At 38.2% G+C, this 72089-nt stretch overlaps 4 protein-coding genes, 2 long non-coding RNA genes and 1 other non-coding gene across 8 annotated transcripts; 4 read left to right on the top strand and 3 right to left on the bottom strand.

The window, feature by feature from the left end:
• Positions 1-5855: 5855 nt before the first annotated feature.
• Positions 5856-5958, bottom strand: LOC130468278 (small nucleolar RNA R71). Its single transcript, XR_008928685.1, has one exon. It is a non-coding gene; the product is annotated as a small nucleolar RNA R71 (small nucleolar RNA).
• Positions 5959-7413: 1455 nt separating this feature from the next.
• Positions 7414-7857, top strand: LOC130467308 (uncharacterized). Its single transcript, XM_056835783.1, has one exon. The coding sequence runs from the start codon at positions 7414-7416 to the stop codon at positions 7855-7857; it is 444 nt and encodes a 147-aa protein (XP_056691761.1).
• Positions 7858-32571: 24714 nt separating this feature from the next.
• LOC130466859 (uncharacterized) lies at positions 32572-34272 on the bottom strand. The gene is made up of 6 exons (XM_056835424.1): positions 33912-34272; positions 33613-33801; positions 33390-33506; positions 33163-33244; positions 32968-33069; positions 32572-32878 (listed from the first exon to the last, which is right to left on the bottom strand). The coding sequence occupies exons 1-6, from the start codon at positions 34067-34069 to the stop codon at positions 32771-32773; spliced, it is 756 nt and encodes a 251-aa protein (XP_056691402.1). The 5' UTR covers positions 34070-34272; the 3' UTR covers positions 32572-32770.
• A 1627-nt stretch (positions 34273-35899) lies between these two features.
• LOC130466858 (uncharacterized) lies at positions 35900-36865 on the bottom strand. Its single transcript, XM_056835423.1, has 2 exons — positions 36742-36865; positions 35900-36665 (listed from the first exon to the last, which is right to left on the bottom strand). Exons 1-2 carry the CDS (start codon positions 36832-36834, stop codon positions 36357-36359), a joined length of 402 nt encoding a protein of 133 aa, XP_056691401.1. The 5' UTR covers positions 36835-36865; the 3' UTR covers positions 35900-36356.
• Positions 36866-39493: 2628 nt separating this feature from the next.
• Positions 39494-44399, top strand: LOC130466857 (uncharacterized). 2 transcript variants are annotated; one of them, XR_008927002.1, is made up of 4 exons: positions 39494-39666; positions 39775-41003; positions 41707-41994; positions 44140-44399. It is a non-coding gene; the product is annotated as an uncharacterized lncRNA (long non-coding RNA). The 2 variants fall into 2 exon arrangements; XR_008927003.1 differs by having other exon boundaries at positions 41376-41994.
• An 11775-nt stretch (positions 44400-56174) lies between these two features.
• On the top strand, positions 56175-60831 carry LOC130466856 (uncharacterized). Its single transcript, XR_008927001.1, has 3 exons — positions 56175-56467; positions 56741-56814; positions 60757-60831. It is a non-coding gene; the product is annotated as an uncharacterized lncRNA (long non-coding RNA).
• Positions 60832-62456: 1625 nt separating this feature from the next.
• Positions 62457-66189, top strand: LOC130467307 (uncharacterized). Its single transcript, XM_056835782.1, has 2 exons — positions 62457-64106; positions 66172-66189. The coding sequence occupies exons 1-2, from the start codon at positions 62457-62459 to the stop codon at positions 66187-66189; spliced, it is 1668 nt and encodes a 555-aa protein (XP_056691760.1).
• The last annotated feature ends 5900 nt before the right edge of the window (positions 66190-72089 follow it).

The following is a 72089-nucleotide window of genomic DNA, read 5'->3' as shown; positions in this document are numbered from 1 at the left end:
TCTAAGAACCAGATTTGTGTCATAAATTGGAGCCTCATATCCCTCTTCCTCCTCTTCATGATCACTCTCATCAAATACAAACACGTCCCCCAACCTCTTCTCCTCTTCAAACAACTCCTCATGGCACTCAACAGCTTCTCTCAAGGTCACCACCCGTTTATTTGGACACACATTTTGATAATGCCCAAACCCTTGACACTTAAAACAACGCACCTTGGACAGACTTGTTTCTTTGGTTGGGTTAGTTAATGATGGGGCAGCCGTAGAATTACTTGAACCTACGGTACTAGGTGATGTGTTTGGTTTCAAGACAGTTTCGGATTTAGCCCAAGACTTGGCCTTACCATCCATACTTGACCCTCCCCCATATTTTGCCTTCCCTTGGTTTTCCAATTTTAAACAAAGTCCACAAAGAGTATCAAAATCAGAATATGGATAAAGGTCTACGGTATTGGAAATATTGTAGTTTAAACCCCTTAAAAATCTGGACAGTTTTTGTTCCTCAATCTCCTCAATTTCCCCCACTAAGGACAACTTTTCAAACTCATCTATATATTCAGCCACACTCATTTTTCCTTGCCTCAATTCATCAATTTTACGATAAGTCGTTATTCTATGAGTTGTTGGCACATACCTTTTACGTAGCTTTCGTTTCAAAGACTCCCAAGAGGTGATTTTCTCCTTCCCATCACGAATTCTCTTGGATTTCAGTCCCTCAAACCACAATGAAGCTCCTCGACCTAGCTTCAATATGGCATATTTGCAACGCTACTCATCATCAATGTCCTTGAAATCGAACATTCGCTCTATCTTGCGCTCCCACTCCAAATAAGCTTCCGGATCTGTTCCACCACCAAATTCAAGAAGTTCCGTGACTTTGAATTCATCCACAACCCGTAGTGGATCACGTCTAGAAGGTGTTATTGCTTGTTTGTGTATAGAATGTTCTTCAAGGCTTCTTGGAGATGTTGTAGAAAGTCTGGATCGTCAAAATCCATTTTTTTTAATTCTCGTAAGAATCACGAACCTTACTCTGATACCACTAATGATACGAGTTTAAAAACTTGTTGTATAATTAAGGATAGTTGATTAACAAGCTAGAACTTTAGCTTGTTGATCGTGATTGCAAGACAAGACCTATTGACTCACAATCGGCTCTTTGAGTAGGAAACACGTCCAAAAACAAAGAAAAGGTTGAATTATAATCAATAATTCAAAGTAAACTGAAAACAAGTGTTTATTCTTCAAAATTGGTAGTTTATTCTATTCAGCAAGCTGGCTATAAATAGCCTAAAACATCAGCCAAAGAACGGCAGTTACAAAGCTTTAACCAGCCATTTAAAAGCCATTTAAGGGCCTTTAAATTCGGTGGTTACAAAGCAATGAGAGCCTCCCTAATGCAGTCACTAATTTGCAGTTACAAAGGGCTTAAAACCCTCCTTACAATCAGCAACCTTTAAAGCTATTGAAATGACTGAATTTAAATGGGATTAAAACAATTGTCCCCTTATTAAACTGAATTAAACAAAAGAAAATAACAATCAGATTTTAACCAACGAACCACCTTGATTAAAAGGACCATCTTAATTAAGTGCAACGTACCACCTTGATTAAACGGACCATCAGACGAACTCATTCAATCCAAGTCACCATGCACACAAATGAGCCATTGAACCTAAATCAGCTTTGGTTCCAATTGTTAGCATAAGACCGTCACCTTGACCATCAACTTCATCCATGATCGTATTAGAAGGAACTTGCTGACCCGATGATGGTTGGGGTGGAGTGTTGGCCTTGTTCCACAACTTAACTGCCATGTCAAGTTCCTCTTTGTCAATACGAACAACTTCTTCTCTTTCTTCCTCAATACCATCCCCTTGTTCCTCACCAACAAGAGTATCTTCTTCAACATCTTCCTCTGTGATGTCCATATACAATGGACTTTTCTTCTTGTTTTCCTTAATAGCCACACGCATACTCTTCCTCTTTCCCTGAGAGACCACAACCCCCTTTTCTCATGTGATTTCTTTAGAACTCGAGAGAGTTCAACTTGATAGGGGTAAGTTCCTCATCCTCCTCTTAATGTTTCTTCTCTTCCTTACCAACTCTAACGACATTTCCCTGCACGACCTTGAGTTTCAAAATGGTGAGCATTTCTAATTGGACGATTTGAGTAGACTTTAGGCGCATGACATCATATTTACTCAAGCCAACCGATTTTTTTTCAAAAAGAGAGGTGAGTAGAGAAGAATAGGGAATTTTGTATTGGGGGAAGCATGTGGATAAGTGTTTAATCATTATGGCCGGAAAATTGATCGTGATCTTTCTTTCAAGACAGTACATGGGACAAGAATCGAAGAGACTAGAAATACTCCTCTTTTAGGTGCGAGGAACAACACCTCTCCACACAATATTCAACAATAATTTCTGAAGTGGGGAAAAGGAGTTTTGGTTTGTGGAGGTGGAAATTGAGCTACCCCCCCCCCCCCCACAATTGAACCTACAATGTCATCCTCATTCACATTTCCTATAGTGACCTTAATCTGACCCTTTAACCAAATATCAAACCCCTTATTGGGAGTACCAAACAATTGTTCCAAATACACATCATCAAATTCAATTTGAGTTGCATTCACCATACCCAAGCAAATATTGCCAACACATTTGAAATTTTTGAAAAATTATTTCATAGCATCGGGTATTAGGGGTGATTTCACATAATTAATTAACAAGCTTACCCATTTTTTATGCTCGAGAATTTTCATTAGTTCGTTGAATTTTGAGGCCTCACACCAAGTCGAGTTGATGGCGAATCCTTCTACCAAATTATTTTCCTTTGTCGTGAGTTTCTTTGCACTTTTTCCTTCCCCCTGAGATCGAGGACTCACCATTGTTTCCTCTGTTTCCTCAAGCTGGTCGCCGGAACCCTTGACACGGCGTTTCTTGGTTTTTCGTTATGAGGATCGGGGTTTGGGGGTAGGAGTTTTCATCTTCACACCGGGATCGATTGGTTCCCCTTGAGTGAGAGCGAGCACATGATTGTGCATTTGAAGTGGAATTGGGGATTGCATGGGTGAGGTATTCATAGGAACGAGTGACGATGGGTTTATTTTTCGTTTGTGGTTGGAGAGATCGATGTTTTGGCTTGTGAGGACCATGGTGGGTGGCGATTTTATAGGTGGACGAATGTGGGTGAATGTGGTGAAGTCAGTGGAGGATGCGTGTAAGGATGGTGGAGAGAATGGCAAAGGGGAGTGAATAAGGGAGATGAAGAGTTTCTCTATTTAATGTTAAAAGGAACGTAAAATATAAACATTAAATAGGGAGATGTTTTTTAGTTTTGAAATTTTGTTTTAGTTTATTAATTAAATTTTGAAAAAAAAGATAAAAATACTTGCTTAATTGTTGTATCTCGTATTACTAATTTATAAGGAAGCTGCTTACCGGGCATATTTGTTGAGTAAGTTGATCCTTTACAATGGTAAACTTCAACTACGTTTTCACACTTAAAATTGTGTTTGAAATAAGCAGTACTATGCACCATAATTATTGTATTTGCCTTGGAGGAACTTTAATTGTATTTATCTTAGCTTGATCATTCCAAGTTCCAGTATCATTTTCTCATGTTTCTCCCTGCTTAGAGCCTTAGTCAAGATGTCTGCAATTTGATTATCAGTTTGATAAAATCTAATTTGATTAATGCTTTATCAACATTATCTTTAAGGAAGTGATGCCTATTATGGATATGCTTGACCCGAGAATGATGAACTGGGTCTTTTGAAATGTAAATGACACTTGTGTTATCACAGTAAATTAGAACATAATTATATATAATACCAAAGTCCCTTAACTGTTGTTTTATCCATAGTATGTGAGAGCAACAAGATGCAACAGCTACGTACTCAGCTTCAACTGTGGATAGAGCAACAATGTCCTGTTTCATGGAACCCCAAGAAACCATAAATGGACCTAAGAATTGAACCATACCTGATATGCTCTTTCGATTTACTAAATCACCAACATAATCTGCATCTGCATACCCTCATAATTGATGAGCGAAATTTATGTCGCTCTTAGCTTAAGTTTTCATGTTAGTTTATTATGATTTTTCGTAGTTTTTATAGTTTTTCGTATGATTTTTATAGTTTCACTCCATCTTGTGCTTTATAGGTGATTATTGTGAAATATTATGGAAAACCAAGTAGATTGGAACAAAACAGGGTATGTGCGACCGAACAGGGGTTTGTGCGCCCGAACAGTGAATAAGTGGAGGACTCAAGAAAATGCAAATATGTGCGACCGAACAGCTCTTTATGTTCGATCGCACAAGATCCCCTTTGTGCGATCGAGCTTTGTTCAACGATCGCACAAAAGTGATTTCAGAGACAAAATGTCCCCAATTTTGACGTTCGACCACATAGGTTTTCGTTCGACCGCACAAGATATTTGTGTGCCCACACAGCTTGTTTGTGCGACCACACTGGAAATCTTAGAAGAATTGGCCAAGAAAAGCTTATTCGACCGCACAAGAATTCTTGTTCGGTCGCACATGACGAAGGAGGCCATCTTCGCTTCGTTTGCTCGCATAGGATCAAGTGTGTGCTCGAATTAGATTTCTCCGTTCGATCGCACAGAGGGTATGTGCGACCGAACGTCGACGCGGGCTACAGATTTTTGAATTAAAGCTTCTATTTGGGGAAACTTATAAATAGATTTTTCATTTTAATTTTAAAACACAATCACATTATTAGAATTTCCAATTACTCCATAGTTTAAACCTTTAAGTTGTAATTTCTTCAACTCTTTTAATTCCTTGCAATTTTAATTCAATTTCTTTGTTCTTTGTTCTTTGCTATTTTTCTTGAATTCTTGAATTCCTCTATTACTTTGATTCTAGTTTGATTGATTCCTAATTCTCTTTTGATTTTGCAATTGAATGCTTGATTTCTTGATTCCTTGCTTTTACTTTCTCAATTACATGATTCCTAGCCTTGAATTCTTAGATTTCCTAGTTACAAGCATGTTTAGTGAGTAGATTTTAGTTAGGGATAGGGGAGAATCTAGGGGGCTTAATTAGGGGAAACTGAAGATTGAATGTTGATTGTTGATGTAATTAAATGTGAGTTGGTGATAGGATGTCCATGACTAATTGAGTAGTAGTTGCAAATACTAGTTGATTAGAATTGATTGGAATGCATAGTTTAGGTTTGGCAAGATATTGTGAACCTCTTTTATGCAAGTGGATAGTTGTTCTTATATGCAAGTGGTCTAGTTGAGGACTATGCGAAAGCTTTTCCATAGATTAGATGCTTTGCATGCTCCATCCGAGAGGTGGCGAGCACGTCATTTGATTCTATTCCCCTATACACTAAGTCTTTGCATCATCATGATTGTTTGATTGTTTGATCGTTTCCCCCGATTTCCCTAGCCTATCCCCAATTCCCTAGCTATTTCCCTATTTGGTTTAATTCGTTTGATAGCTTAGTGTCCTAGGAACTAGTTCAAATCAACTTACGTCTAAACTAGCTTAACGCCTAAAACTCAATGCGCTCTGTTCTCTTGGGACGATCCATATCTTGCCGCAAGCCGGTAGAATAGGTGTTTTCTATATGTTTTGTTTGGTTAGGTGGTGTTCGGATAACGAGACGAAAACCCCCTTATCAAAATGGCTGATACAATCAAACACAATGGTGTGACTTCGGACTATGTGCGGTTGACGCTATTTCGTTTCTTTCTCCTAGGACGAGCTAGCGATTGGCTTGACAAGGAGGTAAAGCCAAATTCACTTTGAACTTGGAATGAAGTGACAAGCGCATTTTTTAGCAAGTTCTACTCTCATGGCAAGACGACGGAATATCACCACAAAATTCAATCATTTGAGCAAAAGCGGGATGAATCGCTTGTTGAAGCTTGGGACCGATTCAAAGAATACCAAAGGGAGTGCCCTCACCATGGGATTACTAAGTGGTTGCTACTCTAAACCTTCTATTTGGGGTTGAGCCCGACCTCCAAGACGAGTCTAGATGCGGGGGCTTGTTGTCCCATAATGAACAAGACCAAAGATCAAATAGAAGAGATAATTGAGGATGTAGTTCAAAATTACCAAGCTTGGCATGTTGGTACAAGGAACTATAATAGCAAGGGTAGGATTGATAATGGTAAATGGTCGGTATATGCTATGGAGCAAGCACGGATCATTGAGAAGCTTAGCTCGAGATTGGAAAAGCTAGAGAGCACACCAAGTCAACCACCATCGCCATCAACAATTCCACCGCCTTCGGCTTCTCTTCTCACTAAAGGGAAGAGCAAGGTGAGTTCCTATGACACAATGCCTCCGGGCACATATTTTTGTGATAATTGTCAAGACTATGGTCATTTCCCAAATGCTTGTCCTTTGGTGCATAATGTGTCTTATGTGGATTATGGCCCTTCTTGTGAAGGTGATTTTGATATGGAATATGCCCATGCTTTGAATGAGAGGTCTAGATATGATAACCCAATAATCAAAACATTTTTAGGCAAGCACCTAGAGGGCCTCCTATGCATGGATCCTACCAAGTCTTTGGCCAAGGAGGTGGGTATGATAGTCATGGCCGAGGTGGCTATAGGGCGCAAGGCTATCAAGGCCAAGCACCCTATGGTCAATCTCATGGTCTTGGCAATCAAACCCAATACAATCAAGGTAGTTATAATCCCAAACATCAAGGTGGAGGGGGTTACAACTATTCTTATGGGCAATTTAGGGGTGCCTCTAGTGGGGGTTATCCGTTGAACTCGGAAGGTCCATATGGTGTCTCTCAATTTCCACCTCCCGGATTCAATGGGCCAAGGACCTATGGCAACCAATTCCAACAAAACCCTAGTGGTTGTGGCAATGCACCTCCACCGCTCCCGCCTCTCAAGTCTAACCTTGAGGCTCTCATGGAGTCGTTCGTGGGGGCGCAAGTCAAGAAAAATGTTGAGTTTGAGGATGGATTTAAGCAATCCAACACTCACTTGAAAATGATCGAAACCCAATTAGCTCAACTTGCTAATACCATTAAGGAACATCATGTGCATACTAGTCTCCCACCCCAAAGTCAAGCTCCAAAGCAAATGAATGACATAGTGACAAGGAGTGGGAGGATTTTAGATGATGTTCCTAGAGCTAATAAGGTTTCTAATTCCAATGGGAAGGAACAAGAGGGAGTCGTTGAGTCTAGAGACAATGATGTGGTAGATGAGGAGCCTCCTATCGATGATGTGGGTGATACTCCTAGACCAAAAGAGGCAACACTTCTACCTCTCCCCACTCCTAAACTTCCCTATCCCTAAAGATTCATAAGGCATAAGCTAGACGTGCAATTCTCAAAATTCCTAGATGTTCTTCGCAAATTGCATATCATTATCCCCTTTACGGATGCGTTGAACCAAATGCCAACCTACTCAAGATTTTCGAAGCGGGATTGCGACGTAAAGGAGACGGTGAACCTCACCGAAAATTGTAGTGCTATTATTCTTAACCAAATGCCACGCAAACTCAAAGACCCGGGTAGTTTCTCTATCCCTTGTGCTATTAAGAAGCTTGAAATAAGCAACGCCTTGTGTGATTTGGGCACTAGTGTTAGTTTACTGCCTTATTCGGTGTTCGCCAAGCTTGAGGTTGGTGATCTTGTCCCAACCAACATTACATTGCCACTTGCCGACCGTTCGGTCAAATACCCTATTGGCAAGATTGAGGATGTACCCTTGAGAGTTGGTGGATTTGTGATCCCCGTCGACTTTGTAGTTCTAGACATAGATGAGGACGTGCATGTCCCTATTATTCTTGGTCGACCATTTTTGGCCACGGCGGGGGCCACTATTGATGTCAAGTAAGGGAAAATCACTTTGAAGGTTGGGAAGGATAGTTTGTTCTTTGACTTGAATAAAGCCATGAGTTACCCTAGTTCTACTAATGAGAAATGTTTCTTGGTTGAGTCTTTTGATCCCCTAGTGCATGACATGCATGAGCACTTGCTCACTACTAACGATCCACTTGAGTTTTCTCTTTTGAATAGAGAAGGCTTAGTTGATATAGGGGTTGAAGCGGCCAACTACAAGGAGTTATTGGATTCCACCTCACCTTGTGCTCAATCGGAGCAATGCTTGATTGTGCTTGATCGGGAAGAAGTTTCGAATGATCATGGATTCCGAATTGGTAAGGAAGCTCCCAAGGTAGAGCTCAAACCTCTACCTTCGAGCTTGAGGTACGTTTTTCCCGGTCCAAATTCTTCTTACCCCATTATTATTAACTCTATTTTGGATGATGAGCAAGTGCTCAAGTTCACTAATGTTTTGAAACGTCATCAAAGAGCTTTGGGCTACACCATTGGTGATTTGAAAGGTGTTATCCCAACACTTTGTATGCACCATATTGAGCTTGGGGACAATGTCGTCCCCCATCGTGAAAGGCAACGAAAGCTTAATCCACCTATGGGTGAGGTGGTTAAGAAGGAAATAATGAAACTTTTGGCGGCCGGGATCTTCTATCCTATTTCCAATAGTAGATGGGTGTCCCCGGTCCATGTTGTTCCCAAGAAAGGTGGGATGACGGTAGTAAAGAATGCACAAGGAGAGCTCATTTCCACCCGGACGGTAACCGGGTGGCATATGTGCATTGACTACCGCCAACTCAATCTTTCCACTAAGAAAGACCACTTCCCTTTACCATTTATTTATCAAATGCTCGAACGACTAACCAAACATAAGTATTTTAGCTTTCTTGATGGCTATTCCGGGTTCTTTCAAAACCCCATAAACCCGGAAGACCAAGAGAAAACTACAATTACTTGTCCTTATGGGACATTTTCCTATAGGAGGATGCCATTCGGACTTTGCAATACCCCCGGGACGTTCCAAAGGTGCATGATGAGTATTTTTGGTGACATGCTCGAAGAGGAAATGGAGGTTTTCATGGACGACTTTTCGGTGGGAGGTGCCATCTATGATGAGTGCCTCATCGATCTCGGAAAGTGTTTTGAGAGGTGTGAGAAAGTTCACTTGGTGCTCAATTGGGAAAAATTCCACTTCATGGTGCAAGAAGGAATTGTTCTCGGGCACAAGGTCTTTCACCTTGGTATTGAGGTAGATAGAGCGAAAATCGAGGTCGAAGAGAAGCTACCTCCCCCGGTCAGTGTTAAGGGGATCCGGTCCTTTCTTGGGCACGCCGGATTCTATAGGCGGCTCATTAAAGATTTCTCATTGATTGCTCGGCCTCTCACCAACCTCCTCCAAAAGGAGTGCGACTTTCACTTTGATGCTGCGTGTCTCAAGGCCTTCAACACAATCAAGAGTGCCCTTATTTCTACTCCTATAGTTCAAGCTCCGGATTGGTCACTTCCTTTCGAGTTGATGTGTGACGCTAGTGATTTCTCGGTTGGGGGAGTCCTTGGTCAACGAAAGGTCAAAAAGCTTCATGTGATATACTATATGTCTAAGACTCTTAATCAAGCACAATCCAATTACACCACGATCGAGAAGGAGTTTCTCGCCATTGTGCATGCCTTTGAGAAATTTAGGACATACTTGGTGGGGTCAAAGACTATCGTGTACACGGATCATGCGGAAATCTGATATCTTATGGCCAAGAAAGAGGCCAAACCTAGACTCATTCGCTGGGTGCTCCTTCTCCAAGAATTTGACATCGAAATTCGCGATAAAAAAGGAGCTGAGAATGTGGTGGACGATCACCTCTCTAGGCTAGAACTTGGGGTGAGGCTATGGATGATGTGCCGATTGAAGATGCTTTGAGAGATGATACCTTTTACATGGTTGGGAGTTCTCATCTTCCTTGGTTTTTTGACATAGTGAATTACTTGGCTTGTGGGGCGATCCCCGAAGATCTCACAACTCAAGAGCGCCGCAAGTTGAAGTATGATTCTAGGCGCTATATTTGGGATGAGCCCACATTGTTGAGACGGTGCCCGAATGGCCTTTTAAGGAGGTGTGTTCCGGAAAAGGAGTTCACTAGTGTTCTTCGTATGTGCCACTCCTCCCCTTGTGGTGGGCATATGGGAGGTGATAGAACCGCTTCCAAGATCCTTCAAAGTATGTTGTGGTGGCCCAACCTTTTTCGGGATGCTTGGGCATTTGTCAACTCTTGTGATCGTTGTCAAAGGACGGTAAATATTTCCAAGAGATATGAGATGCCACAAAATCCTATCTTGGAGTTGGAGGTGTTCGATGTGTGTGGTATCGACTTCATGGGTCATTTCCCTTCTTCTTATGGCAATCTCTATATTCTTGTGGCGGTTGATTATGTTTCAAAGTGGGCGGAAGCTATTGCCTCACCCACCAATGATCACAAAGTGGTTATCAATCTCTTCAAGAGGATCATATTTCCGCGTTTTGGGGTTCCTAGGGCCTTGATTAGTGATGGAGGATCTCACTTTTCCCATGGGAAGTTCAAGACCCTATTGCGGAAGTATGGTGTTCATCACAAAGTTGGCGTGGGTTATCATCCTCAAAATAGCGGTCAAGTGGAAGTTACCAATCGGGAAATCAAGTCTATTCTCGAGAAGTCGGTTGCCAAGAACCGGAAGGATTGGTCCATCAAACTTGATGACGCCTTATGGGCGTATAGAACGGCTTTCAAAACGCCGATCGGAATGACTCCTTACAAGCTTGTTTATGGAAGGAATTTCCACTTGCCGGTTGAGCTTGAGCACAAGGCCATGTGGGCAATCAAAACTTTGAATTTTGAGTTATCTAGTGCGGGTGAGCGGCGCTTGCTTGATCTCCATGAGCTCGAGGAGCTCCGTGTAAACGCCTGTGACTCGGCGAGCATCTACAAAGCCCGTTCTAAACAATACGATGACGCTAGGATTGAAAAGAGGGAATTCAAGGAGGGGGAGATAGTTCTCCTTTATAACTCCCGTTTGAAGTTATTCCCGGAAAAACTCAAGTCCCGATGGAGCGGTCCATTCGACGTTGTTCGGGTCTTCCCGCATGGTGCAATTAAGATTCGGAAAGAAGATTCTGGGCCCTTCAAGGTGAATGGTCATCGGCTCAAACACTATTACTTGGGAGACTCTATTGGTTCTTTTGCTATCATGGACCTCAAGGACCCCCCATGAATTTGGGGGGATTCGTCAAGCTAATGACGTTAAACAAGCGCTTCCAGGAGGCACCCCGCGGATCTTTTGCATATTCTTGGTATGGTTTCTTTGAGGTGGGTTCACACTTTCCACCATTGCCTTGCTCATCGATATTTTGGTGAGTTTATTCGGTTTTTACCGGTTCTTTGCGAGACTTTCTCCCACGGCATATCCGGTAATATCCTTCTATCTCCCTTGCATTCTTTGGGATGGGCATATTTCATATAGGGCATTTGGTTGGATGGGTAGTTGTGCCCCTCCTTGTTTTGTTTTAGGCCTTGAGGACATGGCCTAACTCAAGCTTGGGGTGAGTTTTGTTGTGTAGTTGCCAATTGTGTTGCTCATATCTTTGAAATCATGCTTTATGTGCATATGTATATATTAGTTTCTTTGTTTTTAGTTTGATTTTAGTTTCTTTTAATTTCTTTTGTTTTCTTTTGTTTCCTTTTGTTTTCCTTTTGTTTTGATTTATTCTTTTCTTCCTTTTTCTTTCCTTTTTCTTTGTTTTCCTTTCCTTTTGTCAAGGCAAGTTTTTTCTAGGTTTCTTAGGCATTATTCTTGATTTTGGAAAATAAAATTGGAAATTATAGGCTAGAATGCTTTTATTCCTAATTGGTAGATGTTTGCACGGTTTTCAATGTCTTGGGTCGCATCTAGGATTTAGGTGTTAAGAAAGTTGGTTAGGACTATGGGTAGCATGAGTCTTGAACCCTTGGTTTGTGGTAAGACGGTGTCGATCTCTCTAGTGACTTGAAACCGGAGAGAGTAGTATTTGTTCCCATTGGTGAGGATCATGTTCACATTAGCCCAAACACATTGTATTCATATATTGAGTGGCATGGATCCTTAGCATTGACTTCCTTATCTCCCGAATTTGACTTTTTCCTTCCCGAGACCGCGACCGAACGAGGCATTTCTTTCGGTGACTATTTTTCTTTTTAGTTTAGGACTTTATTTTCTATTTTCCTCATATATTTTTGTTTGCATTTGCCCCCTTGCTAGCCATTTGAGCCTTGCCCCTTCATTTCTTATAAGCACATTACAAGCCTAATAGCCTTTGTTTTATTTTCACCCTTAGAAGTGATAGTGAAGCTATGAGTTATGATGCATGGTGGTTTTGAATGATTATGCAAAGTTGGGGAATGATTGAAATTGATTAGAATGGCAAAGTTTGGGAATTATGATGTATATAGTGAATAAATGATGCATATGCAAAAAGAGAAAGGAAAGTTTTGAAAAAGCCAAAAATAGAGGAAAAACAAGGAAAGGAGAAAAGTTTCAATTGAAACACAAAAAAAGAGAAAATCAAATCAAGAAAAGTTTAAAAAGAGTTTTAGTTTAGTTTTGTTGTTGAATAAGCTTGGGGGTACCCCAAATAAGTGGTATGAGTTTGTTTTGGTTCGATTTGCTTATGTTGAGTTCATTCATTGCGCTTCACTTTAGGTTTGAGCACCAATTACCAAATTTGTTCCACACCTTACCCCTAGCCTAACGATACACCCTAAAAAGTCCTCTTTACCCTTTTGAGTTGAGTCTTTGTCGGTGGAGGGAGGATTTGGTCAAATTTATGGAATGAGATTGTCATGCTAAGATGTCGGGTAACCTTCTCTTCTCCCTTGCAATTCTTGTTTTCCGGCGCCTTCGCGGCGTCATGAGAAACTATTCTTAAGGGTGGATGGGATCTAGAGATTTGACGTGGTATGCTCGGTTGAAGGGGAATTGATAAGTGTGAACCTATAGTTCTCTTTTCTTGGCATTTGAATCCTTCACTCGACTTAGGACATTGGTTAGCGTGCATTCGTTTATTTGGTTAGTAATATTAGCATTCTTTTGTGCTCGTTCCATAATAAAGGCCCTTTTCTTGACTTTTGTAGTTTCATTTTTCATTTTTTCTTTCTTTTCTATTTTCTTTTTCTTTCTTTATTTCTTTTTCTTTTCTTTCTTTTCCTTTTCTTTCTTTTTCTTGGTTTTTTTTAAATTTTAGGTCTTGCCTTGATTGTGTTGTTGGAAGAGTTATGGGTGATTCTCTTTGGAAACCCTTGCGAGATCCCACTCGCCCTCATGAGCGATTGTGGGGTTTAAAGAGCTTGTTGCATGCGCTTAAATGCAACCGTGATTCCTACGAAAGTGAGTTAGGTTGTATATTCTTGTAGTTCTTGTTTTCGTAGTTTTTAGAATTCGAATAATTGCTCATTCTTCCCTATTTCGTGCTTAGTTTGCTAGAGACTAGCAAACGCCTAGCTTGAGGGAGTTTGATGAGCGACATTTATGTCGCTCTTATCTTAGGTTTTCATGTTAGTTTATTATGATTTTTCGTAGTTTTTATAGTTTTTCGTATGATTTTTATAGTTTCTCTCCATCTTGTGATTTATAGGTGATTATTGTGAAATATGATGGAAAGAATGGAGCAAAACAGGGTATGTGCGACCGAACACGAGTTTGTGCGCCCGAACAGTGAAGAAGTGGAGGACTCAAGGAAGATGAGAGTATGTGCGACCGAACAGCTCTTTATGGCACACAAGAGCCCCTTTATGCGATCGAGCTCTGTTCAACGATCGCACAAAAGTGATTTCAGAGACAGAATGTCCCCAATTTTGACGTTTGACAGCACAGGTTTTCGTTCGACCGCACAAGATATTTGTGTGCCCACACAGCTTGTTTGTGCGACCACACTGGAAATCTTAGAAGAATTGGCCAAGAAAAGCTTATTCGATCGCACAAGAATTCTTGTTCTTTCGCACATGACGAAGGAGGCCATCTTCGCTTCGTTTGCTCGCATAGGATCAAGTGTGTGCTCGAATTGGATTTCTCCGTTCGATCGCACAGAGGGTATGTGCGACCGAACGTCGACGCGGGCTGCAGATTTTTGAATTAAAGCTTCTATTTGGGGAAACTTATAAATAGATTTTTCATTTTAATTTTAAAACACATTCACATTATTAGAATTTCCAATTACATTTTTCAGCATTTCTAGAGAGAGAAACTCCATAGTATGAAGCTTCAAGTTGTAATTTCTTCAACTCTTTTAATTCCTTGCAATTTTAATTCAATTGCTTTGTTCTTTGTTCTTTGCTATTTTGCTGTTGTTCTTGAATTCTTGAATTCCTCTATTGCTTTGATTCTAGTTTGGTTGATTCCTAATTCTCTTTTGATTTTGCAATTGAATGCTTGATTTCTTGATTCCTTGTTCTTACTCTCTCAATTACATGATTACTAGCCTTGAATTCTTAGATTTCCTAGTTACAAGCATGTGTAGTGAGTAGATTTTAGTTATGGATAGGGGAGAATCTAGGGGGCTTAATTAGGGGAAATTGAAGATTGAATGTTGATTGTTGATGTAATTAAATGTGAGTTGGTGATAGGATGTCCATGACTAATTGAGTCGTAGTTGCAAATACTAGTTGATTAAAATTGATTGGAATGCATAGTTTAGGTTTGGCAAGACATTGTGAACCTCTTTTATGCAAGTGAATAGTTGTTCTTATATGCAAGTGGTCTAGTTTAGGACTATGCGAATGCTTTTCCATAGATTAGATGCTTCGCGTGCTCCATCCGAGAGGTGGCGAGCACGTCATTTGATTTTATTCCCCTATACACTAAGTCTTTGCATCATCATGATTGTTTGATTGTTTGTTCGTTTCCCCCGATTTCCGTAGCCTATCCCCGATTCCCTAGCGTTTTCCCTATTTGGTTTAATTCGTTTCAAAGCTTAGTTTCCTAGGAATTAGTTCAAATCAACTTACGTCTAAACTAGCTTAACGCCTAAAACTCAATGCGCTCCGTTCTCTTGGGACGATCCATATCTTGCCGCTAGCCGGTAGAATAGGTGTTTTCTATAAATTTTGTTTGGTTAGGTGGAGTTCGGATAACTACACGATGTGAGGGGGTCGAAAAAGCACAAGGCTAATGCGTGACCTCGTCCCTCGTGGGTGTGACGATTCTTTTTATTCAATCAAGTGTAAATGGATTTCCTGTGAGTTTACACCCAATTGACTAGTAATATAGGAGTCGCCATCCAGTTTTTAACGACAATGAGAAAAACTGACAAAACCCGGTTATCGTGACATAAAGGGAGTGCAATTATGTTTGACCACGACGGCCGTAGGTTCCCTTGTGATCCCTGGTGTGGGGATCTCTCAACATACACCCGCAAGGTAGAGATTGAGGGTTCGGGGGACTGTAACTACCGAGAGGAGTACTTCGCTCGTCGATAACTCCAGAGGCAGGATATCCTTACTAGCTCAGCATAAATAATTGAAGGGACATGCGTTAACTATTAAACTAATCTGAGTTGATTTTAGCAATATGCAACATATAATACTAGATCGATCGTGATTATCTGATTTAAATAGTATTAAGGGACCTAGCATGATAATCCAATTTCCCGAAAATATTATGTTTGTTAGGCGTGATAGAACAATCAGATTTAGTTAGTTTAACAGTTCATAAAAAGGGCGAGGAAAGCAATTAAATCATCGAAAAGGGACACATTACGACGCACCCTTGAGAGGTGCGTCACGATTCTCAGAAAACTAACCACTTTGACTTTGCTATTTCTCCTTTTTATTTAACGAATCTCAAATTATGGGACAAGATACGTTCTATTCGATTTATGGATCGATTGCGACAGAACGCGTGATCAATTTTGCAGCGTGAGGATTAGGCTTATGGGTTGGAGTCAATACTCATAATATGAATTGTGTGTTGTGTGTGTTCTTTTCACATCGAATTTGGGGCTGTATTTATAGGGAAGAGTTCGTGGAAAGATAGAATTGCAGAGTTCTAATCCACAAAGATTTAGGAAAAAAACACGTACCCAGTTATTTTCAGCGCCCAGGCCTGGGCGCCGAAGAATTCGGCGCCCAGCTCTGGGCGTTGAAAATAGGATCCAGGCAATTTGAGCGCCCAGGGCTGGGCGTTGAAATTGTTGTTTGGGCCGTTTCTTTGTCAGATTAGGATTCTTAGAATCCGGAGTGTGTGAGACTTTAATCGAGCCTTTTAGTGCGTATTAATTTCATGACGAAATGCGTCTGGGCCCGTTACGAACTCTAGGCTCGTTAGGATTTTAATTAATACGTAACTCTTATTTCTGAATCATATTAGGAATAGGATTCTCACAGTTTTCTATCTCATTTAGGATTTATGTTGGAGTGCAACACCTAATTCTGACAGGTTTCTATCTTTTATGACTTGCCACTTTTAGAAGCTACCTTTTACGGTAGTTACTATTTTTAGCAGGTTTCTATAAATAGCAGGTTTCGGGTGAAATGAAAAGGGGAATTGAGATTCGTTATTTTATAGGAGATGCGTTGTCAAGTGGAGATTTATGTTTTCATCATCGAACCTTCCCTTTCGGGAATGGGGACAAAAGTAGGTGTCTACACACGAAAACCCTCTTATCAATAATTCGAATGATCCACTTCTTAGATAGAACAGACATAGGTCGTCTGTTCCTTTGAGATACATGAGTATCCTTTTTACTACAGTCATGTGAGACTCCTTTGGATTGGATTGATATCTTGCACATAAAACTACACTAAAAGATATTTCAGGCCTACTGGCAGTTAAATATAATAGTGATCCAATCATTCCTCCATACTTCGTTTAATTCATACTTCTTCCATTTGGATCTATATCTAGTCTAGTGGCAGTTCCCATAGGAGTGTGATTTACTTTGGCGGATTCTAGCTCGTACTTCTTTAGGAGTTCCTTCACATATTTTTTCTGGTGGATCATAATCCCTTCTTCTGTTTGTTTGATTTGCAAACCAAGAAAGAAGTTAAGTTCCCCCACCATACTCATCTCGAACTCACTGCTCATCAAGTTAGAAAATCCCTTGCACAAGATTTCGTTAGTTGCTCCAAACGGTATATCATCAACATAAATTTGAGCAACTATTAGGTCATTTCCTTTAGACTTTAAAAATAAGGATTTATCTATTCTGCCTCGTTTAAAACCCTTTTGTAAAAGGAACTTTGATAGTCTTTCATACCATGATCTAGGAGCTTGCTTCAGCCCATAGAGAGCTTTGTCAAGCTTATAGATATGATTTGGAAATTCATGATTTTTGAACCCAGGAGGTTGTTTCACATAGACATCCTCTTCTAAAAAGCCATTTAAAAAAGCGCATTTGACATCCATTTGATATAATTTAAATCACATGAAGGCTGCAAAAGCAATTAAGTTTCGAATACCTTTAGGCTAGCAGCAGGAGCAAAAGTTTCTTTGAAATCAAGACCTACCTTTGGTTGTAGCCTTTGACGACTAACCTTGCCTTGTTCCTGATTATTATTCCATGTTCATCGAGCTTGTTCCAGAAGACCCACTTTAAACCAATCACCTTTTAATTCTTTGGTTTGAGTTCCAAGTGCCATACGTTGTTCCTTTTGAATTCATTCAATTCACCTTACATGGCAGTTATCCAATCAGCATCTTTCAATGCTTCATTGTGGTTCCGTGGCTCAATTATGGAGAGGAACGCATGAAAAGCACATAAGTTCTCGAGCTGTGATCTTGTCTGAGTTCCTTTGCTGATATCACTCATGATGAGTTCCATTGGATGGGAACTCTGATGTTTCCATGGCTTGGGTTGAAACTGAGCCATATGAGTTGTTACAACCTCCTCAGTTCCTTCTGTTACCTGAGTTTCCTGTTGAACGTTATGGTATTCCACAGGTTCAGGAATCTCTTATGGTTCCTCTAGATCAGGGTTGCCCTGGTTTTCGTTGAGATCCAGGGTCATCAGGCTTTCTAGTTTGAGGGATTTCCTCATCATTATGTGTTACACTAATCAAACTAATTTCGAAATCCTCTTGTTCATGCACTTCATTATTATTGTTAGTTTCATCAAAAATAATATGTACACTTTCCTCAACACATATAAACCTTTTATTGTAGACCCTGTAAGCTTTTCTATTTAAGGCATATCCAAGAAATATTGCTTCATCACTTCTTTCGCCAAATTTCCCTAAATTCCTTTTACCATTGTTGTGGATAAAGCATTTGCACCCAAAAGCTCTAAAATAGGAAATGTTAGGTTTAACTCCTTTTAACAATTCATAGGGGGTTTTGTTTAATATGGCACGAATCATTACTCTATTAATTATATAACAAGTTGTGTTTACTGCTTCTGCCCAGAAGTTCCTTGGTAAGGAACTGGCAATCAACATGGTTCTATCCATGTCTCTAAAGTTCTGTTTTTCCTCTCAACGACTTCATTTTGTTGAGGAACTCTAGGGACCGAAAACTTGTGATCCATACCTTGGTCCTTGCAGTACTCGTCGAACTTGTGGTTTTCAAATCTTGTTCCATGATCCGATCTTATGTGAATTAGTTGATAACATGTGGTTCTTTGTATCTTCTTAGGGAAAGCAATAAATTCATCAAATGATTCATCTTTACTGGCTAAGAAAATAACCCAAGTAAAACGAGAATAATCATCAACAATAACCAAAACATATCTTTTTCCACTTCTACTTTGAATCCTCATTGGTCCACACAAATCCATATGGATGAGTTCCAATAGTTTTGTTGTGCTGACCATTTTCGTAGGCTTGAAAGAGCTTCTTACATGATTTCCTTTGGCACAGGTTTCACAGACTTTACCATTTAGGAACTTGATTGAGGGTAGGCCACGAACCAGTTCCTTTTGTTAGGTTATGATACATATGACACTACATAGATCATGCGGAAACAACCATTAACCCAGGACAACATATTATTTACACATAATCATATAGCATAATTTAGATGCATACTCTTTGTTGCGTGCCATCCCTAGCTGCGCCCGAACCGAACAAGAACAAGTCTTTTAGGACTCCAAGTGTCGTCCCTCCGTAGATAGTCCACAGCACGTCCGGATCCGCCTTAAGATTGACCAACTAGAATCGCCCTTAAGGTACTAGAAAATTTCGGCACTTTTGAGCAAGATGTGTGTTTTAATTTTCTCTCAAAAAACTCACTTTTGAATACTTTGAAACTTATGTATAAATTATGACCCCTAGGCCTTTATTTATAGAGTTATGGAAAAGGAATCGTAATCCTAGTAGGATACGAATTAATTGAAATTAGAATCCTACATGAATTCTATTTAATTAATTTATCCAATTAGGAATAGAAATTTAATCATACACTGACTCTTGTAGATTCAGGAATCACGCATGAGCACAAACTCACACACACACGGCAGCCACAAGGGCTGCCCATGCGCGTGCGAGCAGCAGCCCGCGTAGCACGGCCCACGCAGCCGTGGCCCTTGGCGCGCGCTGGGCCTGCCTTGCGGTAGGCCTGGGCGCTGCCTTGGCTGGGCTTGTGGCGCGCATGCTTGCTGGGCGATGGCCCCGGCTTCGTGCTGGGCCTTCGTCCGGCAAGCCTCGTCCGATGCTAATTCGTACGATACGCTTCCGATTAAATTTCCATTTCCGGAATCTATTTCCGATACGAACAATATTTAATATTTCCGATTCCGGAATTAATTTCCGTTTCGAACAAATATTTAATATTTCCGTTTCCGGAATTATTTTCCGATTCCGGCAATATTTCCGATTCTGACAATATTTCCGTTTCCGGTAATATTTCCGATTCTGGTAATATTTCCATTTCCAATAATATTTTCCGATACGTACCATGTTTCCGTTTCCGGCAACATCTACGACTTGGATAATATTCATATTTCCGATACGATTCATATTTCCGTTTCCGGCAATATCATCGTTTCCGGAGTATTCATTTCTTGCCTGTGACGATCTTAGCTCCCACTGAAACCAAGATCCGTCGGTTCCGAATATTCATAGATGGAGTATTTAATGCCATTAAATACTTGATCCGTTTACGTACTATTTGTGTGACCCTACGGGTTCAGTCAAGAGTAAGCTGTGGATTAATATCATTAATTCCACTTGAACTGAAGCGGCCTCTAGCTAGGCATTCAGCTCACTTGATCTCACTGAATTATTAACTTGTTAATTAATACTGAACCGCATTTATTAGACTTAACATAGAATGCATACTTGGACCAAGGGCATTATTTCCTTCACCTTTGATCTTAGTTTGTCAAGCAGTGAAAAGCTAGCATGTCCAAATCTCTTATGCTATAGTAGTGGATCTTCTTTAATGACATTGAGGCAGTTTAGGTTGTTCTTTGGAAGTGTATTGAGATCCACAGTATATGTGTTCCCTTTACGAGTTCCTTCCAAAATAACCTTCCCAGTGTCATTATTAATAATTTGACAGTTTTCAGAAGTAAAACTTACAGAGTTTCCCTTGTCTTAAAATTGTGAAATACTTAGTAGACTGTGCATGAGGCCCTCGACCAAAAATAGATTATCAACGGCATAGGAACTCGACTTTCTAACCTTTCCAATTGCAACGATTTCTCCTTTCATGTTGTCTCCAAAGGTCACAGTTCCTCCATTGTAGGATTCTAATGAGAGAAACTTTAATTTGTCTCCTGGCATGTGTTTGGAACATCCGTTGTCGAGATATCATGAGTTGTTCCCCCTCACTAGAACCTGCAATAAATTTCGTGGTTAGTTACCGGAACTCGGGTTTCCTCGAGTTCCTCTTCCACTATAACGCCATACTTCTTAACCCATATTTGTTTCACATAATTTTTATTTTTCTCATCTTGTTCCTTTTTCTTAGAACACTTAATGTTGACATGATTACCATTCCCGCAAAAGAAATAGAATTTTATACTAGGAAGTTCCACATACTTTTTGGCTTTATTATAACTCTTTTTGTACGAGAAACCTAAGCCTTCAATGCGTTTAGATTGAGCATTTTCAATCCATTTGGGAGGGTCCCTGTGTGGTTGTTTCTGTGCCCTAACAATAGCTAGTTCCTTTTCCAATTTTTCTTCCTGTTCCTTTACTGTAATCAAGTCATTGTTTAATTTTTCTAAGTCGACATTAAATAATTCCATGTTAATTTCCATGGATCTAGTAGGAATTACACTCAAATTAAACATTTTGTATTGATTGAGTTCTACCTGGAGTAGGATGTTTTCGTTTTTAACTTTTTCAAACGACTCAGTAATGGAGGTGTTCCAGTCGAGAAATTAAGAGAACTTACCCTGTACATCATATCTAACATTGTTTAGGTAGGTCATGCGTCCCTTACTAAGTTCCAAGGCCTTATCACTTTGGCCTTTTAATATACTAAGCTTTTTGAAATCTTCTAGTGTTTTTAGCAACAGTTCAATTAATTTAGACTATGAAAGACAATGAAGAGAGGAGGAACATACTTCATTAGATGGAACTCGTTCAGTTCCATCTATCTTGGCCATAAGACATAGATTGGCAGTTTCTTCACTTGGTTGTTCTTCATCATCTTTGGAATCAGTTGCTTCACCTCACGCAGTTATCATGTCTTTCTTAAAGTTAGGCTTGGCAAATGTGGATTTGTTGTTTCTTTCCTTTGATTGTTTCTTGCCTTTTCCTTTTCCTTTGTCATTTTCCCACTACGGGCAGTCTCGAATTTGTTTGTCAGTTTCTCTACATTTGAAGCAGCTTTGTTTTATTTTGGAACTGTTTGATTTTCTCACGAAGTTCCTTCCCTTCTGGTTCCATGGCTTAAAATTCCTGTAGAGTCTTTCCATCCTCCTTACCTGCATGGCAGCTTCCTCTTCATCTGGTTCTGACTTATCGAGTTCCTCAGCTTTTAGGGCCAACCCTCGGTTTCTAGAACTCTCAGGAACAATAGCACCAAGATGTAGTTCATGGGTCATCAAGGAACCTGCCAGTTGTTCGATGTTGAACTTGGTAAAGTCCTTGGTTTCGAACAGCGCAGTAACCTTGGTTCTCCAACGATCATCTTGTGGCGTGCTCATTAGGATTTTTCTCACCTTTTCACCAGTAGATATAATTCTTCCAAGTCAAACAAATCGATAGTTATGTTAGTGAATCGAGTAAACATTTCCTGAATTGTTTCTTTGGGAAGCATTTCAAATCGTTCATACTTGGACATTAAAAGGTCGATTTTAGAATTCTTAACTTCATTGGTTCTTTTGTGTGTAATTTGAAGTAGATCCCAAACATGCTTTGCGCTCTTGCACCCCATGAGCCTATTGTGTTCATGTGGTCCAAGTCCGTAATGCAAGATCTTAACAGCCATGGAATTAATTTCATATTTTTCGAAATCTTCTTTAGCAAAATCAAACATTGGTGTAGGAACTACCTCGTTTTGTTCATTGGTTTTTGTTACCTCGAAATCTCCAACTTATATGACACGCCAGACTTGGTAGTTCTCTGCCTTGATTAATATCTGCATCATGTTCTTCCAATATGTGTAGAATTTGCCGTTGAACATTGGTGGCCTTTGCTTGGAGTAACCTTCCTCTAGTTTCTCGTGAGTGTTCATATTTTCAGGAACTTGACTCAAACAGGGTTTATTGTATTTTTTGTGAGTACTGGCTCTGATACCATCTGATATTCAAGTAGGAACACCTACAAGAGTGGGGGGGGGGAGGTGAATTGTAATTGGAACTTTAGTGAAGTTTCTTGCGGAACTTAGAAACAACAAAGGAAATGAGAAACATAAAGACGAAAGATAAACAATTGAGGAAACTTTTTGATATTAATCAAGAAGGAAAAACCTCAAGACTCTTTATATTATTAAAGTAATACCTCAATTATAATAACACTACAACTCGAGTTCCTTACAGTATTCTACTTCGATTACTGTACTCTTCTTCCTCTCTTTCTGTTAGACTTAACTCTAAGACTTTACAAGGATCACTCAATCTTTTCACACTCAAAAATACAATTCGTTTTATACGAGAACACTTAGTATTAATAAAGCCTAGATATATTAGAAACTTTAGGAACTTGAATTTAATCATGACACAAATTGTTTTAGGAAAACTCTTTAAAACTTTTTTAGAAGATAAGATACTCTTGGAGTGTTTGTGTATTTTTATCAGAAAACGTTTGGCCTTTTCATAGAGAATTCTCATTAGGGTTAGTTCCCCTCTAATCTCAACTGCCACTAACAGAATCCCCGGCCTTCACGTCCCTTGTCTTGAGGAACAAGGAATACCAACGTGCAAATCTTGGTTTAGACCAAATCAAACGCTTGAAAATTTCCAGAAAATCAGTTTGTTATTTTAACCAAATATTCGGAGGAGTTTTAGGAATAATAAAACTGTTTTTACTTGGAGAGGAATAAATGAAAATCCGATTTTATTTAATTGAAGAAAAAACAATAATTATTTATTTAATTTTATTCCTTAAAACTTGCTGCCAGATTTTTGATAAAATCGTTTTATTAAAATAAATTTTCCTAAGTTCCGCAATATACCATTAAACAATATTAATATCTTAGACAAATTCTAAGTGTAAAAACTACCTAGTCTTCGTGTCTTCCCTTTACTGGAGGTTGCAACTCAGAATCTTCGGTTGTTCCTCCTCAGGAACACGTGAGTTCCTCGTTTAGTATATAGGAACTTAGGACTAGGAACTTCATCATTCCTTGATTTGACATGAGAACCATTCGATTGCAATAGTTGTTCCTTTGATTTATATTGGCGTTGATGCTCTAGCTTTGCCACTTCCAACTCAGGAACTCCAACAGCTATCCCTAGTTCCTCACAGGAACTTGAGCACTTAACTGTAACCAATAATCAACAACATTAGGAAGTTTGCTTTTTGTCATCAACCAAAACTAGGGTTCACAACATGGAAATTGAACGATCCGTAATAGATGATCAAATGAGCGTGTTCAAAATTTATTAATTATGTAGTAACTTTAGAAGAGAAATATTCCAGTAAAATGTATTATAAAAAGTTGGTCAAATAATCTTAGAACCTCCGTGCATGCATGTGACTAATCTAATTTTGATTAAAATAGATATATCTTTTTTTTTGGGTGAAATTATATATTGCTTTTTTTTTTTAATCATAAACTTACCTGAATGTGTCTTTAACTTGTCTTGCCGTTTTATTATCTTAACTTATATTGTCGATCAAAATAAGTCCAATTGAATTAGGCTTAATTTAAATTTGTACTACGTTAATTGTTCCATTATTATACTTGAAAAATGGAAATCGGAAAGAATTTGTACCGTATTGATTTGCAATTTTAAAGTGGTAAAGGGATCAGATTAATTATACTCCGTACTAAATTTGATATACTCTATTTCTGTATGATGTTTTAATTAGCTGTTGAATCAGTGTTATATGACTTTTTGTTTCACTGACTTTTCTAGTGCGGAATTTGCTCAAGAATCTGTTCTATCCTACATTCCTACTCCGTACTAATGAAGCAAGCAACATTTCTTTTGACAGAAAAGAAAATTTTCTTTAGCATAAGAAAATATTGTCAATTATTACATTGGTTTGTAGTTAGATCTCACTTACTACCTGGATAAAAGAAAGTTGTCAATCATTCTCTCCATATTGTTTTAAGGAGTTACATATTGACCCGACACAAGTATTAAGAAAAGGAGAGTTGAATGTAATATAAATAATAAATTGGGGGAGGGGTAACCAAATAGAAAAAAGATGGTGGGAAAACTATTTTAATCAAAATAGAAAAATTAGAGGGAGTTTATTATAATACTGGCCTCCCATAGAAAAAAAAGATTTATTAACTATTTGGTGATTGGGTTGAAAACTTTACCAAAATAGAAATCTAACCACTGAATAAATACGATCGCAAATGGTATATGTAACCTTTAAAAAGTACGGAGGGAATACGTAATACTAACTAGAATGTCTTCTTCTGATTTTTATTACTACGTACCTAGGTCATCGTTCCGGCCGAATTGGTCAGAATATAACGTCATGAAATTATATAATTTGATTCCAAGTAATTAAAAACACAAAGGAAAATTAAACAAAACTCATTAATTTATAACCCAAGTTATCCATAATTCTCTTAAATCGGTAAATTTGGAGCAAATCGTTATCATGACATCATATTGCGGTCAATTTGACCAAATGTTGACTTTAGTAGAAATCGTAATCGATCCTATCAAAGGTTTTTTAGGTAGTGGTCCATAACTTTTTTTCCTAGATATTAATTGACAAAGTGGCTAATAACAGGTATTAATTGATAATATTTTTTTTAGAATAAAACCAAACAACATTTACAATAAAATGTTTCCCAATATCAGAACACATATGTAATATTAAAACAAATTTCCTCTTCAAAATATTTAATTGTAAATATACGCTCAAAAACGGCTTCGTAATTATGGGAACAAAGTTACTATAAAAATTACTATTCGATGTCAAAACATCTTTTATGTGAACAAATACCTACGTAGTTAACGTTCGAGTTCTGTTGACATTAAAATTTGCTTCATATTTAAGATTAATTGTTCTTGAATAATGTGCTCCCATCACATAAATTAAACAATTTCTACAGTGAAATTGTTAAGATATGTTAAGATATTAGATATTATTCTGTGAATATTCTGTAGAGTCCTAACTATGGTATGTTACCTAATGTGTACCTAGGGTTTAGGTAACTGAGTTGTACTATATATACGTGTGTGATTAATGAGAATGATATGAGATTACACAATATTTGACATGGTATCAAGAGCCTAGGTTAAAAACCCTAGATTTTTTTTTTCCGCACGAGTTTGAGAGAGTTTGAGAACAGCGAATTACTTCGCTTGTTGAGTACTGCGTTCTGAGGAGTTACAAATTCCTAGGGCATAACAATGGGTAACGACGAGGAGCCACCACAAAAGACAATCGCCGCCGCCGTCGATCTGGACTACTATCTTGGGTCAGGTGACGGCCCCGGTATTGTCATCACCCCTGTAAAACTTCGAGGAGCGTCGAACTACGATGAGTGGGCCAAAGCGGTTCGTCGCTCGATGATTTCAAAATTCAAATTTGGTTTTCTTGATGAGTCTGTGAAGGAGCCCATTACGGACGAGACGAAGATGAAACATTGGATTGCGGTCAATTCGATGGTGGTGTCTTGGATCACAAACACCATTGACGAGAGTTTGCGTTCGAATCTGGAGGACTTTGATATTGCTCACGAGTTGTGGAGTCATTTGAGGACGCGGTACTGCGTCGTGTCGGGCACCAGGGTCTGCCATATTAAGATGGCTCTGAGTGGTTGCAAGCAGGGCGCGTCTGAGGGCGTCATGGAGTACTATGGCCGCTTGTCGAAGGTATGGAAGGAGTACGTACAGTATGCACGAGTTCCCAGGTGTGTATGTGCGGGTTGTACGTGTAATATAGCGAAGCAGGTGGGGGACATTCATGATGAAGATCGTCTGCACTATTTCCTAATTGGCCTGGATGATCACTATGAAGCCATTCGTGCACAACTGTTAGCACGATCGCCGTTGCCAGGACTCGACGAGGCGTACCAGACGGTTATGAATACCGAGACCATGCGCGCCAAGGCAGCGAGAGGTCCGGAGAGTGTCATGGCGTTCAAGGTCGAGACTAAGGCTCGGTCGAGGTCGGGAGATGCCAGTGGCAGATTTTGTGGTCATTGCAATCGTGAGGGTCATGAAGAAGAAACTTGTTATCAGCTGATTGGATTTCCTGAATGGTGGGATGAGAAGAAACGAGGTGGACGAGGGCCTGGTCGAGGAGGCAGGACGTCGATTAGAGGAGTCAGAGTAGCTCGTGGGGCAGCGTCGTCGACCAGTGGTGTCGCTCGTGCCAATGCCGTGAGAAATACCACAGGAGGGGCGACAACCACTGTGACGAGTGGAGACGGATCGCAGGGTGCAGTGACGACAACCAATCATGAGCTTGTTGGGGTGACGAAGGAGCAAGTCCAGCAAATAGTTGACATCTTGTCACGACCTTCAAACAAGTTGCAAGGTAATCTTGATTTACGATGGATTGTTGACAGTGGGGCATCACGTCATGTGACGGGTGATATTTCAATCCTGAGAAATATGAAGACATCAAGAAATCAACAGGTTGTGTTGCCGGACGGTCAACCTGCAAATTCAAACCAATATGGTTCGGTGGTCTTGGAGGATGGTTTCGTGCTCGATAATATTCTATTTGTGCCTAAATTGAACTGCAATTTAATTTCTGTAACTCAATTAAGTGACGAATTACATTGTGCTGCTCAATTTACTAACAAAATGTGTGTTCTTCAGGACCGCTCGACGAGGATGGTGATTGGCGTAGGTGATCGACAGAAAGGACTATATTTTTTTCCGTGGGGCTCCAAAGGTTCGTGTGCTAGCAGTGGAGTGTGTGGTCGACTTGTGGCATCAACGGATGGGGCATCCGTCGGAAAAAGTGTTGCAGTTACTTCCTCATGTGAGTCATAAGATTAGGAAGAATAAAACAATTTGTGATGTATGTCCGCGGGCGAGACAATGTAGGGAGAATTTTCTAGTTAGTGTTAGTCGTGCTAGTCGCACATTTGAATTGGTTCATCTTGATTTATGGGGACCCTACAAGACCCCCTCGTCTTGTGGGGCAAAGTATTTTTTTACCATTGTTGACGATAATTCTAGAGGTGTGTGGATTTATTTACTGAGTAATAAAATGGAAGTTGCATCGACATTTCTTAATTTTGTTGCCATGATTAAGTGTCAGTTTAATCGATCCCTTCGAGTAGTACGCAATGATAATGGTACTGAATTCAATTGCTTACAAAATTATTTTCGTCAACGTGGGATTCTGTTTGAGTCTTCGTGTGTTGGGACGCCTCAACAAAATGGGAGAGTCGAGAGAAAACACCAACATATTTTGAATGTTGGGAGGGCGTTACGTTTTCAAGGAAATCTTCCAATAAAATTTTGGGGGGAATGTATTTTGGCCGCCTGTTACTTGATAAACCGTACACCTACCCCGATCCTTGACAATAAAACACCTTATGAGATGTTGTTTGGTAAACCACCATCGTATGTGCCTATCCGCGTGTTTGGGTGTCTGTGTTATGCATATATTCTCCGGTGTAAAGGGGATAAATTTGAGTCTCGGAGTCGCCGATGTGTGTTTTTGGGTTATCCGTTTGGCAGGAAGGGATGGCAACTTTATGATCTTGAGACACATGAGTTCTTCGTCTCACGGGATGTCAAGTTTCATGAAGTGACGTTTCCTTTTGTAGATGAATCGGATGTGTTGCCACTGGTGCATGATGGTCATGGGGGGCTTGACCATTGGAGTTTGGATGAGAGTGGGACTACGGGTCCTGAGACCGTGTCGTCGCCTGCAGGTGATACTGCTGGGGTGTCGCCGCCTACAGATGATACTGAGGGAGTGTTGTCACATCCGGGAGCTGATGAAGGGGTGTCATTGACCAGTGGCGACGACAGGGGAGTGTCGTCGCCTGTGAGGGAGGAACAACAACATGAAACACCTAGTCGAGTGGATTCAGACGTCGTCTCCTCACAGACAAGTGTAGAGGAGATGACGGGTAGTGACGAGAGTGAGACAAGGCAGTGTGTGGAGGATACGGAGTTAGGAAGGGGGAAGCGTGCGAAGTTTCCGTCGACAAAGCTGAAAGACTGTGTGATACATACAATACGGGAAAAATATAGTACTTCCGACAAAACACCTACGGCGTCATCACTCTCAGGTACTCCTTATCCTATCACATATTTTGTTAATTATGAGCGTTTTTCGTCAAAGCACAGGCATTATATAGCAGCATTGCAAGAAGGGTAAGTTCCTAAGAGTTTTAAACAAGCGATGCAGCATGAGGGGTGGCGTCAGGCAATGGCTGCTGAAATCGACGCGTTGGAGGAACAGGGGACATGGACGTTGGAAAATTTACCGGAAGGGAAGAAAGCACTGGGGAGTAAATGGGTGTATACTGAGAAGCGTGATGAGGATGGGAATTTGTTGAGACTGAAGGCTCGATTGGTATGTTTAGGGAATCATCAGGAGGAAGGGTTGGATTATAATGAGACGTTTGCTCCCGTCGCGAAGATGGCGACAGTTCGAACTTTCCTAGCTGTCGCAGCTGTCAAACAGTGGGACGTGCATTAGATGGACATCCACAATGCGTTCTTGTACGGTGACATGGAGGAAGAGATCTATATGAAGATTCCTCCTGGATTCCAGAAGAATCACTTTGACAAAGTGTGTCGAATGAGAAAGTCGTTGTATGGGTTGAAACAAGCACCTAGATGTTGGTTCCAGAAGTTGTCGACGGCATTGACGCACTATGGATTTCGACAGTCGCTGTCCGATTATTCGCTCTTTACTCTGTCTAAAGGTACGTTGCAGCTGAGTGTGCTCATTTATGTGGACGACATGATTATCGCAGGCAATAACAAGCTTGCGCTTGAGAGTTTTAAGGCATACTTGAAGGAGTGTTTTAAAATGAAAGACCTCGGGGCTCTGAAGTACTTCCTTGGGTTAGAGGTGGCACGAAGTAGTCAAGGGTTCTATGTATGTCAGAGAAAATATGCCCTCGACATTATCTCAGAGGCCGGATTGTTGGGAGCAAAGCCTGTGGACTTTCCCATGGAACAGAAATCATAGGTTGGCATTGGCAGACGGGCCAGACCTGTCGGACGGTGAGCAGTATAGGCGTCTGATCGGACGTCTGGTTTATTTGGCTGTCACGCGACCAGACGTTGCCTACTCTGTACATGTCCTATCTCAATTTATGCAAGCACCAAAGGAGGCACATTGGGAAGCAGCTTTGCGAGTAGTGAGATACTTGAAGAAGTGTCCGGGTCAAGGTATACTACTTCGGTCGGACAGTGCGTTGCAGTTGGAGGGGTGATGCAACTCGGATTGGGCAGGGTGTCCAATGACGCGTCGGTCGGTGACTGGATGATTTGTGTCACTTGGTATGTCGCCAGTTTCTTGGAAGACCAAGAAACAACATACTGTTTCTCGGTCGTCTGCTGAGGCAGAATATCGATCGATGGCAGCTCTGACGTGTGAGTTGAAGTGGTTGAAACAACTACTACGCGACTTGGGGGTGGCACACGACCAAGGCATGAGGATGTATTGCGACAGTCAGTCTGCGTTGCATATTGCACAGAATCCGGTGTTCCATGAAAGGACAAAACACATCGAGTCAGATTGTCATTTCATTCGAGATGCAATCAAGGAAGGGATCATCAGTCCGTCGTACGTGTCGACGAAGGTTCAGTTAGCAGATATCTTCACCAAAGCGTTGGGGAAGGCGCAATTTGAGTTTTTTTTGAACAAGATGGGCATTCGAGATCTACATGCTCCACCTTGAGGGGGGATGTTAAGATATGTTAAGATATTAGATATTATTCTGTGAATATTCTGTAGAGTCCTAACTATGGTATGTTACCTAATGTGTACCTAGGGTTTAGATAACTGAGTTGTACTATATATACGTGTGTGATTAATGAGAATGATATGAGATTACACAATATTTGACAGAAATACACTGACATTTTCCATCAACTAGCCCTACTAAAGAGAAATGACCTATAAAAACAAACACATTATACACATTAAGTGTAGAGTTATTAAAATTAGTAACAAAAGAAAGTTAAACAATTAAAAACCTAAGTTATTTTGAACTGTAGGTAGAAAAAAGTTTTAAAAACACCCAAGCCTTTACGTCAGTGAGTAACATCAACAATTACATCACAAAAGAATATCCATTTTGTTTCTTAGTCACTTTTCTCTTTTTCGATAGAAATTTGAAATCCTTTTAAATAATGTGTTACGACAGCTGTCGTTCTATGATCGCCTGAAAGCTACTCGGAGTAGCTAGTAGGTAGGTTAAATATTTTCTATGATCACCTGAAACCTAGAGCTGTTAAAACAGGTCATCGGGTCGGGTTTGGGTCGGGTTATCTCGGGTCTCGGGTCATGATCAGGTCGGGTCGTGTCGGGTCAATATTCCATTCGGGTTGAGTTCAGGTTCGGTCGGGTCGATTTGAGGTCGGGTCATATCGGGTTTTTTCCTATCCCGGGTTCAGGTCGGGTTCGGGTCGGGTCACATTTCGGTCAGGTTTGATTTCGGGTTTGGTTCTTATCGGGTCGGGTTTAAGTCGGTTTGTAGCAGATAATTTCGGGTTCGGGTCTTATCGAGTCGGGTTTAAGTCGGTTTGCAACACAGTTATTTTCGGGTTCGGATTTTAGTTTGGATCGGATAATAATCAGATCAAATAGAATTCAGGTCGGGTCACTCTCAGGGACGGGTCAAACTCGGGTCTGATCATTAACCTATGCATTTTAATTATTTTATATTCTAAAAAATTTTGTTTAATTTATTTTAGAGTTAAATTTTTCAATATCTAGCAATAAATATTAAAATAAATTTATCAATGAAATTAATATTTGGTCGTGTCATTAATAACTCGGGTAAATCGGGTAGCGGGTTGTCACAGGTCAGGTCAATAGCAGGTTTTATCGAGTTACAATCGGTTTCGGGTTGACATCGGATCGGGTATCGAATCGGGTTCGGGTCATTGTTCGGTCGGGTCAGATCGGTTATCGGTCATTTTCGGGTCGGGTGTCGGGTTCGGGTTCGGGTGTTACAACATCGGGTTAAAATCGGTTATCGGTTTTTTCGGGTCGGGTACAGGTCGGGTTTCGGGTTACCTGTTTTACCGTAATTTCGGGTCATGGTCGGTTACGGATTCGGTCGGTTCAGGTCGGGTTTTCAGGTCGGGTCAATTTTTGACAGCTCTACTGAAACCTACAAGGAGAGAATGCTCATTAAGAGCACTATCACCAATTTATGAAAAAACCACACTCACCACTCTTTCTCTATCATTTTCTTACTTTCCATGTCATTTTTCTCACAAATAATTTTTTTTTTTTGTAAAACACATTCCACCAATGTACTAAAAAAAACCACTCACCAATCTTAATTTTACTATTCACTTTAACCCACTACAATTTCTATCTCCCACATACTCCATCTATTTTATATTTATTTTATGTCTATTTAAATTAATAGCTTAATGATTTAAAACACTTAAGGTAAATAATTGTAAGTTAATTATTTTTTATATATTTTTATTTTCTTTAAAATTATATTTTTTTAATTTATATTTACTTAAATTTTTTATTCATGTAAATATATAATTAATGTAAAAAATACAAAGGGACCACTAGTAGAAAAAATCACATTTGCAGCGCGCGTAAAACAGGTTTTTGCAGCGTTTTCGCACGCTGCAATTATGATAGATGCAAATACCATAATATTTTTTGCAGCGATCGTACACGCTGCAAATAATAGGTTAATTACAACGCGGTTACATGTATAGGTTGTAAATAGTGTATTAGTTGCAGCTCAGATTGACCCGTCTAAGTTGTAAATAAAAAGTAGTTACAGCGCCTTTTTGAGTAATACGCGCTGCATTTAGTTATCATTTTGCAGCTTAGTGCTATCACACGCGCTGCAAATAATGTTTTTTATTTTTTTAAAAAAATAAATATAATAGCTCCTTTCAGATGCAGATTTATATATTATCCTTGGACACTCCTATTATTTTGACAAAAAATTATAATAAAAACATTATTAATAGGTTGCAAAAAAATTGCCATAGTTTCCCTTGTAATTTGCGAAACCCGGACAAAACGGGAATTTATAGACCTGTATAAAAGACATAACATACATATATGTTCCAACAACCACATATATGTTCCAACAACCACATATATGTTTCAACAACCACATATATGCTCCAAGTAGCATCCAACGTCATATCCAACACATAACAAAAACATAAAACATAACATTACTAGATCACAACAAACTCATTCGCCGGCATCCATCAAATAGTTGTCCTTAAAATACTTTGCCCATTGTTCTCGAGTTTCTTCTAACTCCTCATCAGAATATGGCATTTCTCTTTGTACATAACCCTTCAAAAAAGAAAAACTTGGTATTAATTACTCGAAAACTAATTTAAGAGAAAATTGAATCTTATACCTAATTAAATAAGTTCACGTACCTCAGACAAATTATCCTTGTATTCATTGTATACTGTGACAACATCATGCATGTATTTCATCACATAATAACCACTATCCACTGCATCAACTTGTTGAGCACACTATTTACACAAATGAAGCACGTATATATGTGTCAAATTAAAGCAAATATTTTCAAATTAAGAGATTTAAGGAGTATAAACTTTAATTAGTACCTTCATCTGTATGAATCGTAACTTTTGTGACTTAATATTCCTTTTGTCATTTTCAAGATTAGTCCAATAAATTCTATATGCCCTACATAAACAATAATTATAACACTTTAATTCTCTATCAAAAATCTAATCATATTACTTTCAATAAAGAAATTAAATATAGCATGTGTTTTATTGATATATATATAATATAATGAGTTGCAAATGGGTTTGTACATTCAACTTACATTTGTATACAATTGAACCCTTCTAACTTCCGTGTCCCGGGAGGGGGAGGAGTGGCCGAATCAAACACGTATGCTAGGCCAAGGACAAGATCAAGGACGATAAGAACCCAATGATTCCTATTATAAAGTACCCAATTATATGATTAGTTGCATGAAAACAAGAGTTCTAATAATATTAAAAAATAAATAACATATATAAAAGTTAGCAAGTTATATAAGATACCCTTCATGGTAGGGAGCCAACAAGAATTTTGACTGCACATCCTTTTTCCTTTCATTTAAGAAAGCATCTTTTATATAGTCAATAACGCTTAAACGATTCTTCTTCATTGTGGCACAAGAAATTGCATCGGGACACAAAAAGTTAATATGAGACAACTTTAAGGGGCATATGTATTCATGATACAAGTACCTACATATGCAAACATAGGGTCATTAACCATAAGATCAAAGGATAACAAAGATTTTATAAATCGCCATGTAGGTAGAATCAAATGAGATAGCATAGGCAGAATAACATACATCATATAAACTTGAAGTACTTTAATACTGGCGAAATCCTTCGTGAGAAACTCAGAGATATCACGAGATTTGACAGAAGTCAGTGTGTCCTTTTTGTACGAAAAAATTGAAGCAGGAAGTGATAATGCTGATGAAAATTTAGGCATGTTGGACATCATGTAAGATAGTAGTTCACACTCCACCCTAAGGACATCAACTTTACTACCACTGGGGTTATCACTTTTTGATGTATCTTTGTTTTTTGATCCAGATCCCTTTTTAAGGACACAACTACTTTTGGTGCTCCCTTTCTCACTTCCTTTACCATGGTGCGGTTTAGCCTTCTTCTTTGGCGGCGGCGTCACAATTTCCTTTAAAACAATAAAACTCTATGCAAAAAGAAAAGAGAAAATTGCACTAATGCATTCAACAATATAACTAGGAACATTGAAAATCAGTAACTTAAATGGTTTAGTGACATTTCTTAGTTTCTAAGACATTTTCGCTCCCATTTTAAAACTAATGAACCTAATGAATCATTTTAAACTAATAACATGTTTTATATGCTTTATTTAAACTTTCTAAGATTCATTCCAATATGGTTATGCACATTTTAGTCTTGTTGGGTCGTTATGGACATATTTAGGCTAAAATGAGACCTTTTCGATCCCATTCTTGAACTAATGTACTTAATGATTCATTTTAATCTAATTACAAGTTTTATATGCATTGTTTAAACTTTCTAAGACTCATTCCAATCTTCTTATGCACGTTTAAGGCTCGTTGGGACGTTATAGAACATATTTAGGCCAAATTGAGGCATTTTCGCTCCCAACTTTGCACTAATGAAACTAAGGACTCATTTTAAACTAATGACATGTTTTATATGTTTTGTTTAAACTTTCTAAGACTCATTCCAATAAAGTTATGCACGTTTTAGGCTTGTTGGGTCGTTATAGGACATATTTATCCCAAATTGAGGCATTTTCGCTCCCAACTTTGCACTAATGAACCTAAGGACTCATTTTAAACTAATGACATGTTTTATATGCTTTGTTTAAACTTTCTAAGACTCATTCGAATCAAGTTATGCACGTTCTAGGCTTGTTGGGTCGTTATAGGACATATTTAGGCAAATTGAGGCATTTTCGCTCCCAACTTTGCACTAATGAACCTAAGGACTCATTTTAAACTAATGACATGTTTTATATGCTTTGTTTAAACTTTCTAATATTCATTCCAATCAACTTATGCACGTTTTAGGCTCATTGGGTCGTTAAAGGACATATTTAGGCAAATTGAGGCATTTTCGCTCCCAACTTTGCACTAAAGAACCTAAGGACTCATTTTAAACTAATGACAAGTTTTATATGCATTGTTTAAACTTTCTAAGACTCATTCCAATATTGTTATGCACGTTTAAGGCTCGTTGGGTCGTTATAGGACATATTTAGGCCTAATTGAGGCATTTTCGCTCCCAACTTTGCACTAATGAACCTAAGGACTCATTTTAAACTAATGACATATTTTATATGCTTTGTTTAAACTTTCTAATATTCATTCCAATCAACTTATGCACGTTTTAGGCTCATTGGGTCGTTAAAGGACATATTTAGGCAAATTGAGGCATTTTCGCTCCCAACTTTGCACTAAAGAACCTAAGGACTCATTTTAAACTAATGACAAGTTTTATATGCATTGTTTAAACTTTCTAAGACTCATTCCAATATTGTTATGCACGTTTAAGGCTCGTTGGGTCGTTATAGGACATATTTAGGCCTAATTGAGGCATTTTCGCTCCCAACTTTGCACTAATGAACCTAAGGACTCATTTTAAACTAATGACATATTTTATATGCTTTGTTTAAACTTTCTAATATTCATTCCAATCAACTTATGCACGTTTTAGGCTCATTGGGTCGTTAAAGGACATATTTAGGCAAATTGAGGCATTTTCGCTCCCAACTTTGCACTAAAGAACCTAAGGACTCATTTTAAACTAATGACAAGTTTTATATGCATTGTTTAAACTTTCTAAGACTCATTCCAATCTTGTTATTCACGTTTAAGGCTCGTTGGGTCGTTATATGACATATTTAGGCCTAATTGAGGCATTTTCGCTCCAACTTTGCACTAATGAACCTAAGGACTCATTTTAAACTAATGACATGTTTTATATGCTTTGTTTAAACTTTCTAAGACTCATTCCAATCAAGTTATGCACGTTTTAGGCTCGTTGGGTCGTTAAAGGACATATTTAGGCAAATTGAGGCATTTTCGCTCCCAACTTTGCATAGATATACCAAAACAATAACATAGATATATGTATATTCATTCGATTCCTTTCCATAAATAAAAATTATCATTAAATAATTTAAACGAATGAGAGGAGATGTAGAGATTTAGAACAATAACATATTTAGGCAAAATTGAGGCATTTTCGCTCCCACCTTTGCAATAAAGAAATTAAGGACCCGTTTTATGTATAATGATAAAGGACATTACCTCGTTGTCGAACAACACCAACTCTTTGGGCCATTGCAAATAACTGCCCTCAGTTTCCCCCAATTTGGTAAGACCATCTAGCGTGGGAACGGGAAGGTCTATCTCGCCGAACTCGCTATATGGTTTATCAATACCGACCTTGTAATGGGTTTCCATCATTTTTGTGTGGTGAACCAAGTCATTAGGCCAAGGTTCCACGTGAACATTTGCCACAACCACCAAATTCCCATTGTACTCATCAATTACGGCAAGACGGACGGCAAGCATTTCCTTCAATGATCAAGTAACAAAAGTTATATAAATACATTTTTTTACATGTACTTATTACAAAAACAACATTATTTACCTTTATTTCACGGAATGGTAGTGATGAATTTGTCACGTTGGTGTGATACTTAGGCACGCCTAACTTAGGCATGCAAAAGTTATATAAATACATTTATTTTACATGTACTAATTACAAAAACAACATTATTTACCTTTATTTCACGGAATGGTAGTGATGAATTTGTCACGTTGGTGTGATACTTAGGTGTGCCTAAGTTAGGCGTGCCTAAGTTAGGCGTGCCTAAGTTAGGCGTGCCTAAGTTAGGCGTGCCTAAGTTAGGTATGTGTAGACCACTCATTTGTTCCATCATGGTCTTAACATGTTTTTGGACTTCTTGTGCCACCCGTTCTTGCAATCTTTCTTCAAATGTGGCCTCAAATTGGGTCAAGGAAGATCTTAATGCATCTAACTCTTCGAAGGAACAAACACTTTGACTCGCCTTTCTTGCCTTTCTATCTAGTGGTCCAAATTCCTTTTCGTACCCAATATTTTTTCAAAAAAAAATGTATTTTTCGCAACTCACGGTGGACTAAAATGCTGCAACAAGGTCATTTAATATTTGACCCGCGTTGACCATACCCCTATTACAACGCTTATAACTAGCATGAGTTGCAATTGATGAGTTGCAAATGATGATTTCTCTACTAGTGGACATAACTTAAATAGCATAATGTATTTTGGATAACTTGAATATTACAACAACCAAATCATATTCCGTGATAGACTTAAAAATCATAAAGCCAAATTAAAGTACGTTTCACACATCATTAAACCAAATTCAATGTTAAAAAAACACAAGCATCACAATGACAAATCTTCACTCGACACAAGAGGTTAATGATTATTGGGTCCATATTTTTGCCAATTATGTTCGATTAAATCATCTTTCAGAGACTGGTGAGTTTGACGGTTACGCATTGCTATTCTTCTCCCCACGTAATCGTTAATGTTGACGGGACGACCAACTTGGAGCTCGAAAGGTTCACCGTTGCGCTGGAGCTCGGAAGGTCTTGTTCATAGTACCTTCTTAACACATCAGCTCGGATATATATACATGTCTCGTTCATCCTCAACTATCATGTTGTGCATGATGAGACAAGCCTTCATTATGTTAGATAATATACGAACAATATTTAACATTTTCGTTTCCGGAATTATTTTCCGATTTCGATAATATTTCCGGTTCTGACAATATTTCTGTTTCCGACAATATTTCCGATTCCGGCAATATATCCATTTCCGATAATATTTTCTGATACGTACCATGTTTCCGTTTCCGGCAACATCTACGACTTGGAAAATATTTATATTTCCGATACGATCCATATTTCCGTTCCCGGCAATATCATCATTTCCGCAGTATTCATTTCTTGCCTTTGACGATCTCAGCTCCCACTGAAACCAAGATCCGTTGATTTCGAATATCCATAAATGGAGTATTTAATGCCATTAAATTCTTGATCCTTTTACGTACTATTTGTGTGACCCTACGGGTTCAGTCAAGAGTAAGCAGTGGATTAATATCATTAATTCCACTTGAACTGAAGCGACCTCTAGCTAGGCATTCAGCTCACTTGATCTCACTGAATTATTAACTTGTTTAATTAATACTGAACCGCATTTATTAGACTTAACATTAAATGCATACTTGGACCAATGGCATTATTTCCTTCAGTCTCCCACTTGTCCTTAGGGACAAGTGTGCATTTCCTAATTCCTTTGTCGCTCGATGCTTGCTCTTGAACATAAGGTAAGAGTTGTCATCCTTATTATGTCCAGAGGTGTTTCTCGGTTTCAGAGTTCAACTGATCAAATAAAACAGATAATGATATCCTATGATTCATCTGAGCACGGCCATGCATTTTACAGTCTATAGCTCTCCGAGTGGCCTTGTACAACTTTTCAGCATCTCATCCCGATTTATGGGAGGACAATCCTAATCTTGCGATCTTGAGATTAGACTTCGATTGATAGGTGATTACCTGAGCGTTGCCTTTATAGCCTCCTTTTACGGTGCGACGGTTGACAACGTCAAAGTAACCAGTTCTCAAACAAGTAATCTCAAATCACTCAGGTATTGAGGATTAATGTCTAATAATTTTAATGAAATTTACTTATGACAGATTTTCATCTCTTACAGTAAAGTTTCATAGGTCTGTCTGATACTAGTCTTCCCAAAGTAAGTATCTATGCAAATGATTACGACATTGCCATGTCCACATAGTTCAAGAAATAGAACTACTAGTCATCTTGCATTCTAGTCTTCTAATGTTTTCTATGCGTCCATCTTTATAGAAAACTCCGACCAGGGACCATTTTCAACTTTTGACATTCAAGTTCACTTGATAGACATTTCTTAGTCACAGGACTGGTCCTGACAGTCTATATATCTTGAATATTTCGTCAAATTGAAGGGACTCATCATTTAATCACTACAAGAAAAACAGGCTTGGGCGACGAGCTAGTAAAGTATGAGCGACGGAAATTATGTTTGTAGCTCAAAATAGAACAAAAGGCGACAACGTATAGTTCCGTTGCCCAAAGATCTGATTTTGGGCGACATGAACATTTTCGGTAGCCCAAAATATTTTATGGGGGACAATGTTGAAATTCGTTGCCCAAAATTTTGTTTTGGGCCACGAAATTTTATTTTGTTGTCCTTGACCATGTTTGTGCAACAACTTCTCTTCATGTCATTGTCCATTGTAAATTAGCCCATCCAAAAATTTAGTTTTTGTCGCCCTTACCCAAAAAAAGGCGGAAAAAAAATCCCGCCTCTTATTTTCCCACTACTCCACCACCTACTCCAAACTTCCAAACGCCTAAACAGAAGTTAAAGAACTGCATAACTCCTCCCTTTCCTTTCCCATCTTTCTCTTCCTGAGGTGAATCTGAGTGTTAAAACTTCATTCTCCGGCGCTTCTTCTTCACGGAAATCACCAGGTTAATTATTAAGAATTAAAATTCATTATTTTTGGTGAATTTAAGGAGAAATTGAGCACTAAAGCCCTAAATTAATTCAATTTGTTATTTTTCTGTCATGTACTCTAGCCGGATTCTTCGTGCTCAAGAATCTCAAATCTTCCCAGACGCCGACCTCAATCTTCATCCCGATTCTCCTAAAACTACTGATTCTACTCCGTCTTCCTGCAATTTCTCAATTTTCTTCTTTTAATCCGATTTTAGGGCATGAATTCGATTTTATGTTATTATAATTGATTATTAGAACTAATTTGGAAATTTATTTTGTTTTAATTGAAGGGTAAGGTAATGTCGGAAATTAGATCGGGTTTCTGGACGATTATGGATATGTCAAGCAGTCGTTATCTCTGGAACTATTTCTCTGCTGCTACAGCTAAGAGCTTGCCTTAATTCTTTTTTAACACGATATAATATGTGTTGTTGTTGTCGTAGTTGTTGTTGGTGGAGGTGGTGATGATGTTTCTGATAATTTGAAGAAGATACATTGTTGGTAACTGTAACTAAGGCTAGTGATCATGATGATGATGATTGTTGGCGTTCTATTCAATTGATGTATTGCTGTAATTTTCTACAACTTTGTATGTATATACACTAATACACTTGTTTGTACTGATATTTAAATCGTTTGATTTCCTACTTATTTTGTGATGTTTGCTTGTGTTTGTGCTTCTCTTTGTTTATCTTGATTTAGTATTAGAGGAGGATACAGATGAGGTAATTAAAGTATGTGAGTTTTAGTTGTAAGTTATTTCCTATAAATGTGGCTTCTCTAAAGCAAATTCGATATGAGTACTATGGTTATTATGGATATGTAAACTTTGATGGTTGTGGTCTGGTTAATTCAAACTGCGTATCTTGTGACACTGCTCTTTCTTCTTTGGTTGTTCTTCCGCATATCTGTATACTTTTCCTTCTGTTTTCTCTCATGCTTGACAACCTTATGCAGTCAAGCATGTTTGCTCTGTAATATCTAGTCGCTGTATCAATGCTACAGTTGAAGGGTTATTATTTTTGTTGGTGAAGTGCTTGATCATTGTAAAGTTGCTGCAACTGTTCTATGTTTTGACACATAAGTTTTGTTTAGCATCTTGTAAGGTTAGTTTGCAGTTAGAAATTTTTCTTTGAGTATGAGAAAGCACATTCTTGCAATCTCCGTTGCCCTTTCTATTTCAATAGTCTTATCTGCATACCTACATGGCTACATTCTGATTTCTTCCGTGAATTAAATTGTATGCACTGCAGAGATGATATCTGAAATAAAAGGGGAATCAGAAAATGGAAGGTTACCAACTGTTTCAGTAAGTTACATTATCGACCTACTCGTATCCGATAATTGAAATTCTCTAAGATGTAGGATTTGGTGTATATTATACAGACTTGTATTAAATTGGTTATCTGTAAAGGACATTATGCCCAAATCTAAGCTTGAGCCAAATTGGTTCTTCCAAATATGAAAGCACATTATACATATCAACTTGAAAGAAGAAATGACTCTATTTGTGGCAAACAACATGGTCTTGTTGCAATTAATGGGCAAGAGAAAGTGACTGGAGACTATAGAGAAAAAAAAGATACAGAGAGGGCATTAATTGTAGTTCCATGCTGGTATTAATGTTTGGTAATATAAATTTGAGTTTGCAGCTACTTACCAAAGCTTTCTTTTACACCAGGTTGTCAAAACAAAGCGGCCACTATGGAGTTTGAAGACGCTCACTGATTTCTTCTAGTCTATTAGCAACTTCATTGTAGTTTTTGTTACAACAACGTTTTCAATGAGTTATCTTATGAGGATGCCAATAACTGCAAACTTCTATTTTCTTCACCTGTGAATTGTTATTTGGTTCAATGTTAATGAATCAATAGTTGGATATATTTCAAACTATAGGAGTTTAGGATTACTTGTGGATTCAATTCGTTATCATGCCCACATTTAAATAGTTTGCGCTATCTTCTTTACCTCCAATGCAACAATCTTATTCCTATTTTGATTTTGTTTTTCAGGCAATTTTTTAAAAGTGGATGCACTTTGGTTTGATAAGGTAGAAATGGAGAGAACAATGAACGAGTGGAGCTCTCTACCCAAGTTGACACACTTACTGCATCAAATGAGGAGTTGAGAGTATCAAATGAGCAGCTTAAAGCATCTAATGAAGAGCTTAAAACATCTAATGAGGAGTTCAAAGCATCGAATGAGGAGCTTAAAGCAGAATTTTCTAGAATGAACAAGGAAGCTATTGAACGTGAACAGAAACTGAGAGAAGATATGCTGAAAATGTTCGAGGACATGAGGTAATTTTTTTTAGCATTCTTTGTCGTTTAGACCATTGACTAGAAAAAGCGCTTATGCCTCCAAGACTTTATTTTTCCTATTTTCATTTTGATCATTTTAAATTGCATTTTAATGATGAAACTACTGCTGGGATAATTCACTTTATGTGGGATTCAACCTGAGGCTATGAGCCGGCCTATGACATAATTGAAGTTGCTACTGCTGGGACTTTAGTCCAGAATTGTGTGACGAAGTATGAAAGTCATCTGGATTGGTCTTGATTTTTGGTTTGCATTACCTTGTTCCATTGATGTGATCTGCTCTTTTTGACTGTATGCCTCACCTCTTCTTATCAAATTATTATAATTACAGATGTGAAACAAAACACAATGGAAGTTCTTAAGCAGATTGAAAACACTTTTGATTGTGTTCCTGCTTTCCACTTCTTCCTTAATCTCTCCAGCCATAAGTTTCCTTAATCTCTCCAGTAGATTAAAACACTTTTGAGTGTGTTCCTGCTACATAGGTTTTTACTCCTTCCCTATTCATATAATAAGCCGCTAGTTATGCCTTTGTTGAAAGTAGGGTAGTTACAGACATACAACTATCATGAGTTATAGGCATACTTGAACTGAAGGCTGTGATTACTATTTACCATTTACCTTGCATAGATATTGTATACAGGATGTTTTTCAAGGTTTAATAAGGCTTTGTAGGAAATGTTCTCTTTTCTCAGAATGCCAAAAAGTTTAGTACAACACATACCCATTTCGCCTTGTACACATGTAGACCAACTCCTTTGAAAAGAGCCTAGCTTTATTGTGGTTTGTAAGGATGTATTTTGCTTGAAATGGTTGTTGGTAAATTATTTGCGATGCATTTTTCTTATAATGGGAGGAAGAGTTTAGCACACGCAAGAAAATCCAAGTGTTGTTATTCTATCCTATCTCTTTTAATTTGTAATGGAATAGAATATGAAAAGCTATCTCTGTGCAAAGAATAAACTAGGACCAAGAATCTGCGAGAGTGAATTATTGTTAGACTGTTCTGAATTCTGAATTCTGTTGGTTGACATGAAACTTGTACCGAGACTGACTATTCCATTAGCATCTCATCTTCTGTTGCAGCATTAGAATCTGCTCTTAACTTGTTTTAGATTTAACCTGAACTATGTTGAACTGCTGTCTCATGGTTTAATGACATGAATTGAGATCTTTTAGTGAGTGTTAGTCGAAGCTTCAGACCTTGTAAACATGCATTGTTGTAAGCTAGTATCTATAAAATGAAACATAACAAAAAGATCAGTTGAAAGAACAAAACTGATTCAACATTCTTTGTTCAGTAATGTTACCATTGAACTTAATGTATTAGTCAGTCTCAACTTTGTTCAACACTGTTCATTTATCATCGCGACACAACTTAATGTATCCCTTGTTAAGGTAATATCAGTTTAAACTGACCACCATGCTATGTAAATTAAATGCTTAGCATCTGTAATAGCTTCAGTTCAATCCTCCTCGGCACTGGGCACATCACATGTACCATGCATAACCATATTATTGTTTCCATCTGATCTGTCGTCAACTTCTTGATGTTGCTGAAGACATGAGCTGTGCACCTGCACCAGCAGGCTGTTGTGCCTTCTGCTGCAGTGCATAACCGCTTGTATCTTCCTCGCCTCCTGCACCGCCTCCTACAAGCGCATGTGCAACGCCTCCTAGAAGCGCATGTGCAGCGCCTGCAGTCTGATGCCAATGTTGCTGCTGTCTGTCAGCTACGTGCCACTGCTGCACTACATCAGGCCTCTGCTGCACTGCATCAGGCTGTTGTAGGCCTCTGTACTACCTTTTTCATCTCATTTAGCGCTCTCTGTAGGGCCTCCCTTGTAACACTGCACTGACTGTAATGGTTTCATTGAAGATACTGACATTAATTTTGATATGTATGTCTGAATGTTTGGGTAAAGTCCTCAGAAGAATGGCAGTTGACTTTGGGTAAAGATCTTAGAAATTTGTGTATTGTATTAGAGAAATAAACAGAAATTTGTGTGCATATATACCATCTAGATATATTTGAATCGTGAATTTGAATTATATGCTAAAAATTAGATTGGTTATCATTTTTTTAATCACACAAGTACCTAATTTGGCGTTTTATCTTATCAGGAACAATGGGTCAAGAATATCGTCCTAATTTGGGTCGGGGAGAGCTCTTTGAAGTATGATTGAGCATTCGAGTTTGTCGTATATGAACTCCTTAGACTACAACTAGTGTTAAGAATTTAGTTATTTCCAAACTTTTAGTTTAGATGATTACAGCTATGCATACGATGATAGAGTCACATGTATGAATTTATATTTTTATTTATTTTATTGTATTTGGATAAATATGTACTTGTTATTCAAAATTGTTTTTTATGTCCATCTTTTTTTCATTAATCGTTTAACACATATATGAACAGGGAAGAAATCATATGCCGGAGTATGTAGCTTATAATATGCATGGGCGAAAAATATGTTTAGCATATAAACATTATTAATTTGGCGCGTGATTTAAACTTATGGGCAACAACAAGTTTCGTTGCCCATAATACGATGGGCAACAAAGATAGTGTTGCACAAAAGTACATTTAAAAAATTAATGACTCATTTGGGCGACGGAATCCAAACAGTCGTCGCACCAAGTGACAAATTATAGGCAACGAAAAAGATAATTTGTTGCCCAAAGATATCGACTTATGGGCAACGAAAATGTAAGTCGTTGCACAAAGGTCACCAACATAGGGCAACGACTCAAAACCTTGTCGCACATTTCTTCACACTATAGACGACAAATATACGTGTCGATGCCCAATATAAACTTTGGGCAACGATATTTAAGCGACGCCCAAAGTTCTTTATGTGCAACGAATTATGACTTCGACGCCCAAATATAGCAAGGGCCTCGACCCTGTTACAACGACCTTTGAGCAGGATAAAATCGTAGCCCCAAACTAAAGGTGACGAATTTCTATGTTTGGGCGACGACATTTTCCGTTGCCCAAAACAGTTTTTCTTGTAGTGAATAAACCACAAATTAAATGGAAAAATGAATTCTATTCATTTATTGTGAATGATTAACCAATAATGTTTTACAAAGTATTAAACTCTAAAACTTTAAAACAACAAACTAGGACATCAAAGCCATTCTCCAATATGCTTGATTCCCATAGCTGCAATGTGCGAGTTGTGCTTCGCCTGCGACAGAGGTTTAGTCAATGGATCTGAGATGTTGTTATCAGTTCCAATTTTTCTTATCTCGACTTCTTTTCTTTCAACGAACTCTCGTAGAAGGTGAAATCTATGAAGTACATGCTTGACTCTTTGGTGGTGTCTAGGCTCCTTTCCCTGTGCAATAGCTCCGTTATTATCACAATATAGGGCTATTGGTCCTTTATGGAGGGGACTACACCAAGTTCACCTATGAACTTCCTTAGCCATATAGCTTCCTTTGCTGCTTCATGTGCAGCAATGTACTCCGCTTCAGTTGTAGAATCTCCAATGGTGCTTTGCTTAGCACTTTTCCAGCTTACTGGTCCTCCGTTGAGGCAGAAGACAAACCCAGACTGTGATCTGAAATCATCTTTGTCAGTTTGGAAACTTGCGTCCGTATAGCCTTTAACAATTAATTCATCATCTCCACCATAGACCAGGAAGTCATCTTTGTGCCTTTTCAAGTACTTCAGAATGTTCTTGGGAGCAATCCAATGTGCCTCTCCTGGGTCTGACTGGTATCTGCTCGTAGCACTGAGTGCATACGCAACATCCGGGCGTGTACATATCATAGCAAACATTATTTAACCAATCAATAATGCATATGGAATCCCATTCATTCGTCTACGCTCATCAAGTGTTTTTGGGCACTGAGTCTTGTTTAGAGTCATTCCATGAGACATGGGTAGGTAGCCTCGCTTGGAGTCTGCCATCTTGAATCTTTCAATCACCTTATTGATATAAGTACTCTGACTAAGTCCAATCATCTTTTTAGATCTATCTCTGTAGATCTGGATGCCCAATATGTAATGTGCTTCTCCTAGATCCTTCATCGAAAAACATTTCCCAAGCCAAATCTTGACAGAGTTCAACATAGGAATGTCATTTCCGATAAGTAATATGTCGTCGACATATAATACTAGAAAAGAAATTTTTCTCCCACTGACCTTCTTGTATACATAAGATTCGTCTGCGTTCTTGATGAAACCAAAGTCACTGACTGCTTCATCAAAACGTATATTCTAGCTCCTTGATGCTTGTTTCAATCCGTAGATTGATTTCTTCAGCTTGCATACCTTTTTAGCATTCTTTGGATCCTCAAAACCCTCAGGCTGTGTCATAAACACAGTTTCTGTTAAAATGCCGTTTAAGAAAGCGGTTTTGACATCCATCTGCCATATTTCGTAATCGTAATATGCAGCGATTGCTAACATTATTCGAATAGACATTAGCATTGCAACTGGTGAAAAGGTTTCATCGTAATCCACACCGTGGACTTGCCTGTAACCTTTTGCAACCAATCTAGCTTTGAAAACTTCAAGTTTTCCATCCTTGTCCTTTTTCAGTTTGAAAACCCATTTCCTTCCAATGGCTTGGTAGCCATCTGGCAAATCGACCAAATCCCATACTTGGTTTTCAGACATGGAGTCTAGTTCAGATTGCATGGCTTCTTGCCATTTCTTGGAGCTAGGGCTCGTCATAGCTTGTTTGTAAGTCGCACGTTCATCACTTTTATGTAATAGAACGTCATAGCTCTCGTTCGTCAAAATACCTAAGTACCTTTCCGGTTGAGATCTATATCTCTGCGATCAACGCGGGGTTACATCTCTAGATGGTCCTTGATTCTCACCAGATACTTCTAAAGATCTCTGAGTTTCATCCTGAATGTCATCTTGAGCATTCTCTAGATGTTGTTGTTCGACTCGAATTTCTTCGAGGTCTACTTTTCTCCCACTTGTCATTTTGGAAATGTGATCCTTTTCCAAAAAGATACCATCTCGAGCAACAAACACCTTGTTCTCAGATGTATTGTAGAAGTAATACCCCTTTGTTTCCTTTGGATAGCCCACAAGGATACATTTGTCAGATTTTGGGTGAAGTTTATCTGAAATTAATCGTTTGACGTATACTTCACATCCCCAAATCTTAAGAAAAGACAAATTTGGAGGCTTTCCAAACCATAACTCACATGGAGTCTTTTCAACAGCTTTAGACGGAACTCTATTTATAGTGAGTGCAGCTGTATTTAGTGCATGTTCCCAAAATTCTATTGGAAGTTCGGCCTCAACCATCATTGATCTAACCATGTCTAGCAAGGTTCTGTTCCTCCGTTCCGACACACCGTTCAATTGTGGTGTTCCAGGAGGAGTCAATTCTGATAGAATTCCACATTCTTTCAGATGGTCATCAAATTCATAGCTCAGATATTCACCGCCTCTATCAGACCGCAGTGCCTTAATCTTCTTGCCTAATTGATTCTCTACTTCAGTCGGAAATTCCTTGAATTTGTCAAAGGATTCAGACTTATGCTTCATTAGGCAGACATAACCATATCTACTGAAGTCATCAGTGAAAGTGATATAGTAGCTGAAACCACCTGTAGCATTTGTACTCATTGGTCCACATACATCTGTATGGATTAAACCCAATAGTTCAGTTGCTCTTTCTCCAACTTTAGAGAAAGGTTGCTTTGTCATTTTGCCAAGTAAACATGATTCACACTTACCATAATCCTCTAAGTCAAATGGTTCTAGAATTTCTTCCTTTTGAAGTCATTCTATGCGTTTCAAGTTAATATGGCCCAATCGACAATGCCACAGATAAGTGAGATCTAAATCATCCTTTTTGGCCTTTTTGGTAATTATGTTATAAAGTTGTTTGTCGTGATCTAATAAATAAAGTCCAATGACTAATCTAGCAGATCCATAAAACACCTCTTTAAAATAAAACGAACAACTATTGTCTTTTATTAAAAAGGAAAATCCCTTAGCATCTAAGCAAGAAACAGAAATGATGTTTTTAGTAAGACTTGGAACATGGAAACACTCTTCCAGTTCCAAAACTAGCCCAGAGGGCAACGACAAATAATAAGTTCTTACAGCTAATGCAGGAATCCGTTCTCCATTTCCCACTCGTAGGTCGACTTCTCCCTTGCTTAACTTTCTACTTCTTCTTAGTCCCTGTGGATTGGAACATAAGTGTGAGCCACAACCTGTATCTAATACCCAAGAATTTGAATTAGCAAGTATACAGTCTATAACGAAAATACCTGAAGATGGAACGATTGTTCCGTTCTTCTGATCTTCCTTAAGCTTCAAGCAATCTCTCTTCCAATGCCCCTTCTTCTTGCAGTAGAAGCATTCAGATTCAGAAGTGGGTTGGCTCACCTTCTTCTTTTCAGATTTGGTGCCTCCTGGTATCACTTTTGAGCGTCTTTTCAGCGGTCTTCAACATACCGTGAAACTTAGTGAGCGTTTTGTCCAGACTATTCATACTGTAGTTCAGCTTGAACTGATCATACCCGCTATGAAGAGAATGGAGGATGGTGTCTATAGCCATTTCTTGAGAAAATTGCTGATCCAGCCGACTCATATTCTCAATGAGTCCAATCATTTTGAGAACATGTGGACTTACGGGCTCGCCTTTCTTAAGCTTGGTCTCAAGAATTTGCCTATGAGTCTCGAATCTTTCGACTTGAGCCATATCTTGGAACATGTTCTTTAACTCACTGATGATCGTGAAAGCATCTAAGTTGATGAACGTTTTCTGTAGATCTGCACTCATGGTTGCAAGCATTAGACATTTCACATCCTTGTTGGCATCAATCCAACGATTGAGGGCTGCCTGAGTGACCCCGTCGCCCGCGGCTTCAGGCATCGCCTCTTCCAGGACATACTCCTTTTCTTCTTGCATAAGAACTATTTGAAAGTTCCTTTGTCAGTCAAGGAAGTTTTTCCCGTTCAACTTCTCCTTTTCGAGAATTGATCGGATGTTGAATGAATTGTTGTTTGCCATAGTTAAAACTACAATGAAAAAGAATAAACAAATAAATAATCATTCACAGTTTCTCTTAATAAACTTAAATTCTAGCATGTATGCATAATTTAATGTTCATTAAGCATTTTATTCAAGTTTATGTGTTCCGGCAGGTGTGAATAAAATGATTCCAAGACCCTAAAACCATTGAAGAATTAAGCACATTATGTATTTAGACTCAATTCTAAAATCTTTTAGGTAAGCAAAAGCCTTTTGCTAATAGTCTAGAAACTACTCTTCCTTACTTATATCGTTGAGTTTCACCAAAACTAACATGTACTCACAATTATTTGTGTACCTTACCCCTTTAGGGTCAATAAGTAACACCTCGCTGAGCATAAAACTATTACTAGATTGATGTAAAGGTTATCCAAGTAAGTGTTATTTTGGCATGGCACCTTTTAACTCAATTTTTAAATTTTGGAACTTAAGGCTCTTACTATGTTGGTTAGATTTTAAGTGAACTAAAATCCTTAATCATGCAACATAATCAAGGCACAATCTCATGCATAATTAAGACATATTTAAAGCAATAAATAACTTAAAGCATGCATAAGATAAATGTGATCTAGTATGGCCCGACTTCATCTTGAAGCTTCAACTTCAAAGTCCGTCTTGAAAATGGATTGGAAAGTCCGTCTTGAATTTCACCATGGGAGGCGTCATTTTATTTAAATAGGATAAGCTATAATTAAAGTAATTACAACTATTTGATGGTACGCAGACCATATTTGAATTGAAAAACAAACATTGGTGCATTAGACCAATTACATTCAAATTAATGGTACCCAGACCATATTTTCTATCCTATTTGGGCTATACTAGTCACTTTATAACCTGCAAAACAATACATACCATTCACCCATTCATTATCATGAATGGCCCACATAGCTGGTTAGTAAAACACGTTATGCATCACATAAATATTTGCAGCAATTAATCAAGGGCACCAATAATCTACCAATTATTCAGTCCTTATTAATTCTAATCAAGTATTTTAACCTTAAAGGATTTGTAGACCTAATCAAGAGTTCATGACTAAAATGCTCCTACTTAAACCAATAAATTCATATGGTTTACTAATTTTAAACATAAAAATGTATTTCTAGTCTAACCGGAAACATACAAATTTAATTAAAATTTAAAGGTCATATAAATTTATAGTTGAATCCACTTAATTTATTTTCAGTTGAATTAAATGAATTTAAATTAATTCAAGATTTTAATTTTAGTAAAATAATTAGTATAAATTAAAATTTATAATAATTATAATATTCAAAATTAAATTCCGAGAAAACATAATAAATTATTAATTTTAAAATTAATTAAAATTATTTCCGAACTGAAAATCCAAAATTAAAATAAAAACGTATCAATTGTCGCAAGCCGAGGCACTTGGGCTTGCGCCCAAGCCCCATCGAGCTACGAGGCCCCATGCCCCAGCCATTGATCGTGGCACACGGCTTACATAGCCACACCGCACACACAGCCATATGCCACGCACACACGCGGCCATGATGGCTACGCTGCGCGCAGCCTTGAGCTGTGTCGTGGCTGCCTAGCTCTCGGCGGGCCTGGTGCGTCGTGGCGCAGCTCATCGCTGCCCATATGCATCTTGCTCGTCGCATGTGCTTGCCCATTGCCCTCGCCCATGCTGCATACGACACTCGACACAAGGACATCGTGCTGCCTTGTGCTCGTGTGCCATGGCCCTTGCTCGCTGCATTGTACCACACGGGCGACGAGCTCCCTTGCTCGTCGTCGCGTGCCCGCACTATACAACACCCCTTAAGGGTAACACGTAGCGTCCATTGCTTTGTGCGTGCAAGTTTTATGGGCGATTTTCATAAAAATTTAAAACTTTTAATTCCAAATTAATGACAAATTAATAAATCATATTAATTTCATAATTTTATGGCGAAAAATCGAAAATTTATGAATCAATTAATTTCCGATTAACATGGATTCAAATCTGGGTCATAAAAATTAAAAATTTATCATAAATTAACAATTTTTATGGTGGTTTTTAATCATGGGTACCTAATTAAATCATTAATTAATTATGAAAATCAAATCCATTCTAAATTATTCGAATTTTAACAAATTAATCATAATTACAAATTAGCTTGTATAATTAACAAGTCTAGGCATTCAAATTTGTTAAATATATACAGTAGGTCAATCAAAAATTCAAGATTTATCAACAAGAATTGCAAATATTCAATTTAACATCTTAGATTTACAAACTTTTGCGTTCGAAAAACTAAAACCTCCGAAAAGTCATAGTTATGCTTCGAATTTGGGAATTCTGGGTTCGGCCGAAAATTATTATTTTTGTCAAAATTTTAGAATGCCTTTTACATGCAGAATTGACACAAAAATCACTCGATTTCGTTGAGTAACGAAGAAACTGCCGAAAAACTGCGTACATATAATTAAATAAACGCAATTTGCAATTAATTAATAATTACGAAAATTAATCACCCCTTTTTAATTCTTTGAAAATTTGTAAAATTTAACCATGTTAAGCAATTTATAGATTATTCAAATAATAATAGGCTCGTGATACCACTGTTAGGTTATGATACATATGAACAACATAAATCATGTGGAAAAACCTTGATGCCAGGATACATATTAATTGCACATAATCATATAACATAATTTAGATGCATACACTTTGTAGCGTGCCCTCCCTAACTGCGCCGAACCGAACAAGAACAAGTCTTTAGGACTCCAAGTGTCGTCCCTCCGTAGATAGTCCACAGCACGTCCGGATCCGCCTTAAGATTGACCAACTAGAATCGCCCTTAAGGTACTATTATTTTCGGCTAAATAGGGCAAGTATTATGACTGATTTTTCTGCTTAAAAATCCTAGTTTTGAATACTTTTAAACTTGTGTATAAATTTGTGAACCTAGGCACATATTTATAGGGTCATGGGAAAGGATGTATAATCCTATTAGAATACCAATTAGTTTAATTAGAATCCTATTAGAACTCTATTAAATTAATTCTATCTACTAGGATTAGGATTTAATCATAGAACGAATTCTAGCAGCTTTAGGATTCGTATCGCACACAACCGCACACGAGCAAGAGCACGAGCACCGCACAACCCGTGCAAGCCTCGCGACCCACGCGCACTGCACGGCTCGCAGCCCATTGCTCGCAGCCCACTGTGTTCCGCGCGCGCGCCATGCCTTGCTGGGCCTGGCCTTGCGCTGGGCCTGGAGAGGCTTTGGCGTGTGTGTTGATGCGTATGGCATGCTGGGCGAGGGCCTGGCTTCGTGCTGGGCCTTCGTCTAGCAAGTCTCGTCCGATGCCAATACGCTTCCGATTAAATTCGCGATTCCGGAATTCATTTCCGATACGAACAATATTTAACATTTCCGATTCCGGAATTAATTTCCGTTTCGAACAAATATTTAATATTTTTGTTTCCGGAATTATTTTCCGATTCCGATAATATTTCCGGTTCTGACAATATTTCCCGGCAATATTTCCGACTCCGGCAATATTTCCATTTCAGATAATATTTTCCGATACGTACCATGTTTCCGTTTCCGGCAACATCTACGACTTGGACAATATTTATATTTCCGATACGATCCATATTTTCGTTTCCGGCAATATCATCGTTTCCGGAGTATTCATTTCTTGCCTTTGACGATCCCAGCTCCCACTGAAACCAAGATCCGTCGATTCCGAATATCCAAAGATGGAGTATTTAATGCCATTAAATACTTGATCCGTTTACGTACTATTTGTGTGACCCTACGGGTTCAGTCAAGAGTAAGGTTTGGATTAATATCATTAATTTCACTTGAACTGAAGCAGCCTCTAGCTAGGCATTCAGCTCACTTGATCTCACCGAATTATTAACTTGTTTAATTAATACTGAACCGCATTTATTAGACTTAACATTAAATGCATACTTGGACCAAGGGCATTATTTCCTTCAGCGATGACTTGCGAAGACTTGGGAATTGGGAATTGGGAACTGGGAACAGGTAGTGTTCAAATATACTCCGTACTTGGAGAATTGGAGTGATGAAAACGATCCAGTCTTGATATTCTGAATTGAAAACGATCCATTGTAATTGAAAGAAATCATTTGCACCAAAAAAATAATAATAAACAAATTAATCAATCAAGTGAAAGCCCCAAAATAGAAATATTAACAATTACCTGAGTAAGCTACTAAATTTTGGAGTCAATAGGGGAAGGAGGAGCACGATTAGCAGGAGTGCCATCAGGAGTAACAGCCAGCAACAGGCTTAATCTGCTTTTTAAGTTAAGTAATCTCAGTTTGAATAGTTCTAATCCTGTTGCTGGGTGTATTAGTGCGGCTGTTCTTTCCTCCAACAACACCAATTGACCCTGAACCGCCAATGCATCCTAATTTTTCAAAAATAAAATTATTAACTTCAAGATTTTAAACACCATTGCAATTGAATTACCCCTCTGTCCATTTCGAATTATTGGACCACTTAGATAACTGATTCCATTGCAATTGAAAGAAATCATTTGCACCACAGAAAAAAAAAATGCTAAATAAATCAATCAATCAATTGAAAGCCCAACAATAGAAAGATGAACAATTACCTGAGTAAGTTGCTAAATTTTGGAGTCAATAGGGGAAGGAGGAGCGGGATTATCAGTAGTTCCGTCAGGCGTAACAGCAATAGGCGGTGTGGGAGCGGTGGTCACAACGCGGCGGCGCTGAAGAGAAGAGAGGAGAGGAGATCGGTGAAGTTGACCAGAGGCGTCGCCAGTGAAGTTAACCAGAGGCGTCGCCGGTGAAGTTGTTTGGGTTTAGGGGAGCAGCGAGGAAGGAGGGAGCAAAGGGAGCAGCGAGGAAGGAGGGATCAGAGAAGAAGGAGGGAGCAACTTAGGTCTAAGAGCTGCGCTTCCCACGAACCAGCAGGGAAATGATTTAATTTTTGATTTTTTTTAACATTTTTTTTGTCAAAAGATGCACTTGTCAAATAAGAGCAACTTTTAAGGGGCAACTTATCATGTATTTTCCTCTAGTGTGGCGAGGCATCCCTCGCTAGGCTCGGCAGCGCTCCGTGGTCGAGCCAGCTCTTGCCGCCCGCGCGCGGCCATGTGTGCTCGCTGCCTTGCTTCTCGCCTCTCCGCCAACGTGCACATAGCACACAACGCATAGCAGGGCTGCTGCCTTGCGCGCATGTGCCACGGCCTTTCTCGTTGCATCATACCGCATGGGCAACGAGCTCCCTTGCTTGTCGTCGTATGCCCGCACTATACAACACCCCTTAAGGGTAACACTTAGCGTCCATTTCTTTGTGCGTGCAAGATTCGTGAACGGATTTCATAAAAATTAAAACATTTATTATTTAAATTTATTTGACAAATAAATAAATCATATTAATTTCATAAATTTGGGCGAAAAATCGAAAATTTATTCTTCAAATTAATTTCCGATTATATTTATTTTCATGGATTTCAAATCTAGGTCATAACATTTTAAAAAATTTCAATTTTAACAAATTTTATGGTGGTTTTTAATCATAGGTTCCTAATTAAATTTCTAATTAATTATGAAAATCAAATTCTAAATTATTCGAATTTCAACAAATTAATTACAATTACAAATTAGGTTGTATAATTAACAAGTTTGGGCATTAAAATTGTTAAACATATACAGTAGGTCAATCATAGATACAAGATTTACATACAAGATTCGCAAATATTTACTTTAACATCATAAAAATTATAAATTTTGCGTTTGAAAAACTAAAACCTCCGAAAAGTCTTAGTTAGGCTTCGAATTTGGGAATTCTGGATTCGGCATCAAATCTATGACTTCAGTCAAAAATTTTAAAACTTCCTTTACATGCGAAATTCACTGTAAAATTATATGATTCCGACCATTATTGACTAAACTGCCGAAAATCCTGCGAACATATAATTAAATAATCGCACAAATTTGTAATTAATTATAATCAACGAAATTAATCACCCCCTTAATTCATTGCAAATTTATAAAATTTAACCATGTTAACTATAATTGATTATGGAATTAATTAGAGGCTCGTGATACCACTCTTAGGAATTAATTAGGGCGCCGCCAGCCTGCCTTGCTTGCCTTGCCTTGGCTGGGCCTGGCCTTGCTTCGTGCTCGGCTGGGCCTGCCTTGCTCGGCGCGGCTGGGCTGTTGATGCTCGCTGCTGCGCGGGCTTCGCTAGGCGCGGGCTTGGCTTCGTGTTGGGCCTTGCGTCTAGCAAGCTCGTCCGATGTTTATTTCGTACGTCGCGCTTCCCATTTGTTTTCTGATTCCGGCATTCATTTCCGATTCAAAAAATATTTAATATTTCCGATTCCGGAATTAATTTCGGTTTCGAACAAATATTTAATATTTCCGATTCCGGAATTTATTTTCGATTGCTATAATATTTCCGGTTCCGGCAATATTTCCGTTTCCGGCAATACTTTCGATTCCGGCAATATTTCCATTTCCGATAATATTTTCCGATACGTACCATGTTTCCGTTTCCGGCAACATCTAAGACTTGGATAATATTTATATTTCCGAAATGATCCATATTTTCGTTTCCGGCAATATCATCGTTTACGGAGTATTCATAATTTTCCTTTTGACGATTTCAGCTCCAACTGGAACCGAGATCCGTCGATTCCGAATATCCATAAATGGAGTATTTAATTCACTTAAGTACTTGATCCGTTCACGTACTATTTGTGTGATCCTACGGGTTGAGTCAAGAGTAATTTGTAGATTAATATTATTAATTCCACTTGAAGTGAACACTACAAAAAAGAGGTACATATTGAGACGGAATCATTGTGACGGTCTAACAAAGAGTCGCAAGGAAGTTGGGCGCGCGAATATTAATTTGTAAATTGCGACGCTTTAGAGAGCCGCAAAATATTTCGACGCTCTAAAGCGTCGCTATTTACAAAAAAAAGACACGTGTGTTGCACGTGTTTGTGAGGCAGCAAAGCAACTGAATTTTTTGGCAAAAAATCCCGCCTAACTCTCTGCTTTTTTTCGCAGAATCCCGCCTAACTCTCAACCCACCTCCCACGTTTCTCTCAACCTCCTCCCACCGACATACCTTGCTGCGTTACGAAATTAACCACCCTCGTCAGATTTCCGATGAATTCGTCTCTCTCCTCCTCACCTTCAGCACCGGCCATTAACGAATTCCTTGAATTCCGTCTTCAACCTTTACGTTAGCAAAGTCAAATCTCCCAGTATAAGCTATCTCACTCCTCATCCTATAAATTCATGAAAAATCCCAATTATTGAATTCACAATTCGCCCAACAAATTCAAGATAAATTCGTTGCTCTCTCTGGTTTTTAATTGGAGAAATTCAAGCATACTCTGGTTTCTTAATTGCTGCTTCATCCTCGGTGTTGCCGGATATATTCGCCAGGTATTTTTGGTCTGCTTCACGCCTTCACTATTTGATTTTTATCATATAACAATGTTTAGGTTTGATTCACCATTTTAATTTCCGTCATATATTGTTACTTCACGTTTTTTCATGTCAATTTCTAATGTCAATCATATGCCTTTAAGTTTTCCATGTTATATTGCATCCTTAATTCAAGAAAAAAACTAGAATGGGTCTTCTAAGTTTCTGTGATTTTCTATATACCGCTTACAGAGTGTTTGCTATTTCATTTATTTTAGTTTTCAATTGCAGATAGTTGGTAATTTGGACGATAGTTGGAAAGTGGTGAACGTCTGACTTCTTCTTCCGTGTTGTTACTACTGTAGGTATTGTCTATCTATTTCTAATTTTCTGCGGTATCTTTCTTGAATTACTTTGTACTTTTGTGATTCCATAGTTTTAAATTTGCAACTTTTAGTTGGCCTAGAATCTTTGAAATTTGGATACATGGCAATGCTTTGTATAAAGACACACAGACATTTAGTGAGATTTAGGTGATAATCTCTGACCAAGATATCTGGTACTTAGTATGAAAAATCTGTTGTCAATCTTTGAGACACCTAGCTGTACTTGGTTAGTTTAGGTTGTCTTTAGTGAGAAACTTGGTGCATCAAATGTGCATGTTGTGACCTTAGAGAGGCCTTTTCTCTTCTTTGATTTCTTCATTAGTGTTTCTAGATTTAATGAATGACATACTTGTTAAAAGTAGTAATAGTTAAAAGTAGTAATAGAAACAGAGGCTAATTAATATGGCACTTCTATATTAGTTCTATATGATAGCTTTCCTGATGATTAGTATCCAGATGCCGAAGTGGTTGCCATCTTGTTGATTAATCTGTATATATATTGAGCTTACTAGCTTTAAAACTCAGAGTTGTTATGATTAATCTATATATATATGTTGAGCTTACTTAACTTATATGACACCAAGACGGTCTTTTGCGTAAGACCGCCTTTATAAAAGTTTGTATTTTCCTTTGTTAAATCAACCACACTCCAAAATACATTGACAACAAGATGCTAAAGTAAAAGCCACTCTCTGGAAATGGTAGTAGCGTGGTAAATTTTATTACATATTTACTCTACTCATAGTTTCCAACAGCTCATCATGTTACTTTAGAAGAGTTGTTTTCTTTTTTGTTCTAGTAGGGCCGTAGGGGTAAGTTAATATAGCAGTGAAACCAAACAAGCAATCCATACATATGGATATTCCAGTCCATTCTTTCCCTTTTGAAGACGGTGATACAACTTCCAAGCAATTTATAGTACTAGAATGAGATTTTTCAGCTTAATCATTAAGCTACGACACCATTTAGGCAAACATAACTCGTAGAAAACTAAAAACTACGGGAAGGAATTGGAGCTAACTGTTCAGTTGCATCCCATAACTCAATCCTCGTTAAAAATGAAAAGAGGTAAGTGTGACAGACTTACCTCGGGGGCCATATAACCAAGTGTTCCTGTCTCTCCAGTCATGTCACTAGGATTTGACGCCTCAACACGGGCTACATCGAAATCCGCTATTTTTAGAGTCCTAGTTTTATCTAGTACCATGTTCTCTGTCTTTACATCTCTATGAACAATCTTCTCAGAATGGAGATAGCTCAACCTGTTGAAAACACAACATATTAGGTTGGATGAGTTTGCAAAATTATTTGTCGCTATAGAACTTATACTAATTATTTGAACCCTTTCACTTAGCATTTTCTACTGTTATCTATAACTTCTTTTGAGGCTACACTGTTTTCTGTGACTGATTATGTGAAATGTGTGACCGATGGACTGACTGTAAGTAGAAAAGAACTGAACAAACTTTGCACAAAACAGAACTGAGCTTTACAAAGCAGAACTTAGTATTAGGTGACTGATAAGCTCATTGTCTGTCTGTCATCGTTATGTTAAGCTACTACATGCTTTCTATATGTCATAACTGTAGTATTAGGTAGTGGCAGTGTATCGCAGTGTTAAATATCTTATCTTATCAACACTTTGCTTGTCTTTATTATAAATTTCTTTGCCTTTCCCTGCTTTAGTTGGCACCAAATATAGGTTTGACTACCAGTTGTATGGAGTAAGGAATAAACCTATGCAGTAAGCACCCTAATCTGAATATATGAAGTTCAAAACACAGAGAAGTGAGAGTAGCTTTGAACTATAGCTTAACTGAGTTAAGGGATAGAACATCCGGTTTTGATTTTTGAACTGTCATAGCTAGGATGATAAACTCAGATAACCATTTCTGAGTTTCTATCATCCGATTTTGAACTGTCATAGCTAACCAAATATTATCTTATCAGCACTAGCTTATTGTTTATCTGAGTTTATCATGCCAAGTTGAGAGTAGCTTTGAACTATAGCTTATCATCCGGTATTATTTATCTGAGTTTGCAAAATTATTTGTCACTCTAGAAAGATCAAGCACCAAGTGGTGGACAACCTTAAAAGCTAGCTTCTTCCTTCGATTATCAATGAGGTATTTCTTTAGGGCACCTCTAGGAAGATATTCCACAACAACACATCAGATATTACTAGGGATGCTAATTAGGCCACTTTCTGTTTGTATTTGTAGTCCTGAGGCCCCCATCTTTGCCCCAATAAACTGCAGCATGCATAAATGGTTTTTATGACTACGACCTTTGATAATAACATATCAGTTAGTTTCAACATGTATCGAGTTAAAAGTAACAGTAGCAAATTTTTGAGATGGATGGTTTGGCTACACTTTAGGTTCTATTGTTAGAAAGAACGACATTGTATTCTTCTGTTGAATTATTTTGAACTTGCGAGTAAGGGTTTATGGTAAAGAGTCGTTACCTAGCTTTTTTTAGTGCTTCTCTATAGAGCTGTTTAGAGTATTTTTGATTACATACCTGAACTTTTTATCTCTATTGATTTTAGAAAATAGATCATGAATTACATGACAATAGATCATGCATTACATGACAATAGATCAGTCCTAGGCTATTTACGACATAGAAAATAGATCAGTCCTGCTCTGATCAATCCTGATCAGATCAGTCCTGATCGGATCATTCCTGATCAAATCAGTCCTGATCAGTCCTTACGATCCATCCTGATCAGTTATGATCAGTTCACTTCTGATCAGTTCACTTCTTCTCCTGATTGTGTTGGTGTTGTTTAGGTTTAATTACTTTATCCCACACATAAATAATGTAATTGGAATTGGAAAACAGCCCAATTTATGTTGGTGTTGCTAACATAACTATCGAACCTTAACTATATACATCATGTGTTGCGCATAACCGGGAAAAAATGGGAAACATTAACAGAAAAAGTTTTAGAGGTTATGCAATTGCACCGGATAGGAGTGTTTCACTAAATCAGTTCAAGCTCAATCATGAGATTATCGTTCTATTTGAATAACTATATTCTTAAAAAATTAATAGAATCTAATCCAAAATTGTGATTACTATTCTTATTTCATTATTCAAACAAACACTAGCTAAGAGCTTAAGAAGTGGAGTAATACATACTGATTGCTACGGTGTACAAGTTATAAATAATTGATCGTGGAATTGATGAGTCATAATAGAAGAGTAATCTATAATGACTAATATTTAGATTAGACATAACAAGGTAGGATTAATATTATTATAAAACTTTTGGGAGTCTCTTTAATTATGTGTTGTGTTCTGTCAACTTCCTTGAATATGAGATAATATGGCTGCTTAATACGGAGTATGGTGATCACTTTTGAGTAATAAATGGAATAGCTAGCTTTCTATGGACGGTGACACTTGCACTCTCAGACGACATAGAAAATAGATCAGTCCTGATCAGTCATGATCAGATCAGTTCTGAATAGTCCTGACTGATCAATCCTGATCAGTCCTGATCAGTTCACTTCTGATCAGTTCACTTCTGATCAGTTCACTTCTGACCAGTTCACTTCTTCTCCTGTCCCTCTACGTTCACCACTATCTCCTTTCTCTCTCCTCTGGTATTTTTGTCGCCCCACAATAACGACTTTCGTAAACTCAATTGCTTGATCCCCTTGTCGCGGAGTAGATTGCAGATAATATTTGCTTTTACTTTCCATGGAGAAAAAACTCCCTTCTTTGACCTGCGCTTAGCACATTGCTTCCCTACATTTGTTCATTTTCATGGAGCATTCATGGTCATGAATTGATATGTTTATAGTGTTTTCTGTTTAAGTTGATAACTTCATCTACTATATTTTTTAGATTTTAAATTCCTGATAATGTTGTTGTCCTTATATTTTGACCATAATTTATCAACATTATCAGGTTTCGCCGACCACACCGGTTCAAGGTTTCCTGTGATTCTTTAGCGTTGTTCGTAGGTTCGTGCATCAGTTCGTGTATTGCTACACCGGTTCAAGGTTTCCTACGAGTCTTTAGCGTTGTTCGTAGGTTCGTGCATCGGTTCGTGCGTTGCATCTGCTCTTTGATACTAGAGGTATGTATACTATAAAGTCCCTTTTAGGTTTTTTATTGGACAATTGTTATTTCCCTAATTTTGTATGGACAAGGGTGGGCTACAACTCTGCCAGTTAGGTTTGTTAAGTGTTAGAATATAATTTCCGTGGCTTTACATTTCCTCGATGTCCAATATATATACAATGAGCATATACCGACGTTTATTGTGCTATCATAACTTACGTCAATCATGCAAAAGTTGGATCTTTCTATTGTATTCCTGTTGATTTAATTTCAAATGTTTTGATATAATAGCTTCAAATTTGTAAGTACGTATTTTTGTTAGCTTTGGCATTTTGTGTTGGTATTGTTTGTCTAATTACATTATCCCCACTGCATAATTTTGCTTAGCTTAATTACATTTAATCCAAGAAATTTTACCATAAATTCTGATTATGTGATGCCACGTTACTTAAGGTACTCTTACTCTTTTAAAAAAATGGATTTATATTGTTGTCTTCGTGTGAAGTTGAAAGTATCACCTTGTGCGCTAAAATCACATGCTTTATTTTCCTTGCAAATTCATGTGAAGTGGAAAGTATGATCTTGTGCGCAAAAAGAAAATATAATATGGAAGTGATAGAGGGTAATAACTTTTAGAAGATGAAGATAGATCACAAATATTAGTCACTAAGGAAGAATGATTAAACAAAAAACCATAAGTTATGGTATGAATTAAGAAGAGTTGTGTACGGAGGTGTTATGTGACTTAAATTAATCTCGTGTGATATATCAAGGTTCTAAGAATGATCATAATATTTTAATAAGTACATATAAAAATTTTATATTCTGCGACCGACGTATATTACTAATTACTCAACTAATTTCGTATAGATATGGATAAAAGTTGGATCGATCTACCCACTGGTCATCATCAATATATCGACGGTTGTATGGAATTTATTGAGTTTTCCAAGCAAGATCTAGTCGAAGGAAAAATTAGATGTCCATGTAAGAACTGTAAGGTAGAGAAATGGTTCTCCGTAAATGAAGTGGAGAGGCATATTTTGTTTAAGGGATTTTATAAGCCATATAAGGATTGGATTTTTCATGGTAAAGGGGATACGTTTCAGCGTATGTTTGAGAGTGATGGAGGGATTACTAGTGAAGGATCCCTTGATAACCAAAGTGGGTTTGTAGGTCGAGATAATATGGGAGGGCTATTAAGATCAGCATTTAGTGTTAATATGCCTCCCAACTGCCCAAATTTAGAAGCACGAGAGGATGATGAATGGATTGAGGAGCCCGTGGCCTATGACACAGATGTAGAATATGATTATTCTACAATAGAAGAAGATGTGACATATAAGAAGTTGCTTGAAGCTTCTGAGGAGAAATTGTACGAGGGGTGTATCAATTTTTCAAAGTTATCTTTTCTGTCACACTTGTTTCACTTGAAGTGTATGAATCACTGGTCCATAGAATCTTTCAATATGTTGTTGAAGCTAATTTTAGATGCATTTCCTCAAATACTTGATTTTCCCTCTTCTTATTATTACAGTAAGTAAATGATAAAAGACTTGGGCCTTGGGTATGAAAAGATTGATGCTTGTCCGAATAATTGCATGTTGTATTGGGGTGAATTTTTAAAGAAAGACAAGTGTCATGTTTGTGGTACATCGAGGTGGAAGAAAACTAAGGATAGGGGCAACGTTGTAAGTGATCAAGGTACGGATACTTGTAAGAAAGGTGTGCCAGCTAAGGTAATGCGATATTTCCCTCTTATACCGAGACTAAAAAGAATCTACATGTCATCAGAAACAGCAGAAGATATGAGATGGCATGATACAAAGCAATTGGGTGAAGATGATAAGAAGATTTTGAGGCATCCTTCAGATAGCTTAGCATGGAAGGCATTTGATGAGCGTCACAGTGATTTTGCATTAGACCCTCGTAGTATTCGATTAGGTCTTGCGAGTGATGGTTTTAATCCTTATCGTTTAATGAACACCACTTATAGTACGTGGCCAGTGATGTTGATTCCTTATAATCTTCCACCATGGTTATGTATGAAACCGTCTTCTTTCATTCTGTCCACGCTTATTCCTGGAAAATCAAGTCCTGAAAATGATATTGACGTGTATCTGCAGCCATTAGTGCATGAATTGAAATTGCTGTGGACAGGGGTTGAAGCTTTTGATGCTTTTTCCGGAGAGAAATTTAATTTGCGTGCGGCTTTGCTTTGGACTATTAATGACTTTCCCGGCTATGCAATGCTCTCTGGTTTGAGCACAAAAGGTTACAATGCATGTCCTATATGCTTAGATTCCACGCCTTCTGATAGATTTGGGAGCAAGATTTGCTATTGTAGCTATAGAAAATGGTTACCTGCAGATCACCCATATCGATGTCAAAGTGACAAGTTTTGTGAGAAGTTTGGAACTAATGAATGGGGTAAAGCCCCATCTCGTCCTAGCGGCACTGATATATTGAGGCAGCAAGAAAAGGTGAAGCATGTTTACGGAAAGTCGAAGGCACCACCGAAAAAGAGGCAAAGAGGACACGATGATGACGATGATGTCCAAGATAAAAGTGACTTTGGTACCAAGAGAAGCATATTCTTTGATTTGGTGTATTGGGAGCATAATCTTCTAAGGCATAATTTAGATGTGATGCACATTGAGAAAAACGTGTCTGAGAATATTTTGGGAACTCTTCTTAGTATGGATAAGAGTAGAGATAGTAGGAATGATCGAGAAGCCCTTGAAGCATGGAGAATAAAGTCTCACCTTTGGCTGAGTACTAATCCTAACGGAGGTAAATGCATGTCTCCGGCTTCCTATTCTATGTCTACGGAGGAGAAGGAGAGGTTCCTAAATGTTTTGCAGAAAATTAAAGTTCCTGATGGATATGGATCCAACCTTTCTAGTTGTGTGAATATGAAGCAAAGGAAGTTGATTAACCTCAAAAGTCATGACAACCATGTTCTAATGCAGGATATCCTTGCCGTTGCCTTAAGGGCCTCTAAAGCTACAAAAGTAATTGACTTGTTGGCTAGATTGTCTTCCTTTTTCAAGAAGTTGTGCTCTACTACTATTGATCCAGATGATTTAGATGGTCTTCAAAATGAAATTATTTTAACTCTTTGTGAGTTGGAAAAGGAGTTTCTGCCTTCATTTTTCACAATCGAAATGAAAAAGGAGTTTCTACTACTATTGGTTTTACAAGGCCTTTTCCACTCCATTGGTTTTACAAGGCCTTTTCCAGTCGAAATGACACTAAGCGATCCAAATTCGGGCGCCGACCCACAAAACCGAGCAAGCCGAGCCTCGTCCCGTAAAACCGAATTCGAAAAACCAAAACGGCTAGCTTTTAGTCGCAAATTTCCTTAATCACCAAGAAAAACTACGTGCCAAAAAACACTATAATTCGTACAAAGGGTACGCCCACTACAAGCCAAACGCAAGGACGACATCTTCGTCCTTGCTTGGCGTCTTATGTGCCACGTCAGCGGCGCCGTTCATGCGCTAGGCGCAGTTGTAAGTTGGTGATCAGCCTCTCATTTCCCTATTTAAACCCCTAATTTCCATCACTTTAGGGAAGAAATTCATAGCCATAACGTCGTAATTCTGAAATTGCCACTCAAAATCCAAAATAAAATTTCTTCAAAAAACCCATACAAATCGCAAGTTTCTAAGCAATTGGGAGCTCCAAGAGGAATTCTAGCCTAAACCTAACTAGCCAGGTAATTCCGAATCCCAATCCTAATATACCATGTTTCTATAATTTCTCTTTCAAAATGATTAGTAAAGTTGGCACTTTTACTTTTAAAGGGTCACTTACAACAATCACATATATTTACAAAATCAACACTTTCTATGATACAAATACAAAGTTCCAAGATTCAATGATGTTTAAGGTTGTTTGTAATCACTTCCTTAAACTAGAATCATTTTCAGAACATGGAGTAATCAAAGGTGAGGCCTTTTTAATGTTTAAAGGTCTTATCTTTGAGATTCAAGCCTCCACTTTTCAATATTCAAGTTCAAGTCTCATTTTCAAGATTCTATGATGTTTAAGGTTGTTTGTAATCACTTCCTTAAACTAGAATCATTTCACTACATGGAGCATATCAAAGATGAAACCTTTTCAATATTAAAGGTCTAATCTTTGAGATTCAAGACTCCTCATTTCAATATTCAAGTACAATATTCAAGATTCAAGATTCAATATTTCAATGTTCAATTTCTATGTCCAATATCTAAGACACTTTAGGATGAGCAATTTGTCCTAAAGTTGAGATTTTTAGACTTGAATCCGTGTCGGACGCACTTATTCATAAGAAGTAGTTTGGCGTTCGGATCTCAAATACAATAGTTCAATTTCAATATCGCATCCTTTCAATTATGCACTTCAATAACGCTCGCTGAATAAGCATCTCGTTCCTTGCCCGGATCTCACCCATCCGTTTCTAAGATTCAACGCCTTATCCGATATAGAGTTAATTTTGGTCTTTCCAAACGAGACCCTTAAAAATGTTTGGTGGTGACACCTTCGAAATCCAAAAATATACAAAAGCCTTGCGTAGGGGAAATACAAATTTGTCGACGGAAGAAAAACCCCCTTACACGCGTAAAATCCTCCAATATCGCAGCAACAACCAACAGTGCAACAAAACCAAAAACAAAAATTAAAATCAAAAGAAAAAATCATATTAATTCCCGAAAATGAGATTTTACAATCATCGAATTCAGAAATCGAACTTACAATCATCGCACAATCTCCTTCCTTTGTCACTGCATCTCCTTCCTTCGCCGCTGCTAGTCAGCCACTAGATTCGACGTCACTCTTCTCCTTCCTCTCCCGTTGTGAAACCCTAACATTGCCTCGCCTCCTCGCACGACCTCCTTCCTTCACCATGATGAGCGACATTTATGTCGCTCTTAGCTTAGGATTTTAGCTCATTTTATTAGCATTTTATTATTATTTTTGCTTAGTTTTATCGTTTTTAGTTCGTTTATTGCACTTTTGCATTTATCGTAACATTTTCTCGTCTTGCGCATATTTTAGTCGTTTTTGCTCTAAACGTGCCTTTTGTGCGCATTCTTATTGCGTAGGGTTCGTTTTGAGTATTAACGTATTATTAATGTGTCATTATGCTTGTCGACGAGTTATATGTTTTACGATTGGTAAAAATGTTAAACGAATTAATAATAATGTTTTCGATTTTTAATAACATGTATTGCGATTTTCTTATTTGCTATCGACTCTTTGCTTGTGCAGCGACGAAACAAGCCATGAGCTTATGCAAGGAACCGTAATGTGCAACAAGGCAGCCACTAGGTTGCTGCCCACAAGTGCACACGAACAGCCAGCAATGCGCGCCACAACAGTCAGCAACACGAGCACAAAAACAGCCATGTACCCGTGTTCTTGCAACAGCCCCTTGGGCTCGTTTTCATCACCTTGCTAGTGCCTTGATAGCAGCATCAAGAGCAACCATTGTAGCAGCTACAGCCCTGCAGATATACACCATTACAGCAGCCAAACACGAGCAAGAATAGCAGCAAAACATCGAGCAAACAGCAGCCATATCCACTACAAGAATTTGTAACTTTAACGACAACCTAATTACGACGGGTCAAAAATTCCGTCGCAAAAGCCTTTTGCGACGGGGCTAACAACCAAACAATGACGGGAATAACCGTCGCAAATGTCTATTAACGACGACCTCCTTTTATGACGGGTTCGCGACAGGAAATCCCGTCGTTAATCAACGATTATAGGCCTTTCGCGACGGGATTTCCCGTCGTTAATAGTACCATTTCTTGTAGTGGCATAGCTGCTGTACTTACGCGCACTTTCAAGCTCTTGTTCGTGGCATTACAGCAGCAGCCTCTTGTCCTCACCTTAGCTCATTTGCAGTATCTTGTAGCAGCTACACAACCAACATCCTAGCAACAAGAATAGCACAGAATTTCAGTCACAGCAACTCACGCAAGAAGCCACAACAACAGCAACAACGAGCAAGTACAACAGCTACATGAAGCATATACTTAGCTGCTGTTGTTTGAGCTTCGTTGCTGCTCAATTGAGTGCTTTATTTGCAGTTGTACATTAGCAATACCAGCAGCAACATCACGCAAGAAATAGCAGGCAAACACAGCAGCAACATCGAAGAAGAATAGCAGCCACAACAACTAGCAAACAGCAAGTGCAGTAGCTGTGCGAACGCACAGATTTAGCGTGTGTGCGCACACTGCTGTGCGACCACACTGAAGTTTAGTGCGAGCACACGAATTGCCAAAATCAAGGCAGGAACTCAGCCTTTGTTGGTGCAATCGCACAGCTTTGTGGGGCTGCTGCTATAAAGACCGAAAATCGCAGCATTGTGAATTAGGCTTTCATTACGTAATTTTCATTTATCTTAGGCTTAGCTTAGAATTTTCTCTCTAGAATTAGTTTAGGGCTTAGATTAGAGATTAGGATTAAGGATTCTTAGCCTGAAATTCTTGATTCTAAATTCAATTCAATCATCATTTTCAGATTTCTTTTTCTCTTTGCTTTGAATTTTGTTCTTCAATTTTGCTCTTCAAAGTTTAATGCAATTTCTTCATTTCAAGGTATAATTCTAATTCTTCATTTGTTTTGTTCTTTAATTCTTCAATTTCTTCACGCAAGAAGCCACAACAACAGCAACAACGAGCAAGTACAACAGCTACATGAAGCATATACTTAGCTGCTGTTGTTTGAGCTGTTGGTAATTATAATGCAATACGGATCCGTTTAATTGTGATAATGCTTGTGGGCCCGTTTCGGTGTTGTCGTGGGTATTAGTTTTGGAGTATTGCTTGGGAGTTGCGGTTTATACCAGATTCCTTATAAATACTCCTTTATTTATTCCAATAAAAATACTCAGATATACACAGAGAAACAATAAAACCCCAAATAAATATTATCTCTGTCATTATCGTCCCATAGAGATCTGAGCAGTTCTTGAAGTAATTCCAGCCTTCCAATCGGAGTACAGAGTTGGAAGGTAGTTGTGTTACCCTTGGGGAGCAATCGTCACTGAGAACCTTGTACCGGTGGTGGCGAAATACGCTTCTAGGGCAGGCGTAAAACCCGTCACAGCTTTTGAGATCAATTATTGAGTATTGTATTTCTTCCTTATTATTATTGTTAATTTCATGGTTAAAACGCATTATTTCCAACAATCTAGAAGCGTATTACTGTTGTTACCATGAATCATATGCATGATCAATTGGTGAGGATACCCCAAATTTGTTGATACGGTAGTTTTACTTGTGTGTTATTAACATACAAATTGTGACAACAATTATATACTATATTCCGTATTATTTGTTCAATCACCGATTCAAGATAGTACATGCTGTATTATTTGTCGATCACCTATTCATATAGTCTTGTTGGTGGTTTATTTGACTGATTCAAGATAAACTGTGGAAAGCTATAACTAATAATGGGTTTGTGTTTCATAAACTTTTGACGGCGACAATATACATCTTGCGGAGGTATACATATATTTTTAAAAAAACCTTGGGGTATTATACTTTCTAAAAGTAGGTACTCAAAAGATATGATACTTATATAAGTTGGATATTTTTTTTTATAAAGGATGATGATTGGTCAAAGAGAAGTTAATCACCTAAAGTTCAACATACATAAAACTCTAATTTTCTCCATGACAGTCAGTATACTCCATTGGGAGACCGTGGCATCATCTCGGGAGCCACACCCTACCCGTGAACTCTACTTTTCTCCTCCTCTTATGCAAAGTGTATTGAGCTAATGCAATGGTTGTGGGTTTCGTGTGAGAGTCAACAATCAGTAGACTACGCGACTTCAGTGCGGCCTTATTTTTCATGCCATGGGGTGCTTGTGATTTGGACGGCTTCTGCTTTTGAATTGATATCATACTTCATGGTCTCTCTATTTGGCAGCAGATGACGAGGTGCGAGGTGCCTATATATGTTTGTGGTGCTAGTAGAGGCACCAAGAACTGACACGGAAAAGAGGAGCATGGCCGTGCTCTAAAACCACTGTTTGTTGAAGAGTAAGAAAGTGAGGTATGAGCTATCATGAGGTAAATGCTAACCTTGGTGGTAAGTTTTGCAGGGGCTCTTTGTAACTAAAGATAAAGATTCATTATATCATTAAAACAAGTTTTGATTATAAATGGCAAACATAATGCTCATCAAAGAGGAGTATTAAATCAATACGAGAAGGTCCAACATGCTCTACAGATGTTAGGGAAGTTTGTTCTCTAAATTTAATTTTGCCAATCTCTAACGTATCTACATAATATGTAGTTATGTCCCCTCCCTTGATGTGTGGTACGCTATTATATGATACTTTGTTGAGAAATGTGGGGGACTTGAGTTAGTAATTGGGACTAACCAGTGAGTTTATTTAACTGTCAATGAAACACTATTTAGAATTCATGTTACCTACCTAGTGTGGTGCATTTGGTGAGTAGACTTGAGCAATCTTTATAAGGTCATTTGCGTGCACCTAAACAGTTGGATGAAAAGTTTTAATTAAACTAATTTATGTTCTTGGCTCTATTATGATCACGCCTGATGCATATGTGTATTCGTATATATGATTGACTTTGATAGTGTTCATGTGCCTTGTATGAATCATATGTTGTTGCATGGTACGTACACATATTAAGATGAGAATAAAGTTCCTATTTTCTCGATCCAATATAAGAGCTAAACTTAAACAAATGAGTCGGTAAAGGTATGTCCTAACTGCATATGAGTTTGTAGAGGAGTTTCTTGGTAACTACCAATTTCTTATTGAGTGGTCATTATATTATTGCACATATGATCGTAGTATGTTGTCATTAAAATCTATGTAGAAAGAGTTTCTCATAAATTGAATATGCTAACATGCTTGAAGCTCTAATATTGTATGATCGATTTATGACTTGATGATGCTTGTGATGTAAGCATACTTTGTAGGTAATCCTGTATTACACAGGTAGAGAGCGTGAAAGTAATCTCCATAATTCACCAAAAGGTACAATGGGAAGAGGATCAAACGAATAGGTTTGAGATGCCCATTGAGTAACAATGATGAGCCTGATATGAAGTTTATGGTCAATATCATTGGATCCTACAAGTCAATATACATACAATTAGAAAAAGGCTATTGGATGATGGCTCTTTATGGGGATAAGTAATTTATCCCATCTCTTTATACTGACATTCACTAGTTATTGTATGTGTGAGTTTCCATGAACAATGAGTTAATTGGCAAAGAGAGACACATTCGTGCAATTTAGACATGAAAAGATACAATTATTTATGAATGTGATATCTTCCTTGAGTATGTGAGATTAAAGAGAAAATATTATTTAAGTAAGGTCTTGGCACGAGTTGGTGTCAAACTAGTTAAGAGGAAGAGTTTATAAATTTATGTTGTGTTCAATTTCTACGGAAAACACTTGTTAGGATGAGCTTATGCTCTTAATGAATCTATATCCATAATTTGGGTGGTTCTATGAGAGAACTTGATGGATTCACCGTTTTGTGTGAGGTTGAGTATTTTACTCTTAATGTATCTAGCCTTATGGTCCCCTAGAATGGGTGGTACTATAAGAAGCCTTGATAGATACACCGCTTTATGATTGGGAAGGTTAATCCTTGTTGCTCTTATGAGTCCATAGTCCTATTGTGTGGATGGTTCTTATTATTGAACTTGATGGATTTAAGATTAAAGTATCTAGCCTCATTGACTTCACTTACTAAGTGATTTCATGAGAAGACGTGATAGATACATTGTGCAATTTGTGAGGTTGAACAATATGTTCTTAATATATCCATAGATCCTTTGAGTGGTCCTAATAAAACGGACTTGATGGATATACCGATGGGTAAGGTTGGACGTTTAAAGTTCTTAATGTCTTCATATCCCTTTTGGGTGGTTTATGTGGTAAAATACACTTGATGAGACACCTATGTGAGTAAGAGGGGATGACATCCTTCTATGAAAAACATGTTTGTTGTTTTTTTTAATAATACTCACTAGAATCCAAGGGAATGTTGTCCTCGTATGACGTTTCATGCGGTCGCGGAATTTTTCAAGCTTCTAAAGGTGAAGCGTGTGGTGTTGGGTTTCTTCAATAGTCGTAGAGTTCAATCTTCGTATACTTTATTGGTTGTTGAATACCTCGCTCCACTAATGTGTTTGTTCAAGTCTTCAGACACTAACAATTATGCGCTAAACCTTTCATTTACTGCTCAGATTTCAAGATCTCTTGTCCGTATGCATTAGTAGGGGATTGTTGGTAATTATAATGCAATACGGATCCGTTTAATTGTGATAATGCTTGTGGGCCCGTTTCGGTGTTGTCGTGGGTATTGGTTTTGGAGTATTGTTTGGGAGTTGCGGTTTATACCAGATTCCTTATAAATACTCCTTTATTTATTCCAATAAAAATACTCAGATATACACAGAGAAACAATAAAACCCTAAATAAATAGGAAAATTTGTAATTATTAATCCAACCTTTGCCAGATTTTCTTTAATTAAGCCTACCTATGCGATATTCCTAAATATTCCAACCTTTATGGCCCAACTACTATTATTAAGCCTAACAAGTTACTAACCTGCTATAGGCGGTATTCATCCTTACGTGGCATATAACAATTAGAATTTATTTATTTTCCTTTATTTTCTTTAATTGCTATTTTAATTTTTGTTCCTCTCTCCTCTGCGATTTTCTGCTTCATCTCTGAACTCCTCTCCATTATTTGTCTTCTACCTCTTCTCCACCATTGTGGATCCCTCATACCTCTCCATTCGAAGTTCATTAAAAATAATCAGCAAATGCTATGGCTGGGGTAAAGCAATTGCCTGTTGGATCTGGATCTTCTTCAAATTCAAGATTTTTTTTTTCTTTCTAAATTTTCAACAAGACCACAATAACCAACATCCCACAACATAAAAAAAAACTATATTATTGCAACAGCTCGGGTTTTTACGAACTGACCATCAAGGAAGCCCAAAATTCAAAATTTACCAAAAAAGGAACAAAAACGTTAAGGTTCGTAAGTTCACCTTCAATTGTACGATTTTGGAGACGAAATTTGAATGCGCGTGGATGAAGTCACCTATTTCCACAAGAGAATCGCTGATGATATCATGAACCAGTACAATTGTGGTTGAAG

Source organism: Spinacia oleracea, chromosome 2 (assembly GCF_020520425.1).
Source record: "Spinacia oleracea cultivar Varoflay chromosome 2, BTI_SOV_V1, whole genome shotgun sequence".
In the NCBI taxonomy this organism is placed as follows: Eukaryota; Viridiplantae; Streptophyta; class Magnoliopsida; order Caryophyllales; family Amaranthaceae; genus Spinacia; species Spinacia oleracea.
The sequence above is the reverse complement of the archived record's forward strand: the minus strand, read 5'-3'. Positions and strand labels throughout refer to the sequence as shown.

Coding starts and splice junctions, on each gene's coding strand:
- LOC130467307 (XM_056835782.1), top strand. CDS start 62,457: ATGATAAAAGACTTGGGCCTTGGGTATGAAAAGATTGATGCTTGTCCG.
- LOC130466858 (XM_056835423.1), bottom strand. CDS start 36,834: ATGTATTTATATAACTTTTGCATGCCTAAGTTAGGCGTGCCTAAGTAT. Junction 36,666..36,741: donor TACCATTCCGTGAAATAAAG/GTAAATAATGTT, acceptor TGATCATTGAAG/GAAATGCTTGCCGTCCGTCT.
- LOC130466859 (XM_056835424.1), bottom strand. CDS start 34,069: ATGATGTCCAACATGCCTAAATTTTCATCAGCATTATCACTTCCTGCT. Junction 33,245..33,389: donor GGGTTCAATTGTATACAAAT/GTAAGTTGAATG, acceptor TTGTTTATGTAG/GGCATATAGAATTTATTGGA. Junction 33,070..33,162: donor TACGATTCATACAGATGAAG/GTACTAATTAAA, acceptor TTGTGTAAATAG/TGTGCTCAACAAGTTGATGC.
- LOC130467308 (XM_056835783.1), top strand. CDS start 7,414: ATGCCAACCTACTCAAGATTTTCGAAGCGGGATTGCGACGTAAAGGAG.